At 46.6% G+C, this 71,832-nt stretch overlaps 2 protein-coding genes and 2 pseudogenes across 5 annotated transcripts in view; 2 read left to right on the forward strand and 2 right to left on the reverse strand.

Annotated features, from left to right (window-relative positions):
* The window catches only part of LOC308521868 (sphingolipid delta(4)-desaturase/C4-monooxygenase DES2-like), a 962-nt pseudogene extending 374 nt beyond the window's left edge, over positions 1 to 588 (forward strand). The window contains exon 1 of the transcript in view: positions 1 to 588. This exon is cut by the window's left edge and continues 374 nt beyond it. The product of the transcript in view is annotated as a sphingolipid delta(4)-desaturase/C4-monooxygenase DES2-like (transcript).
* LOC308521870 (SLA class II histocompatibility antigen, DQ haplotype D alpha chain-like) overlaps positions 1 to 862 on the forward strand; it is a 14,327-nt gene extending 13,465 nt beyond the window's left edge. Inside the window, exon 5 of the mRNA XM_081095001.1 lies at positions 1 to 862. This exon is cut by the window's left edge and continues 468 nt beyond it. The gene's annotated coding sequence lies outside the window, so the exon portion shown is untranslated.
* A 12,637-nt stretch (positions 863 to 13,499) lies between these two features.
* Positions 13,500 to 14,683, reverse strand: LOC308521527 (annotated as a pseudogene). The gene has a single exon. The product of its transcript is annotated as an uncharacterized misc_RNA (transcript).
* A 23,007-nt stretch (positions 14,684 to 37,690) lies between these two features.
* On the reverse strand, positions 37,691 to 52,732 carry LOC308521867 (HLA class II histocompatibility antigen, DQ beta 1 chain). Of its 2 annotated transcripts, none has more exons than XM_081094996.1 (5): positions 52,542 to 52,732; positions 51,014 to 51,283; positions 40,611 to 40,892; positions 40,070 to 40,180; positions 37,691 to 39,010 (listed from the first exon to the last, which is right to left on the reverse strand). In XM_081094996.1, exons 1-5 carry the CDS (start codon positions 52,648 to 52,650, stop codon positions 38,997 to 38,999), a joined length of 786 nt encoding a protein of 261 aa, XP_080951122.1. In that variant the 5' UTR covers positions 52,651 to 52,732; the 3' UTR covers positions 37,691 to 38,996. The 2 variants fall into 2 exon arrangements, with proteins under 2 accessions (XP_080951122.1, XP_080951121.1); XM_081094995.1 differs by having other exon boundaries at positions 37,697 to 39,010; positions 40,070 to 40,172.
* Positions 52,733 to 71,832: the final 19,100 nt, after the last annotated feature.

Below are 71,832 nucleotides of genomic sequence, written 5' to 3' on the forward strand. Positions count from 1 at the left end.
CGTGGACCACCACCGCTACCTGGGCTGCGACGGGCTGGACGTGGACGTGCCCACTTGCCTGGAGGGCTGGCTCTTCTGCACGCCGGCCCGGAAGCTGCTCTGGCTGGTGCTGCAGCCCCTGTTCTACTCCCTGCGGCCGCTCTGCGTGAACCCCAAGGCCCTGACGCGCATGGAGGTGTTCAACGCCCTGGTCCAGCTTGCCACCGACAAAACCATCTTCGCCCTCTGGGGGCTCAAGCCCGTGGTCTACCTGCTTGCCAGCACCCTGCTGGGCCTGGGCCTGCACCCCATCTCTGGCCACTTCGTGGCTGAGCACTACATGTTCGTCAAGGACCATGAGATCTACTCCTACTATGGGCCCCTCAACGGGATCCCCTTCAACGTGGGCAACCACATGGAGCACCACGACTTTCCCAGTATCCCTGGCTGCAACCTGCCCTGGTGCGGAAGATCGCGCCCGAGTACTACGACCACCTGCCACAGCACCACTCGCGGGTGAAGGTGCTCTGGGACTTTGTGTTCAAGGACTCCCTGGGGCCCTACGCCCAGGTAAAGCGGGTGTGCAAGCTGCCAGGGGACGGCCTGTGAGCTGCGGAGGTGGTGGTCACGGCCCTCAGCCTGGTGCTCAGAACTCCGTGGCTGCCTTTGGTCCTGGACCCCTGGGCTGCTGCTTGTCCCCAGGTTCCGGTACCGCGCTGGGACAGCGGACACAGGCTCTGCACGTGGATTCGCTGCTGCCTCAGGCCAGGCCGCCCCTTCTGGGCCTCCCGGGGCGCCCTGACCCCGCTCTCTGTGCACAGCCTCCATGGGGCTGATTTGTCTGGTGTGCCCCTGCCCTCAATTAAATATCAGCATTTCTTTCAAAAAAAAAGAATGTGTATGCTACAAGGAATAATAGCAAAGAAAATCAAAGTCACATTCTCTTTATTATTGGCTGGACTCAGCCCAAAACTGTGTCAATACATTCACTAATTCAATCACTAATGCAAAAATGGTCATTGAATACCAGTGTGGCGATACATACCATACTATATGTTCTGAGTGTATTTACATAATGTGAAAACAAATACATTCATTGTCTTCACAAAACTTACACTTTCAGGGGGAAATATACATGTGTATGCCACATGTATAAAATAATTTGACAAACATAAAATTATAAATTCTGAAGAGTTTATAAAGGAAAAGAACAAGGTAATGTGAGAGAGCACTGCACAAGAACCAAATACAGTATAGTAAAGTTTAGAGAATGCTTGAATAAATTTTCATCTGTTGGGATGAAATAAGATGGTGTATAGTATCTGTCTGACAAACTTGTTCTTCACAAATGAAGGAGAGTTAGACTTTTCCAGATTTACAAAAAAAAAAGCACTGATAGGGTTCATTACCACTAGACTTGCTTTACAACAATGCTGAAAAGAGGTCTTCAGGCTGAAATAAAATGGCACTATTTAATAACATGGAAATATACAATGTAGTGGTAAAGAATAAGCATGCAGTTAAATTCAGAATACTGTAATATGGTGGTGCATCTAGTAAGGGTAGAGGTTTGGTACATGATTAAAGTTAAGTTGTTATCAGTGTAAAAGAGACCTGTATATCCATAAGATGTTTTATGTACACCTCATGGTAACCACAAAGCAAAAATTTACAACAAATACACAAAAGATAAAGAGAAGAGAATCCAAGCATAAGACTATAGAAAAGGAAGGCAGAAAGTAAAGAAGAAAGGAAAAAGAAAACTAAAAAACAGCCAGAAAACAATTAATAAGATGGCATTAATAAGTCCTTACCAATAAATACCCTAGACATAAATGGATTAAATTCTTTAAACAAAAGACATAGAGACCTCTCTGGTGTGGCTCAGTTGATTGGAGGTTGGAGCATCATCCCATAGACTGAAAGGTCATGGATTCAATTTCCAGTCAGGGCATGTACCTAGGCTATGGGTTAAAGACAGAGATTGGCTAGTTCATTGATTTTTGACTGGTGTGCCACAGCAGGAACACTAGGATGCCACAAGAATTTTTAAAACATGCAATACCTAACTATTTAGTCAGGTACACTGACGTTTTTTCCCCATAGATTGTCAAATAAAAACATAACAGCCTGGCTGATGTGGCTCAGTGGTTGAGCATTGACCCAGGAACCAAGAGGTCACTGGTTTAATTCCCAGTCAGGACACATGCCCAGGTTGTGTGCACAATCCCCAGTAAGGGGCGTACAGGAGGCAGCCAATTGATAATGTTTCTATCCCTCTATCCCGTCCCCTTCCTCTCTCTATAAAACATCAATATAAAGATTTTATTTAAAAAATGACAACAACACATGACAATAGCCAACACATCAATAGCCATCCAGTGTGAATGAATCAAAAGTATACCTATTTTTGTCAGATCAGCAAAAAATATAACATATTTTTCAGTGTGCCACAGAATCTTAGTAATCAGTTTGTGTGCCATTAGATGAAAACAATTGAAAATCACTTGGCTGGATAGATTAAAAAAAAAAAAAAAGGCCCAACTATATGATACTTACAAGTGACTTCAACTTACACTTTAAGGACACACTTAGGCTCAAAGTGAAGAGATGAAGATATTCCATGACCATGGAAACCAAAAGAGAGCAAGAGCAGCTGCAGTTATAATAAACAAAATAAATGTTAAGCCAAAGACTATCAAAGAGACAAGGTTATCTAATCTAATAAAAGAGAAACGTGCAAATTGACTGTATCTGCACTATGCCCAAGCGATGCCCACCAGCTAATCAGAGTGACTATATGCAAATTAACCCAACCCAAATGGTGGCTGGCAGCCACCAACCTGGAGCAAGCAGGAGGCTTGGTTGCCCCAGCGATAGAGGAAGCCAAGCTTCCCACCTGCCCTGGCCGGCTGTGGCCTCTGCTCAAGACAACAAAGTTTCAATTACAGAAGATAAATAAATCCCAGATACCTGCTTCCAGCCAGCCTCCACTGGGAGCTTGGGTGGCTGGGGGCTGTGGCCAGCCTGCAAATAGTCATCAGCCTCTCACCCAGGATGGCCACACCCTCATGCGGTGAGGGTCCCTGCTGGGGGCTTGCCCAGCCTGCAAACAGCCATCAGCTCCTCACCCAGACTGGCCAGGCAGCCCAGTAGGGACCCCCACCCTGAAGGGGCTGTGGACAGCCTGAAAACAGCCATCAGCTCCTCACCCAGGCTGGCCACACCCTCATGGGGTCAAGGTCCCCAATGGGGGACTCGGCTAGCCTGAAAACACCCATCAGCCCCTTCCCTCAGACTGGCCAGGCACCCCAGTGGGGACCCACCCTGATCTGGGACACCCTTCAGGGCAAACCAGCTGGGCCCCACCCATGCACCAGGCCTCTAGCCTATATAATAAAAGGGTAATATGCAAACTGACCCTAACAGCAGAAAGACTGGGAATGACTGGTCACTATGACACACACTGACCACCAGAGGGCAGATGCTCAATGCAGGAGCTGCCCCCTGGTGGTCGGTGCATTCCCACAGGGGGAGCTCTGCTCAGCCACAAGCCAGGCTGATGGCTGCCAGTACAGCGGTGGTGGTGGGAGCCTCTCCCGCTTCCTCAGCAGCACTAAGGATGTCTGAATGCAGCTTAGGCCTGGTCCCTGCTGGCAAGTGGACATCCCCCGAAGGCTCCCAGGCTTCCAGAGGGATGTCTAACTGCCAGCTTAGGCCCGATCTCCCGGGGAGTGGGCCTAAGCCAGCAGGTTGTCATCCCCCGAGGGGTCCCAGACTACAAGAGGGCACAGGCAGGGCTGGGGGACCCCTCCGAGTGCGCAAATGTTTGTGCACCAGGCCTCTATTTATATAATGATAAAGGAATCAATTTTTCAAGGGATATATAATTAAGAATAAACTAGAGGCCTGGTACACAAAATTGATGCATGGGTAGGGTCCCTTGGCCTGGCCAGTCCTCAGGGCTGACCAGGTTGCCTGCCTCCCCGCCTCCCACCTCATCCTTCCCTCGTTCCCTCAGTTCCCCGCCATCGCCACTGGTTGCCTGCCATGTTCTGCGCTGCCCCCTGGTTGTCAGCACATGTCATAGCGAGCGATCGAACTCCCAGTCTCCTGGTCGAACTTCCAAGGGGACATTTTGCACATTAGCCTTTTACATAGAGAGATATGCATCCAACGCTGGAGCACCTAAATATATTAAGCAAACACTAATAGATCCTGATAGTGATGGCAAACCTATGACACGCCTGTCAGAGGTGACACACGAACTCATTTTTTTGTTTGATTTTTCTTTGTTAAATGGCATTTAAATATATAAAATAAATATCAAAAATATAAATCTTTGTTTTACTATGGTTGCAAATATAAAAAAATTTCTATATGTGACACGGCACCAGAGTTAAGTTAGGGTTTTTCAAAATGCTGACACGCCGAGCTCAAAAGGTTCACCATCACTGTGATAGGATATATAGACAAGAGTATAATAATATTACTTTGAACAATGGGTATATCATAAAGATTAAATTCAGTAAGAAAATAATTTACCTGAACTATTCTTTAGTATCTATGGATCTAACATAGACATACAGAAATTTCATTCAAAAGAAATCCCATACAGTAGAATGCTCATTCTTTTCAAGTGCAAACATAACATTCTCCAAGATAGAGAAAATGTTATAATGGTAACAAAACAAGTCTTAAAAAAAATAAGAGGATTGAAATCATATCTTTTCTAACTACAGTGGTATAAAACTAGAATTAAAATACAGAAGGAATGTTGGAAAATTCACAAATATGTGGAAATTAAACAACACACTCCTGAACAACCAATTGGTCAAAGAAGAAATCAAAAGGGAAGTCATAAAATGTCTTGAGACAAATGAAAATGGAAATACAACACGTTAACTTATGGGATGAAGCAAAAACAGTTCTAAGACGAAGTTTATAGTGATAAATACCTACATTAAGAAAAACAGAAAGTGCCCTAACCGGTTTTGCTCAGTGGATAGAGCATCAGCCTGCGGACTGAAAGGTCCCAGGTTCGATTCCGGTCAAGGGCATGTACCTTGGTTGTGGGCACATACCCAGTAGGAGGTGTGCAGGAGGCAGCTAATCGATGTGTCGCTCTCATTGATGTTTCTAACTCTCTATCCCTCTCCCTTCCTCTCTGTAAAAAATCAATTATATTTTTAAAAAGTTATCAAAAAAGAAAAACAGAAAGATCTGAAAAAACACACACACAAAAACTAAGTATACACCAAGGAACTAGAAAAAGAAGAACAAACTAAGTCTAAAGTTAGTACAAAAGAGAAAATAACAAAAGCCAGAGTGGAACCAAATAAAATAGAGGTTTTTAAGACAATAGAAAAGATCGACAAAACTAAGGTTAAGAGAAGACAAACAAAATTAACAAATCTTTAATAACATTAAGAAAAAAAGAGAGATGACTCATTAGTAAAATTATAAACAAAAGAGGAAACATTATAACTAATACCACAGAAATTCAAAATATCCTAAGAGACTACTATTAATAATTATATACCAACAAATTTATTAACCTAGAAGAATTATAAAAATTGCTGAAAACATACAACTACCAATACTGAATCTTGAAGAGATAGAAACTCTGAATAGAGCAATAAGTAAAGAAATTGAATCAGTAATCAAAACCTCCTAGTAGCCCTAACTGGTTTGGCTCAGTGGATAGAGCATCTGCCTGCAGACTAAAGGGTCCCAGATTCAATTCCAGTCAGGGCACATGCCTGGGTTGTGGGCTTGATCCCCAGTAGGATGTGTGCAGGAGGCAGCCGATCAATAATTCTCTCTCATCATTAATGTTTCTATTTCTCTCTCCCTTTCCTTTCCTTTCTGAAATCAATAAAAATATTTTTAAAAATCCTCCTAACAAAGAAAAGCCCAGATGATATAACTAGTGAATTCTGCTAAACCTTTAAAAAATAATTCATGACAATCCTTCTCAAATAAAGGGTACAAACTTCCACTTGTGCAATGAATATGTTCTTGGGAATCTAAGCATAGTATAGTTAACAATATTTTTATATACTACTAGTAGTCTGGTGCACAAAATTTGTGCACTGGGGTAGGGGGGTGAAGGGTCCCCTCGGTCTGGCCTTCACCCTCTCCAATCTGAGACCCCTCAGGGAATGTCCAACTACCTGTTTGTGCCCACACTTTCAACAGATAACTGCTCCATTGTTGTTTCTTTCTTATGCTTAAAACCATTGGAATTAGTAGGTATTCAAAGTGTGTATACATTTTGGGGGGACACTCTGTATATCTCTAGTCAGCGGTGCAAGAAACCAACAGCAGATTTGGAACCCCCAGACAGGGAACCTCGCTCACTCCCCACATGTCTCCCTACTTCACTTTCCACCTTCATGGGCAGCAGGAGAATCAACGTTTTCTCTAATTAATTTGGAAAAGCACATCCTGTCACCCGCTGCCCGGCAGGAGTGCGCTAGGCCCCAAGCAAGCAAGGCTCAGTCAGGGCAGCCTTTGCTCATGGGTGCTGGCACCCCAAGTGCATATTCCTCCTCTACAGTCGCCCCGACTATCCCACTGTTTCACTGAGAGGACGGAATTCCTCTCTGCCTCTGGGTTCTTGATCTTGAACGCTGACAGAAGGCACCTCAGCAAGGGCTGCCCATGCCCACCAGGTGTGCCTATCTGCATCTGCTCCTGCCTCAGCACCTGCATTAACCCCCAAGAGGTGATCTCGTAGCTGCATTGGCCTCCGTGGGAACAGGGCATCACCACTCCGCCCTCTCACTGTCATCTCATAAGCGTCCACCCTCAGCACCCAGAACACCCAGACACTCTCCAAAGGACGTGAGCGCATCAGAGGGGATGTGTGCACATCCTGTGGGGGTGTTAGGCATGCCGGGTTGATGGAAGTGCAGTGGAGAGGCGGGGGGAACTTGTGCACGCCTTGGTTTGCAACTGTTGCAGGCACAGGAGGGTGACAGTGTGCTGGGAGATGTTCGCATGCCAGGGGGGATGTGCACACTGGAGGCCTCTGGCTATGCAGATCAGCAAACCTCCGTGGTGCAGCCAGGAGGACGTCAGTCTGGCCCGCCATGGTGGCTGTCCCTGCGATCCTGCACCTTCTGGGCCAGAAGGCGGATCTTGCGCAGCCACTCCTGGGCGCTGATGGCCTGCAGGCTCCGCTTGGCGCACTCACAGCTGTCACCACTGCCATGTGGGGAGTACAGGCCACCCTCCGCCGGCCTGCTTCCCCTGTAGAGAGGCTCTCTGTGCTGCTCACCTGCCCAGAGTGACTAGGGCTGGGCAGAAGCCAGGCGTCCTGCCCTGCCCAACCCCGGCCGATCCGCCCCTGTGTGACCTGCCGCCCCGCTGGGAAGGGTCACGGATCCAGGTCCCAGGACTGCAGACAGCCTCAAGTGCTGCCCCCCGCCTGGCAGGGTCACAGATCCATGTCTTGGTCCCGTGGACAGCCTCAGCACTGCCCCCCGCCTGGCAGGTCACAGATCCGGGTCCCGGGACCTCAGACAGCCTCAAGCACTGCCCCCCGCCTGGCAGGGTCACAGATCTGGGTCCCAGACCGCGGACAGCCTCAAGCGCAACCCCCGCCCGCCAGGTCATGGATCTGGATCCCAGACCGCGGACAGCCTCAAGCACTGCCACTTACCTGGCAGGGTCACAGATCTGGGCCCAAGGACTGCGGACAGCCTCCTGCGGTGCCCCCCACATGCCAGGTCACGGATCCGGGTTCCGGGACCACGGACAGCCTCCCGTGCTGCCCCTTGCCCGGCAGGGTCACAGATCCGGTTCCCGGGACCAGGGACATCCTTTCCCTCTGCCACTTGCCTTCAGTATGCAAATTAGCTGCCATCTTGTTGCTTCAGGGTGGGGGTCCCCACTGGGGTGCCTGGCCAGTCTGTGTGAAGGGATGATGGCTGTTTGCAGCTGGTCACACCCCCTTCAGGGTGGGGGTCCCCACTGGCGTGCCTGACCAGTCTGGGTGAGGGGCTGAGGGCCTTTTTCTAGGCTGGCGGGCAACTGAAGCTCCCAACCTCTCCTTTTTTTCTTTTTTCTTTTATTCTGGGATTTATTTACGCTCTATGGCTGTCACTGGAGCTGAGAGCCGGCTTTAGCTCTGAGGCTCAGCTCCAGCTCTGAGACCTTGGCTGCAGCTCTGAGACCTTGGCTGCTGAAAGCAGGTACTGGGTTTGTTTGGGTTCTATAATGGAAACACTGTTGCAGTCCTGCTGGCTGAAGGCCTGCTGGCTGAAAGCAGGTTTCTGGAGTTTTTTTAGCTTCTATACTTGCAACATTGTTTCTTAGAGTGCAAGCTCAGAGGCCGGCAGCGGCAGGCAGGGAACCTTGGCTTCCTCCATCACTGGAGCAAGCAAGCCTCCAGTTCACTTCAGTGACTGGCTGCTGGCAGCCATCTTGGTTGGCAGTTAATTTGCATAAGGATATGCTGATTAGCCAGTGGGAAGGGTGTCGGACTTATGGTCAATTTGCATGTTTCTCTTTTATTAGATAGGACTAGAGGCCCGGTGCACTAAAATTTGTGCACTCGGGGCTGAGGGGGGTCTCTCAGCCCGGCCTGTGCCCTCTCGCAGTCTGGGACCCCTCAGGAGATAACGACCTGCTGGCTTAGGCCTGCTCCCGGGTGGCAGAGGGCAGGCCTAATCCCTAAGTGCAGCCCCTGGTTGGGCTCAGAGCAGGGCCGATTGGGGAGTTGAGGCGCCAACCCCTGTCATGCACAGAGCAGGGCGGATTGGGAGGTTGTAATGCCACCCTCAGTCACGCTCAGGGTAGGGCCGATTGGGGGGTTGGGGCACTGCCCCCTGTCACACTCAAGGCAGGGTCGATTGGGAGGTTGCGGCGCCAACCCATGTCACTCACAGAGCAGGGTCGATCAGAGGGTTGGGGAGCTCCCCCGTGTCACTCACACAGAGTAAGGCCAATAGGGGAGTTGGGGCACTGCCCCCTGTCACACACAGAGCAGGGTGGATCAAAGAGTTGGGGTGCTGCACCCTGTCACACTCAGGGCAGGGAAGATGGGGAGGTTATGGCTCTACCCTGTCACACACAGAGCAGGGCCTGTGGGGGGCGGTTAGGGCACCGCCCTCTATCACCCACAGAGCAGGGCCAATCAGAGGGTTGGGGCGCCACCACTGTCACACTCAGGGCAGGGCCGATGGGGAGGTTATGGCTCTACCCCATCACACACAGAGCAGGGCCCTTGGGGGGGGGGGGTACCGCACCCTGTCACACTCAGGGCAGGGCCGATCAGGGGGTTGGGGCATTACACCCTGTCACACACAGAGCCGCAGGGCAATCTGGGGGTTGGGGAGCTCCCCCCTATCAGGCACAGAGCAGGGCTGATCAGGGGGATGGGCACATTCTCCTGTTATGAACAGAACAGGGCGGATAGAAAGGTTGTGGCCCTGCCCCCTGTCACACACAGAGCTTCGGGGCGATCAGGGGGTTTGGGCGCTGCCCCCTGTCACGTTGATCCCGGTGTCGGGAGGCCTCGTGGCTCTGCTGATCCCGGTGCTGGGAGGCATATTACCCTCTTACTATATAGGATAGAGGCCTGGTGCATGGGTGGGGGCCAGCTGGTTTGCCCTGAAGGGTGTTCTGGATCAGGGTGGGGGTCCTGCTTGGGTGCCTGGCCAGTCTGGGTGAGGGGCTGAGGGCTGTTTTCAGGCTGGCGGGTAACAGAAGCTCCCATCCGCTCTTTTTTTTCTTTTTTTTTTTTTTATTCTGGGCCAGCTTTAGCTCTGAGGCTTGACTCCAGCTCTTAGGCCTCCACTGCTAAAAGCAGGTATCTGGTTTGTTTGGGTTCTATAATCGAAACACTGTTTCAACTCCAGCTCTGAGATCCCGGCTCGCTGAAAGCAGGTTTCTGGGGTTTTGTTTAGCTTCTATATTTGTAACAATGATTAAACTGCAAGCTCAGAGGCCGGCAGCGGCAGGCGGGGAACATTGGAGTCCTCCGTCACTGAAGCAAGCAAGCCTCATGTTCTCTTCAAGCTGCCTGGCTGTCGGCCGCTATCTTGGCTGGCAGTTAATTTGCATATCTCCCTGATTAGCCAATGGGAAGGGTAGCGGAGGTATGGCTAATTACCATGTTTCTCTTTTATTAGATAGGATAAGTTGCAAAAAGAGTAGATATTAAATGATCTCATCACACCTAAAAACCTGTTTATCATATGAAATAATAGAGATGTTAACCAATGCTTTGTGATAATTACTTCACAATATGTAGTGTATTAAATTATCATGTAGTACTTCTTAAACTTACACAATGTTATATGACAGTTACATTGAAATAAAGCTGAAAAAAATACCTACAAACAAACAAAAAGGATTTTTCTTATACAGTAGTTCCCCCTTATCCATGGGAAATATGTTCCATGACCCCCCAGTGAATTCCTGAAACCAAACCCTATATATATTATGTTTTTTTCTATACATACCTTGATAAAGTTTAATTTATAAATTAGGCACAGAGATTAATAATAATAAATAATAAAATAGAGCAATTATAAAACATACTGTAATAGGAACTATGTGAATGTGGTCTCTCACACTTTTCTCTCTCTCTCAAAATATCCTTTGAATTGCTTATTTCTGAAATTTTCAATTTAATATTTTCAGACCATAGTTGTCTGAAGGTAATTGAAACTGCAGAAAGTGAAACCATGGATAAGAGAGGCCATTTTACCTACTATATCATACTACTTCTCTTATTAACTAATCCTATATATGAAAACCCAGGGTCCCTAACGACCAACTGAAGGCTTGACTAAACACCGTAAGTCAGTCCTGCAGTCAGAGCCTGTGGATCAGGCCCGGAGAGAGGCCCTGAGTGAGAGGCAAGGTCTGATCCGCAGCCTCCGTGCCAGCTGTTGGTCAGCACTTGCCTCTCTCTTTCTCTCTGGGCCTTGGCAGCAGCCCTGCCTCTCTTTCCTCTGGGCCTCCATGGGGGCTGCTGATCAGCCCCACCTCTCTGATAAGGCCCGAAGATAGGCCCAGACACTGACTGCCATAGAAACCAACCAGTCAGAACCTAATCTGGGTGAACTGCGAAGGCAGAACATAAGGTGGAGGCTGAGAAGGGATTTTAAGGGCACGGCTGTTTGGTGTAAGGTGCAAGAAAGCAGTTCAATTTTTTAATGACCAGTTTGACAGTATAGTGCATATGGCTGGCTATCAGTCCAGATATAGGGATTATGTATTTTTGTCTGCCAAGAATATCTCCTCCTGCTGAAAAAGGCTTCCTCACCCCCATTTAAGCAATTCTATCCTATATAATCTATTTATACTAATAAAAGGGAATATTTATCTATGCTAAATAGACCGGGTTGACCCAAAATCTTCCGGACATCCAACTTCCTTCTGGACAAAGCCATGGTGATGGGGGCCGAGGCAGAGGCAGTTAGGGGCAATCAGGCTGGTAGGGGAGTGCCAGAAGCTGGTCCATCCTTGCTGCTTGACACAGTCACTACAGGGAAGAAACATCTGCACAGCATATGTTTCAAGGGACATGGCATATATGGCATACTGTTCTTAATATGTCTGCTCCCCTTCTTAGCACTATGTGTTTTAACCAAGGTCACCTCTCCAAGAATGATTGTTTCCCCAGGTGGGGACTTTTCCCTGGAGTTAGGGATTAACAGGACTAAGGAAGGGAATAAAACCCCTTAACTAAGTTCCGGGAGGGTAATTAATCACTTAAACTATGAACAATCACTTAGGATAATCTCCTTCAGTTACTTCCTTGTAGCTTAACAGAACAATACAGTAGTGGCTTTGGAATGGAGATAACAGATGCCCTAACCTTTGGAATAGAATGGATAGGATTAAAATAAACTGGTATAAATGCAGATGTAACAGGACAATAAAAACCAAACCTGGCTGGAGAACCTGACTAGAAAACCTGGTAGGTTGCTGATCAACTGAACTCTGTCTCTGTGTCATTTCTTCTTCGCTGACTCTGTCCACACCTTTGGGAACTCCTGGACCTGCTGGGGTTGGACCCCAACAATTGGCGCCCTAACAGGAACCCCTAGGTAAGCCCCCCACACACACACTCAGGATGGATAGTACTGCACCGTAGGGTGCTGCAGAACCCTCTATAGAGGATAAGTAGGGTAAGAGGGTGGATAGTACAGAACTTAGATTGAGAAGATGGGTCACACTGAGTCCAAAGAAAAAGACTCTGTATTGGTCTTTTAACACATATGCTTGCCAGCAGAGGAGTTAAGGTTACTCCCAGACAGAACGTTTTATACAAGAAGTATGTCCATGGCTTCCTGAGGAAACTTGGACTAAAGTAGGAGAGCAGTTAAAGAATTATTACAGCTACCATGAAATTTGGACTAAAGTAGGAGAGCAATTAAAGAATTATTACAGCTACCATGGATCTGAGAAGGTCCCGGCTGATACCCTTTCCCTCTGGAATTTAATTCGTGACACCTTGGCAACAGAGGCAGAAACGGTTGAACTTTCTCTAATTTTAAATAGTCCCTCGGTACAATATCCGCAAATCAATAAACGTGATACATCACATAAACAAATTGAGAGATAAAAACCATATAGTCATATCAATTGATGCAGAAAAAGCATTTGACAAAATCCAACACCTTTTCTTGATGAAAACTCTCAGCAAGGCGGGAATAGAAGGATCATACCTCAACATAATAAAAGCCATATATGACAAACCCACAGCCAACATCATAATCAATGGGCAAAAACTAAAACCATTCCCCCTAAAAACAGGAAAAAGACAGGGATGCCCCCTCTCACCTCTCCTGTTCAACATAGTACTGGAAGTACTAGCCTTTGCTATCAGACAAGAAGAAGAAATAAAAGGCATCCAAATTGGAAAAGAAGAAGTAAAACTGTCCTTATTTGCAGAAGACATGATACTGTACATAGAGAACCCTAAAGACTCCATCAAAAAAATTATTAGTCTTAATAAATGAATTTGGCAATGTAGCAGGATACAAAATTAGTGCCAAGAAATCCATGGCATTTCTTTTTTTTTTTTTTTTTCTTGGTAGCAAACTTTTATTGAAATCTTACATAACTCAGGCTTTATAAAAAGCCAACATAATTGAAAAATGGGTTCTCCCTCTAAAGCCTTAAGTATCCAAAGCTTGAAACTGTTTAAATGTAAAAGTCTGCAAACAAAACAACAAAACCCCTGCAGCAGATCCTGCTGAAATACTTAAAAAAAAAATCTAAATGAGCTTAACCTTTACAAAAGTTATTTTAGCTCAAAAGCTATAAAATCAAAGTTATCTTAATTCTACAAAGAAGGGAGGAGGTCTTCATGCCACCATTTCTTTAGAACCCTATCTTTTTCATCAAATTTGGCCACAAATCAAATTTCTGTGTGCCCTTGTTTTCAGGAGATTCCTCTTACAAAAGAGGCCAAGTACAAATATGGAAGAGTAACTGCCTAAGCAAGTAGGAAAGTGTTCCATAATAGTGTGCAAAGAACATAGAGTTCTGGGTTAATCTCTGGAACTTAATCTGTACCGTGACCTTGACTTTGAGTGAGATCGAGAACGAGATCTTGAAGCTCTTTTTGGTGGAGGGGACACAGAATGAGCCTTTGAGGGAGGAGCAGGTAGGGGAGATTTGGAACGAGACGGGCTCCTCGATCTAGACTTTGACTTTATATCACCTTTTCCATTTTCTTTGGGGGAACGAGATCGAGATGGAGACCTGCTTCGAGATTTCTCATACTCATCCTTAGAGCTGCTTCAAGAGCGTGAACTGGAGCCTCGATCAGACTTGGGCTTTGATTTGCTCTTTGATCTAGATTTCCTGCCTTTGGACCGAGAACGTGATCGACCTTTGCTCCGAGACCTGGATTGGGAGCGGCTTTTTGAGACACTTCGAGATCTACTGTGGCTGCTCCTGCAACTCCTACTTCGTGACCTCCTTCTAGACCGTGACCTTGATCTGCTTCCAGAGTAAGACCGCCTATGGCTCGTTCGTGCTTTATCTTCAATGAGCCTAATATTTCTGCCATTTATTTCTGTACCATCTGGTTTATCCAGCGCACGTTTCTTGTCAGAGTAGGAGCGAAACTCAATAACTCCTTCATTTGTGCGTTCTTTGTGAGCATCCGCATAGGTTACTTCACCTGCTTGTCTCATTAAATCTTTTAAATCTTGCCAACTGCAGCGACAAGAAAGATTTTCTACAATAAGTCTGAATTTTGTAGGAACAGGTGGTCCATATTTGTCTCTGCCAGAAGTTCTCCAACTGCTGTATCCACCTCCACCACTGCGGCTTCCTTAGCTGTAGCCGCCGTGATCCCGGCTCGGGCCCGGGCGTGCTACAGGATCACACGCACGCCGCAGAGGTCCTTGCCGTTCAGCTAATAAATGGCGTTGTCGGAGTCTCGGGAGTCCTCGAACTCCATGAAGCCATACCCATTTTTGAGGTCTATTGCAAGGAGGCAGCCATAGCCACTGAAAAAGCGCTGAATGTCCTTCTCCTGGACTTGGTAGCTAAGGCGCCCTATGTAGACGCTCGCGGCATGTCCATGGTGGGCGAGGGCCCCGAGGGCTGACTGTCGGAAGGCAAAGGCAAGGCAGAAGCCATGCAGGGGTGCGGGGATGGCAAAACCCCAGACACAAGCCTTCCACGGCAGCGGTGGCCAAATCCAGCCACACCTCCATGGCATTTCTTTACACCAATAGTGAACTTACAGAAAGTGAGACTAAAAAAGCAATCCCATTGACCATCGCACAAAAAAATTAAGATACCTAGGAATAAACTTAACTAAGGAGATAAAAGACTGATACGCGAAAAACTACAGGACACTGAAAAAAGAGATAGAGGAAGACATAAACAGATGGAAGAACATACTGTGTTCATGGATTGGTAGAATCAACACCATCAAAATGTCCATACTACCCAAAGCAATCTATAGATTCAATGCAATCCCCATTAAATTACCAACGGCATATTTCACAAATCTAGAACGAACGTTCCAAAAATTCATCTGGAATAAAAAAAGACCTCGAATAGTTGCAGCGATCCCGAGAAAGAAGAACAAAGTTGGTGGGATCTCAATACCAGATATCAAGCTGTATTACAAAGCCACTGTTCTTAAAACAGCTTGGTACTTGCACAAGAACAGACAGATAGATCAATGGAATAGAATAGAGAACCCAGAAATCTACCCAAATTACCCTAATTAATATTCGACAAAGGAGGCAAGAGCATACAATGGAGTCAAGACAGTCTCTTCAATAAATGGTGTTGGGAAAATTGGACAGATACATGCAAAAAAAAATGAAAAGAGAAGCGGTTCCTATAACAGAAATAGTGAAGGACCCCAGGCCAGAAGTACCAAAACGAGGGTAGATGCGGCTCAGTGGAGCCATGAGGGGCACCTCAAGCTTGTAGCACTTAAGAACTGACACCTACCTGCCAGGGGCCCCATCACCAGCCGCCTGGGCACCACGCCTGAGGAAGGATCAGAAAATAAAAAGAGGGACGGAAGATGGCAGCGATATAGGCAGACGAGTCCCAGGTCATGTCCCGGAGCAAATGGAGTGAGCAGCTGAAACGAATAACACCCACCCCGAATTGGCGAAATTACTCAGCTGGTGAGATGGTTTGCAGCTGGGAAGGGCAGAACTCCCCTGGAAAGGTAAAAAAAAAAAAAACCAGGGATTTGGGCAGGAAAGTTTGCCAGACCTCTGAGCCCAGAGGGTCAGAGGGAGACCACATGGCAGACAGCCGCGTCCCTTGGGACAGGCACAGCCCCTGACTGGGGAAAGGAGATCTGCGGGATTCCTGGCGCCGCCAGGGGATTTGAGATCTGGGTTCTGTGATCACGGAGGACTGAGCCTAAACGGGGCAGCCTGAAGAGCTGACCAGACCATGCAGTGCCAGTAAGAGAAGAGCTTACAGAAACTCAGCCTTCCCCATTTCTGCGGCCAGCGTTTGTTTGTTTGTTTTCACTGGATCCTGTTCATAAGACATTTCGGATACAGACACTCACCTGTGCTGAAGAGAGGGAGAAGGTGCAGATGAGTGGAATCTGGGGAGAGACTGAGGAGAGAGGGGGGGCCGGGAGAGGAGGCAGCGAATTGAGTGCTGAGACACCCCTGGGCCCAGGATCCGAGCAGCCATTCTCTCCGGAGGGTTGGACTCCTCCACCTAGCCCCCAGGCAAGGAGCACAGCCACACCCAGATTCCACCCTGAAAGAGATCAAGGATTGAAATAATCTGATCAATCCCTGGGAGTTAACAGGGTCTGGCCTATAGAGGGATTTTCAATCCCAGCAACAACACAGAGCGGGTAACTATTAAGGAACCAGCTCTGGGCAGTTGACTTCCCCACACCAGTTTTAAGTGCAATAGAGATGATAAACCCAAGCTACTGTACAGAGAGGCCCTATAGCCTCAGAGGCTAACCCAAAAACACTGCCACCCAGAGGCTGAGCCACAAACTGATTCTTAGCTAAATACAAATTAAGGCAGTCTGGGAAACAAATACGGCCTGCTTTAAAATCAGGACTGTGGTTTACAACACGGAGGAACAGTGTATCACAGGGAAATTCAACACTCTCCTGAATAACTGGCAGGACTAAGGCGAGCCAGACTGATGAGTAGAAGAACCGAAGGACCTTCACTACTGCAAATGTTTTTTTCTTTTTTTTTTTTTCACCTTTTAACTAAGTAACCAATTATTTTTGCTTCTTTTTCCATAACCTGATTTTACCCTTTTAATTACTACATTTTTATTTTTAACCAGTATTGTTACTGCTACCATTTTACCATTTTTTAAAGTGCCATTTTATTTTCTCTTTGTTTTATTTTGGGATTAGTGTTCTCCATTCTATCTTCATTGTTCCTTTAGCATCAATTTTCCCTACATCAATTTTCCCTCTATGCTAAAACCCTCTCCCTCACTTTTCCCCTTTTGTTGTCTTGTTTCTCTTACCCTATTCCTGCTTTAGATTTTCCCTATTCCTTCTGTTTACCTCCTGTCAAAATTTCACCCTACTTATATATCCTATTTCCAATCCACTGCTCTAAATCCTTATACACATATCCCTTATCTTTCTTCACTATCCAAATTTTTTTTTCTTCTTTTATCTTTCTATTGTTTTGTTGCTGTTTGCTTGATTGTTGAGTATATTGTTTTTTGTTGTTGTTGTTGTTGTTTGTTTTTTTGTGTCTGTGTGTGTGTGAGTTTTTTAGGACTGGCTGTGAGGCTGTTTTTCTTTTTCTTTTTCTTTTTTTCTGCTGGTTTTTCCCCTCCCACCACCCCACCACTCCCTCCCCTGCCCCCGGTTATTTTTGTGCTTCTGTTTTCCCTTGCCTCTCTTGATATTATTGGTTGTTTCTAGTTTGCATTCATCTCCAGGGAGCTGTTGCTGGAATTTGTTGGGATTAGTGGCGGTTCCATAGGTTTTCTCCTCATATACATAGTCTATTCCCCTCTTCTACTTCATTCTCTCTTTTTGCTCTTTTTGTCTCTCTTTTCTTTTTTTTTCTCTTTTCTTCCCCCCTCCGTTTTCCCAATTTCATTTTTGCACTTCTTTTTTTTCTTCCCTACTTTTCTTTTCTTTTCTTTTCTTTTTTCTCTGTTATCTTTTTCTCTTCATTCTTCCTTATCCCCTAATTCTCTTAATTCGGGTGGTCACCTTTATTTGGGGTTATTAATATCGTGAATATATTTGTGTTTAGTGCCTGGTACGTGGTTCTTTGCTGTGTTGTATTTTGTGCCTTTAAATCAACACAGCAGATCCAAGCAACAGCAGCCTCCTGAGCACCACGCCCTCTGTCTGAGGAACAGCAGCTGTAAGTGAAGCCTCCCCGCACCAGCCAGAAGAGCCACCACAGCTATGAACCGCACCCAACAGAGGAGCTGCTGCCAACTGAGGAGCAGCTGCTACCGCAACTGGCCGAGGAGCAACCACAGCCCAAGGAGCCACTGCCACCCAGGGAGCAGCCTCTGAATGACTCAACGTCTAGATATGTCAGTGAGATCAAACATGGGTAGACAAAGAAACCCCCATAGGAAAGAGAAGGAGGACTCACCAGAAAAGCAGCTAAGTGATACAGATGCATGCAACATGACAGAAAAAGAATTCAGAATAAGGGCCATAGAGTGCATAAACAGGATGGAGGAAAAAATCAACAACTTCTGCAAGAAGCTAGAAGAAACACATGAAAAAGTCAACTACCTATGCAAGAAGCAAGAAGAAAGAGATGAAAAAATCAATAACATATGGAAGAAGGTAGAAGAAACAGATGAAAAAAATCAACAACCTAAGTAAGACCCAAGAAGAAATGAAGAGTGATATAGCTGCAACAAAAAACACCATTGAAAGTATCAACAGTAGACTAGGAAAAGCGGAGGAACGAATTAGTGAATTAAAAGACAAGGAAGCAAAACACACCCAAACTGTACTGCAATTGGAGAAAAAAATTAAAAGACAGGAGGAGAGCCTAAGGGAGCTTTGGGACAACATGAAACAAAACAACATACGGAGGAAACCAAGATGGCGGCATAGGTTAACGCCGGAGATTGCTGCCTCGAACAACCACTCCAAAAAACAACTAAAAGACGGAACGGACATCATCCAGAACCACAGGAAGGCTGGCTGAGTGGAAATTCTACAACTAGGAGGAAAGAGAATATCATACCCAGACTCAGAGGAGGCGCACTGCTGAAGTGAAATACTAAGGTGGGGAGTGCACGCGGAGCAGGCTGGAGGCGGAGGGCGCGGTTGTTGTTTTCAATCGGGAGGGAGTTTCAGACTATGAGCTCCTCATCCGGGCGAGTCTCTAGGGACCCAGACTGAACCAGGAGAAGCGGGACTGTCTGGCTTCAGTCAGAACTCGAAGGCAGCATTCTCTCCAAGGTTTGCAGTGGTTGCTGGGACTCTGTGAGGCAGAGCCCCTAGGAACGGAACTGAGAGCAGCCATAACTGCTCATTCCGGCCCTGCGCAGAGCCATTTGCTGGATAGCCTCAGGCAAACGTTAGATTAGCACCGCCCTAGAGATCCAGCACAGAATCTCTCCTACTGCAGACACAGCGGACTCTCATAGCCAGTTAGCCTGGAGGTCAAATCATCCCCACTATTGCCGACAACAATCAAGGCTTAACTACAACAAGACTGCGCACAAAGACCACTAGGGGAGGGCACCAAGAAAGCATAAAAAATGCGGAGACAAAGAAACAGGACAAAACTGTCAATGGAGGATATTGAGTTCAGAACCAGACTTTTAAGGTCCCTTAAGAACTGCTAGAAGCCACCGATAAATGTAGTGAGATCCTCAAGAAATCTAATGAGACCCTCGATGTTATGATAAAGAACCAACTAGAAATTAAGCATACATGGACTAAAATAACGAATACTATACAGACTCCCAACAGCAGACCAGAGAAGTGCAAGAATCAAGGCAAAGATTTGAAATGCGAAGAAGCAAAAAACACCCAACTGGAAAAACAAAATGAAAAAAGAATCCGAAAATACGAAGATAGTGTAAGGAGCCTCTGGGACAGCTTCAAGCATACCAACATCAGAATTATAGGGGTGCCAAAAAATGAGAGAGAGCAAGATATTGAAAACCTATTTGAAGAAATAATGACAGAAAACTTCCCCCACCTGTGAAAGAAATAGACTTACAGGTCCAGGAAGCGCAGAGAACCCCAAACAAAAGGAATCCAAAGAGGACCACACCAAGACACATCATAATTAAAATGCCAAGAGCAAAAGACAAAGAGAGAATCTTAAGAGCAGCAAGAGAAAGAAACTCAGCTACCTACAAGGGAATACCCATATGACTGTCAGCTGATTTTTCAACAGAAACTTTGCAGGCCAGAAGGGAGTGGCAAGAAATATTCAAAGTGATGAATGCCAAGAACCTACAACCGAGATTACTTTATCCAGCAAAGCTATCATTCAGAACTGAAGGTCAGATAAAGAGCTTCACAGATAAGGAAAAGCTAAAGGAGTTCATCACCACCAAACCAGGATTATATGAAATGCTGAAAGGTATCCTTTAAGAAGAGGAAGAAGAAGAAAAAGGTAAAGATACAAATTATGAACAACAAACATGCATCTATCAACAAGTGAATCTAAGAATCAAGTGAATATATAATCTGGTGATCATAATAGAATCAGGGACATAGAAAGGGAATGGACTGACTATTCTTGGGGGGGAAAGGGGTGCGGGAGATGCAGGAAGAGACTGGACAAAAATCATGCACCTATGGATGAGGACAGTGGGTGGGGAGTGAGGGCGGAGGGTGGGGTGGGAACTGGGAGGAGGGGAGTTATGGGGGGGGGGGAAAAAGAGGAACAGATGTAATAATCTGAACACTAAAGATTTAATTAAGACAACAAAACAAAACAAAACCAAAAAACAAAAAAAACAAAAAACATACAAATAATAGGGGAGCCAGGACAACAGAAAGATGAACACGGATTAGAAAACCTACTCGAAGAAATAATATCAGAAAACATCCCTGAAGTGGGGAAGAAAAAAGTCACACAAGCCCAGAGAGTCCAAAACAAGGTGAACCCGAAAAGACCCACACCAAGAGACATCATAATTACCATGGCAAATGTTCAGGACAAAGAGAGAATCTTACAAGCTGCAAGAGAGAGACGGAAAGTTACATACAAGGAATCTGCCATTAGATTATCAAATGATTTCTCAACAGAAACACATCAGGCCAGAAAAGAATGGACGGAAATTTACAAAGTGATGCAAAGCAAAGAACTGAATTCAAGAATGCTCTATCCAGCAAGGCTATCATTCAAAACTGAAGGGGAAATAAGAAGCTACACAGACAAAAAAAGGCTAAGGGAGTTTATCACCACCAAGCCAGCAATGCAAGAAATGCTAAAGGGACTGGTCTAAGAAAGAAGAAATAAAAAGCTCAGAAAGAAAACAGCCAAACAAAAAAAGAAATGGCTACAAACAAGTACCTTTCAATAATAACTTTAAATGTAAACAGACTAAATGCTCCAACCAAAAGACATCGAGTGGCTGAATGGATAAAAAAACATGACCCATACATCTGGTGTCTACAAGAGACCCACCTCAATAGAAGGGACCCACACAGATTGAAAGTGAAAGGATGGAAAAATATCTTTCAGGCAAATGGAAAGGAAAAGAAAGCTGGGGTAGCAATACTTATATCGGACAAAATAGACCTCAAAGTGAAGGCCATAACGAGAGATAAGGAAGGCCACTGCATAATACTAAAGGGATCAATACAACAAGAAGATATAACCCTGGTAAACATATATGCACCCAATGCAGGAGCACCCAAATTCATGAAAAAACTCCTGGAAGATATCAAAGGAGAGATCGACAACAATACAATCATAGTAGGGGACTTTAATACACCTCTGACAGCACTGGATAAATCCTCTAGACAAACAATCAGCAAAGAAACAGCAATCCTAAATGACTCACTAGATCAGATAGACTTAATAGACATCTTCAGAACACTTCATCCCAAAGCGACGGAATATACATTCTACTCCAGTGCTCATAAGACATATTCAAAAATAGACCATATATTGGGTCACAAGAAAAGTATCCCCAAATTCAAGAAGATTGAAATCATAAAAAGCGTCTTCTCAGACCACGATAGCATAATATTAGAAATAAACTACAATAAAAACAACCCAAAATACTCAAACACCTGGAAGCTGAATCGCATGTTATTAAATATTGATTGGGTTTCCAATGAGATCAAAGAAGAAATTAAAAACATCCTGAAAACTAATGACAATGAAAATACAACAATCCAAAACCTTTGGGACACAATGAAAGCAGTCCTGAGAGGGAAGTTTATAGCTCTACAGGCCTATCTCAAAAAACAAGAAAACATGGTAGTAAATCATCTAACTCTACAACTCAAAGAATTAGAAAGAGAGCAACAAGAAAACCCCAGAGTGAGCAGAAGGAAGGAGATAATAAAGATTAGAGCAGAAATAAATGACATAGAGACCAAAAAAACAATACAGAAAATCAATGAAACCAAGAGCTGGTTCTTTGAAAGGATAAACAAGACTGACAAACCTCTAGCCAGACTCACCAAGAAGCAAAGAGAGAGGACCCAAATAAACAAAATCAGAAACGATAGAGGCGAAATAACAACAGACCCCACAGAAATACAAATGATTGTTAAAAAATACTATGGACAGCTCTACTCCAACAAACTATACAACCTGGAGGAAATGGACAATTTCTAGAAAAATACAACATTCCAAAACTCAATCAGGAAGAATCTAAAAATCTCAACAGGGCAATAACTATGGAAGAAATTGAAGCAGTCATCAAAAAGCTCCCATCAAACAAAAGCCCAGGACCAGACGGCTTCACAGGGGAGTTTTACCAAACATTCAAGGAAGAACTAAAACCTATCCTCCTCAGACTACTACAAAAAATCCAAGAGGAAGGAACACTTCCCAGCTCATTCTATGAAGCCAGCATCACCCTAATACCAAAACCAGGTCAAGACAACACAATGAAAGAGAATTACAGGCCAATATCGCTCATGAACATAGATGCCAAAATCCTCAACAAAATCTTAGCAAATTGGATCCAGCAGTACATCAGAAAGATCATACACAATGACCAAGTAGGATTTATCCCAGGGATGCAAGGATGGTACAATATCCGCAAATCAACAAACGTGATACATCACATAAACAAATTGAAAGAAAAAAACCACATGGTCATATCAATTGATGCAGAAAAAGCATTTGACAAAATTCAACACCCATTTTTGATGAAAACTCTCAGTAAGGCAGGAGTAGAAGGATCATACCTCAACATAATAAAAGCCATATATGACAGGCCCACAGCCAACATCATACTCAATGGACAAAAACTAACACCATTTCCCCTAAGAACAGGAACAAGACAGGGATGCCCCCTCTCACCACTCCTGTTCAACATAGTCCTGGAAGTATTAGCCATTGCAATTAGACAAGGAGAAGAAATAAAAGGCATCCAAACTGGAAAAGAGGAAGTAAAACTGTCCTTATTTGCAGACGACATGATATTATACATACAAAACCCTAGAGGCTCCATCAAAAAGCTACTAGACTTAATACATGAATTTGACAATGTAGCAAGATACAAAATTAGACCCAAGAAATCTGAGGCATTTCTATACACCAATAGTGAACTTTCAGAAAGAGAGATTATAAAATCAATCCCATTTACCATCGCACCAAAAAAAATTAAGCTACCTAGGAATAAACTTAACTAAAGAGGTAAAAGACCTCTACTCAGAAAACTACAGGACGTTGAAAAAAGATATAGAGGAAGACATAAACAGATGGAAGAACATACCGTGTTCATGGATTGGTAGAATCAACACATTAAAATGTCCATACTACCCAAAGCAATCTATAAATTCAATGCACTTCCCATTAAAATACCAACGGCATATTTCACAGATCTAGAACAAACTCTCCAAAAATTGATCTGGAATAAAAAAAAGACCCCGAATAGCTGCAGCAATCCTGAAAAAGAACAAAGTAGGTGGGATCTCAATACCAGATATCAAGATGTATTACAAAGCCACTGTTCTCAAAACTGCCTGGTACTGGCACAAGAACAGGCATATAGATCAATGGACTAGAATAGAGCGCCCAGAAATCGGCCCGAAACAATATGCTCAATTGATATTTGACAAAGGATGCAAGAACATACAATGGAGCCAAGATAGCCTCTTCAATAAATGGTGTTGGGAAAATTGGACAGATATATGCAAGAAAATGAAACTAGACCACCAACTTACACCATACACAAAAATAAACTCAAAAAGGATAAAGGACTTAAATGTATGACAGGAAACCATAAAAATTCTAGAAGAATCCAAAGGCAACAAAATCTCAGACATATGCCAAAGCAATTTCTTCACTGATACAGCTCCTAGGGCACTTGAAACTAAAGAGAAAATGGACAAATGGGACTACATCAAAATAAAAAGCTTCTGCACAGCAAAAGAAACCATCAACAAAACAATGAGAAAACCCACTGTGTGGGAAAACATATTTGCCAATGTCATATCTGATAACGGCTTAATCTCCAAAATTTATAGGGAACTTATACACCTTAACAAAAGGAAGATAAACAATCCAATCAAAAAATGGGCAATGGACCTAAATAGACACCTTTCAAAGAGGACATTCAGAAAGCCAAGAGACATATGAAAACATGCTCAAAGTCACTAATCATCAGAGAGATGCAAATCAAAACAACAATGAGGTACCATCTCACACCTGTAAGACTGGCTATCATCAACAAATCAACAAACGACAAGTGCTGGTGAGGATGTGGAGAAAAAGGAACACTTGTGCACTGCTGGTGGGAATGCAGACTGGTGCAGCCACTGTGGAGAACAGTATGGAGTTTCCTCAAAAAATTGAAAATGGAACTCCCATTTGACCCAGTGATCCCACTTCTAGGAATATATCCCAAGAAACCAGAAACACCAATCAGAAAGGATATATGCACCCCTATGTTCATAGCAGCACAATTCACCATAGCTAAGATCTGGAAACAGCCTAAGTGCCCATCAGTAGATGAATGGATTAGAAAACTGTAGTACATCTACAGGATGGAATACTCTGCTGCTGTAAAAAGGAAGGAACTCTTACCTTTTGCAATGGCATGGATGGAACTGGAGAGCATTATGCTAAGTGAAATAAGCCAGTCAATGAAGGAAAAATACCACATGATCTCACTCATTCATGGATAATAGAGACCATTATAAACTTTTGAACAATAATAGATACAGAGCCAGAACTGCCTCAAACAGATTATCATACTGCAGTGGGAAGGCCGGGGAGGGTTGGGTGGCAGGAGGGAAGGGGGTAAGAGATCAACCAAAGGACTTGTATGCATGCATATAAGCATAACCAATGGACATAAGACACTGGGGGTTAGGGGAGGCTAGGGGACTGTCAAGGGCGGGGGGGAAAAAAGGACACATATGTAATACCCTTTGTAATACTTTAAGCAATAAAAAAAAAAAGGAAAGAAAGAGAGCCCAATCACCAGTCCAAGCGGACTCCCAGCTGGGTGCTCTTAGGGGGCGTTTATCTCCTACAATCCAAAAATAAAATAAAATAAACTAGAAAACCAACTCACACCATACACTAAAATAAAATCAAAATGGATAAAAGACTTAAACATAAGATGGGAAACCATAAAAATACTAGAGGAATCCACAGGCAGCAAAATCGCAAACATATGCCGAAGGAATTTCTTCTCTGATAATGCTCCTAGGGCAATGGAAACTAAAGAGAAAATAAACAAATGGGACTACATCAAAATAAAAAGCTTCTGCATAGCAAAGGAAACCATCAACAAAACAACAAGAAGACCCACTACATGGGAGACCATATTTGCCAATGATATCACTGATAAGGGTTTAATCTCCAACATTTACAGGGAACTCATGAAACTTAACAATAGAAAGATAAACAATCCAATAAAAAAATGGGCAAGGGAGCTAGAGAGACAGTTTTTGAAAGAGGACACACAGAAGGCCAAAAGACATATGAAAACATGCTCAAAGCCACTAATTATATGAGAGATGCAAATTGAAACGACAATGCGGTACCATCTCACACCGGTCAGAATGGCTATCATCAACAAATCAACAAACAACAAGTGCTGGAGAGGATGTGGAGAAAAAGGAACCCTTGTGCACTGCTGGTGGGAATGCAGACTGGTGCAGCCACTGTGGAGAACAGTATGGAGTTTCCTCAAAAACTAAAAATGGCACTCCCATTTGACCCAGTGATCCCACTTCTAGGAATATATCCCAAGAAACCAGAAACACCAATCAGAAAGGATATATGCACCCCTATGTTCATAGCAGCACAATTCACCATAGCTAAGATTTGGAAACATCCTAAGTGCCCATCAGCAGATGAGTGGATTAGAAAACTATGGTACATCTACACAATGGAATACTATGCTGCCGTAAAAAAGAAGGAACTCTTGCCTTTTGCAACAGCATGGATGGAACTGGAGAGCATTATGCTAAGTGAAATAAGCCAGTCAGAGAAAGATAAATACTACATGATCTCACTCATTTGTGGATTATAGAGAACAACATAGACTGATAAACAAGGACAGATCCAAAGACAGAGAAACAGCAAGCAGACTGTCACTCCCTAGAGGGAAAGTAGGGGAGGGAGGGGATAAGGGGAAGGGATCAACCAAAGGACTTGTATGCATGCATATAAGCCAAACCAATGGACATGGACAACAGGGGGATGAGAACATGAATGTGTGTGGGGGGGGGGGGGGGGTAGTGGGGGAGGATAAGGACACATTTGTAATACCTTAACTAATAAAGAATTAAGAAATAAATAAATAGTCCCTTGGCTCCACCTAGAGAGTACACATCATTATTGTCTCCAGCTCAATCTAAGAGCAATTTAGCTATGCCTACTGATTGGAAGGAGAATAAATATCATAAACATGACCCTAGATCCTTTCCAGTCAGTAGAGAGGAGAGAGGCGCTCCCATTCAAAACAGGCTCCCTAAATTAGAAAGGAAGCCTAAACCAGGTCCTCCGGCTCCTATGTGCTCCATGTCTAAATTTCAAAGGGCCATAAGAGAAGCTGATGCTAATGGAGATCTTGAATTCTCACTCTGCTTCCCAGTCGTGTATGAGAGTGAGGGGGATGAAAACCCCACCTGGGAGCCTATACCTTACAAAGTACTTAAAGAATTAAAATTGGCCTGCTCTGATTATGGACCTCTAGCTCCTTACACACAAACCTTGGTAGAAACCCTAGCCAGTAAATGGATGACTCCTTATGATTGGTCACAGGTTTGTAAAGCCTGTCTCTCAGGAGGCGATTACTTATTATGGGAAACTGAATAGGATGATCTTGCTAAGAGAGCTGTAGCCACTAGCAAAAATTCCAGAGGAGGAATAACCCTAGACATGATATTAGGAGAAGGTGATTTTAACACGGCTCAGGAGCAAATGTATATGCCCAAAGAGGCACTTTTTAAAGTAACCAGTTGTGCAGTAAATGCCTGGAAATCCCTACCTTATACAGCAGGAAAAACAACCACCCTTACAGAGGTTAAACAGAAGGTCGAGGAACCGTATCAGGATTTCCTTTCTCGCCTCATACAGGCAGTCAAGAGAGTAATCACTAATGAAGAGGCAGCCGATATCCTAATAAAACAGCTGGCTTTTGAAAATGCTAATAATACCTGTCAGGCTTTATTAAGGCCAATTCACAGAACGGAAACTATAAATGATTTTATAAAACAGTGTGCTGATGTAAGTCCAGCATTTATACAGGGTGTAGCTATAGCTGCAGCCCTCAAGGGGGAGACATATCCTCAATATGTACAGGGCATAGGACAAGCCAGCAATAATACAGGTAATAAAAGAAATATGAACTGCTACTCTTGTGGCCAATCTGGGCACTTTAGCAGAGAATGCCCAAATAAAAATAATAATACTCAGGCCAGATGGCAAGCTCCTCAACAGCCTGGAAATACATCAGGGAATAATATTAATCCTCCAAAACTGTTTGTCCCCGATGTCAGAAAGGATTCTATTGAGCAAAGGAATGTAGATCAAAATACCATAAAAATGGTTGGCCTTTAAATTCTACAAACCTCTCCCAAGGAGGTTCTATCCCATCACCTCAATTGGGAAACTTGAGAAGGGGCCAGCCCCAGGCCCCTGCAATAATAGGGGCATCGACCCTCAACTCCTCTGCAAACTTCAATCAGTCACTGACCTCTTCAGGGCAACCCCAGGCAGTGCAGGATTGGACCTCCACTCCAACCACCCATGCAATACTAACCCCAGACTCGCCAGTAGCAGCCATTCCTACAGGAGTGTCTGGGCCGCTGCCTGAGGGAACTGTAGGTTTAATATTAGGACGGAGCTCCACCTAGTTACAGGGGATCTTAGTCATCCCAGGAGTTGTTGATGCAGACTACACAGGAGAAATACAGATTTTACTTTCTCCACCCAACACAACTATACAGATTTAGCCCAACCAGAGAATTGCCCCATTACTCCTGTTACCAATACATAAAATAGGGACAGCTGTTACCCAGGAAGCCAGAAGGGCCGGAGGCTTTGGATCTAGTGATGCGGCATTTTGGATACAAGAAATCCATGCTGCTAGACCTACAAAAATTTTACAAATTCAGGGAAAACCAATTGAAGGTCTATTGGATACAGGAGCAGATGTTTCCTGCATAGCAGAGAAGGATTGGCCCTCTTCATGGCCCATGCACACCATCTCCACTTCCCTAGTAGGACTAGGCAAGGCATCTAATGTAAAAAAAGAGTTCTCAGATTTTAACTTGGGCTGATGAAGATCAACATTCAGGAACATTCTGTCCCTATATAATTACAACTATCCCTTTTACATTATGGAGAAGAGATATCTTGCCTCAAATGGGAGTTCTATTATATAGCCCCAGTGATAAACATCAAAGGTGCTAAACATGGGATTTAATCCAGAAAAGGGATTAGGAAAAGAAAGTAATACCTCACACTCTTCAACAGGATTTATAATTGGGGCCATTGCCCTTAGGACTGCTGATCCCATAGTCTGGAAATCATCACAACCAGTATGGGTTGAGCAATGGCCCTTAGCATCTGAGAAATATCAGCAGCCCAACAATTTCTTGATCAGCAATTAGCATAAGGACATATAGAGCCATCAAATAGTCCCTGGAACACACCCATATTTGTAATAAAGAAATCAGGCAAGTGGAGACTTTTGCAAGATCTTAGAGCCACAAATGCCACCATGGAAGATATGGGCTCCTTAAAACCTGGATTGCCCTCCCCTGTGGCAATTCCACAGGAGTATTGTGTTGTTGTTGTTGACTTACAGGATTGTTTTTTCACTATACCTCTTCACCTGGCTGATTGTCAAAGATTTGCATTCAGCATACCATCAGAAAACTTTAAACAGCCTTATCAGAGATATCAATGGAAGGTTCTCCCACAAGGGATGAAAATAGTCCTACATTATGTCAAAAGTTTGTAGATCAGGCATTGCAAGTTATTAGAAAGAAATTTTCAGGTCTATATCTTATTCATTATATGGATGATATTTTACTAGCTCATAAAGATCGGGTTACTTTACAGGAAATTCTTACACAGACCATCCTTGCTTTAGAAGAACATGGTCTAAAAATAGCCCCAGAAAAGATTCAGACTGAACCTTCTTTTTCCTACTTAGGCAGAATATTACATACCTCTAATATCACCCATCAGCCTTTACAATTAAGAAAAGATCATTTAAACACATTAAATGATTATCAGAAACTATTAGGTGATATCAACTGGGTCAGGTCATATCTAAAAATAACCACTCTTGACTTAAAAACTCCCCTATTTGACATTTTAAAGGGAGATTCTAACCTTAAGTCTCCCCGACAATTAACTGTAGAAGGAGAAAAGGCTATAGCAAAAATAGAACAGGCCATCAATAAACAGCAACTACAGTATCTAGATTATTCCAAATCTTGGACCTTAATTATTCTAGCCACTAAATATACTCCTACAGGATGCTTATGGCAGGAAGGACCATTAGAATGGATACATTTACCTGTCACTCCTAGGAAGATTGTAACATCCTATCCCTCCCTAGTGGCCACTCTCATTATCAAAGGTAGATGACGCAGTAGCGAACTCTTTGGAAGAGAAGTTACTGAGATAATAATACCTTATAAAAGAGAACAATTAGACACACTATTACAATTTGAAGAAGAGTGGCAAATAGCTATAGGTAACTTCCCAGGACAAATTTTACATCATTTGCCAAGATCACCTATATTGCAATTTCTCTCCCTACATCCGTTTATATTTCCTATTAAATGTTCAAAAGAACCATTATCACCTCCTGCCTCCTTAGTATTCACAGATGGCTCCTCTAATGGTAGGGCAGTAACAATCATTGACTCAATAACCCATGCTCAACAAACCCTAGAGACGTCAGCCCAGAGAACAGAGCTTTTGGCAGTCATTTATGCTTTTGAACAATTGCAACAGGTTCCCTTTAACTTGTACACTGACTCTCAATATATAGTTAAATTATTTCCTCATATTGAGACCGCCTCTCTCCCACAAGGAAGAACAGCCATTTTCTCTTTGTTAACTCAGCTACAAACTTACATTCATAAATGAGAAAAGGCTTTCTATATTGGACATATTAGAGTTCATTCCTGCCTACCAGGACCCTTAAGCGAAGGAAATTATCAGGCGGATTTACTAACTCGCCCAGTAGTTTGTACAGCTCTAGAAGAAGCCCGGCGGTCTCATGCCATTCACCATCAAAATGCTTCTGCTCTCCATCTATATTATCGCATATCTAGAGAAGCTGCTCGAAGTATTGTGCGTGATTGCGGCCATTGTCCTACTCATTTTCCTAGCCCTGCTACTGGAGTTAATCCAAGAGGACTCAGACCCTGTGACTTATGGCAGATGGACATTACTCATGTCCCATCTTTAGGGCAAACTTTGCTATGTGCATGTTTGTGTTGATACCTTTTCTCATGTTATCCTTGCTTCTGCACGTACAGGAGAAGCATTTAGAGATGTAAGTCAACATTTATTCCAATGTTTTTCCTACCTAGGAATACCAAGGGCACTTAAAGCAGACAATGGGCCTGCCTATACCTCTAGAGCTTTTAAAAACTTATGCTCTACATTCGGCATCACACATACTACAGGAATACCCTACTATCCTCAAGGCCAAGCAATAGTAGAAAGGGCTCACCAAACTTTAAAAACACAAATTAAAAAATTACAAGAAAATGAGTTTAAATATTCCTCTCCTCATCATGTTCTACAACATACTCTATTTGTATAATATACTAAATGTAGATTCTGAGGGAAATTCTCCAATGTATAGACATTGGAACCCTGATCTAACTAAACCTAAAGCCCTCGTCAAATGGAGAGAGGCTTAACCTGGGGGAGAGGATATGCTTGTATATTTCCACAGGATGCAGACTCACCTGTGTGGATTCCAGACCGTCGTCTGACCTTATGTCACACCACCCTCCATCTCCGCCTCATCCTTCTCCTCCCCGGTATCATCCATATCAGCCGACCCAGAGGGCACAGCTGACTCCTCCCTGGACACTAAAACCACCATCAAGCACGGCCCTGATGGACCCACGATCCAACCCTTCAACGTGCTGACGCTTCGGGAAGCCCATCACCAATGACGCTGCCCGTAGCCAGATCAACAAGGACAACCAAACCAACGACTTGAGGACAGCTGAATTCCCTTGACTGAAGAGGCCAGCAACCTTCTACAGGAACAAGGCTCTGTGTGCACTCCATCCACTATGTTTATAGTTATGCTCGCTATCATTGTTTGTCAATCTTCTTCTGAGTCTTAACCCAATCCAAGAGTTGGCCACTGATTTACACACGCTATCATTTAAAAAATATAAAAGGGGGAATTTGCTGGAAGCCAGTCCATCCTTGCTGCTTGACACAGTTGCTACAGGGAAGAAACATCTGCACAGCATATGTTTCAAGGGACATGGCGTATATGGCATACTGTTCTTAATATGTCTGCTCCCCTTCTTAGCACTATGTGTTTTAACCAAGGTCACCTCTCCAAGAATGGTTGTTTCCCCAGGTGGGGATTTTTCCCTGGAGTTAGGGATTAACAGGACTAAGGAAGGGAATAAAACCCCTTAACTAAGTACCAGGAGGGTAATTAATCACTTAAATTATGAACAATCATTTAGGATAATCTCCTTCAGTTACTTCCTTATAGCTTAACAGAACAATAGAGTAGTGACTTTGAAATGGAGATAACAAACGCCCTAACCTTTGGAATAGAATGGATAGGATTAAAATCAACTGGTATAAATGCAGATGTAACAGGATGATAAAGACTGAACCTGGCTGGAGAACCTGACTAGGGAACCTGGCTAGGCTGCTGATCCACTGAACTCTGTCTCTGTGTCATTTCTTCTTTGCTGATTCTGTCCACACCTTTGGGAACTCCTGGACCTGCTGGGGTTGGACCCCAACAGGGAAGGGCATTTGGGGGTGAAATCAGGCCGGCAGGGGAGGGCAGTTAGAGGCGAGATCAGGCAGGCAGGGGAGAGCAGTTGGGGACGAGATCAGGCCGGTAGGGGAGGGCAGTTAGGGGTGATCAGGCAGGCAGGCAGAGGCAGTTAAGGGTGATCAGGCAGGCAGGCAGGTGAGTGGTTAGGAACCAGCGGTCCCAGATTGTGAGAGGGATGTCCGAATGCTGGTTTAGGCCCGATCCCAGGGATTCGGACATCCCCCAAGGGGTCTCCGATTGAACAGGGTGCATGCTGGGCTGAGGGACCCCCCCACCCCCAATGCATGAATTTCATGCACCAGTCCACTAGTGAGTTAAATATAACCTTTGACTTTTTATTTTTTTAAATATATCTTTATTGATTTCAGAGAGGAAAGAAGAGGGAGAGAGAGAGAGAGAGAGAGAGAGAGAGAGAGAGAGATCAATGATTAGAGAGATTCATTGATCAGCTGCTTCCTGCATGCCCCCCACTGGGGATCAAGCCCACAACCCAGGTATGTGCCCTGACCAGGAATTGAAATGTGACCTCCTGGTTCATAGGTTGATGCTTAACCACTGAGCCATGCTGGCCTGGCCCTTTGACCTTTTTTTTAAAGGTAATTGGAAGACAAGGAATATAAGAAACAGCATATTCAACTCAGGACATCACTGAAAAGAGATTCAACATAAGTGATATTTATAGTATTAACTTTTCTTCAACTTTTTTAATAAGCTATGAACAAACCCCAAGGCAATCATTGTTACAGAAGAATGTTAATATTTTCAATTTTGACAATATTTTTTAAAAGTGCAGGTACCTCATTTTGGCAAGTGGAAGCATATAGGAGTGGAGGAAGGAAGAGAAGTGATGTTGTCAATACCTTCATGTTCCAACAAGGCCATACTTAAGTGATGAAGATACAAAAATAAGTACATGTAAATTAAAATAGTAACTGAAAGAAGGATGATGTAAGCTGAGTCATGATTTGAAGCAGATTTTTAGAAGTTGGATTATTATTCATTCCAAAAAAGTCCTCATCTAAATCTTGAGGGAGTTCTGAAACTTCAAGAGCCCTTCAGAGTTGACCCAAATTAGGGTGAGGCTCAGGACCTCGATAGCCCCACATTGATCAGTCACTGGAGAGTTCCCCTGGGAAGGGGCCCGAAGTTGGGTGAGGCAGCCTTCCTCACCTAAGGCAACTCTGGAGGAGGGCTGAAAGCTGAGGACTGTCAGCCAGTAACTGAGGGAACAGATCCTCCAGCACTGAAGGGAGGAGACTAGCTGGATCAGGACAACATCTCTACGGAAGCACTTGTTCTAGTCGCTGGGAATACATAATTTTGGGGGTGGAAGAAAACCAAGTAGTAAATGTTTTTTAAAAATGTATCATCTCTTAAATTCCATTAACTCAACTGACTCACCCTATCAACTTATGAACTCTGTTCCTTAAGTTAAACATTCTCAAGTAGTCAGAGAAAAGATTATGTTGCAGTAAAATATTAACCTGCAGTAAAAATTTAATCTCAGTGCCTTAACTCAATAAAGAGGACTCAATTCTACAGCCATTCAAGGGACTCAGCTTATGGAGTTGCCAACATATTACACACCATCACCTCAACAATGGATTTCAGAAAAAGACAAAGCTTGCACCCACTTTCAAGTTCTATTGGCTGGTACTGGTCACATGATTGCACACAAACCACAGAGGAATCTGGGAAATGTGCATAAGCTTATGGAATGTTGATGACTGTCACTCTCCCTGAAAGACATACTGACTGATGCGATGGAGGGTAAAGCCACAGGGTATATACCAGCAGGTTTTTCTCTAGCACACCCATACATTTCTCCAAGATCTATGCCTACTAAGACTGAGCTCTTTTTTTGTAGCAACTTGTTTATAAAAGATGTACTGTTATTTTGATTACATTATTAATTAAAGATTATATTACCCAATGAAATCTGGTGCAAATAAAAATACTTGTTGCTATGAAGCTGTCACTGGAAGGGAAGAAGACTCTGATCCAGTCATTAATAAGAATCTCCCAGCATGGGGCCAGTGTGACAGTGTGGAACCATAAGAATGCCCTAGAACAGCCGTGGGCAAACTACGGCCCGCGGGCCGGATCCGGCCCATTTGAAATGAATAAAACTAAAAATAAAAAAGACCGTACCCTTTTATGTAATGATGTTTACTTTGAATTTATATTAGTTCACACTAACACTCCATCCATGCTTTTGTTCCGGCCCTCCGGTCCAGTTTAAGAACCCATTGTGGCCCTCTAGTCAAAAAGTTTGCCCACCCCTGCCCTAGAATATACTCTACCACTTACACTTATAAGAGGGCTTATGTTTCAAGTAAAAAAGTCAGATCTCAATGTCTGACTAAACTCTGGGTCAGGTTTAGTGTCCAGCCCTGCCTCTTGCCTTTGCAGCATCAAAAGCAAAGTGCTACATATAGAGAATAAGGGCTCCCTAGACACCCACACAAGTGCTCCCCAATTCCCTAAGTGTCACCCCCTCTTGACTCCTTCGGTAAATGTCAGTGTTCACCCTGAGGAAGATGACAAAACCAGAACAAAACCTCTGACCACTCAGCATCTTGTTCTTGGCAGATTCAGACTATGACCTTGGGGAGCAGAGTCCTCCTGAGTGTACCTGCCCACACATTCACAGTGCCCATGTCTGGTGACCCTGCATTTCAGCCTGGGGTACAGAAGACAATGGCCCAATGAGTGGGTGAGGGATCAGGGAGGAGAAGAGGCCTTCCATTACCTCAAAGACAAGCTCTCAGCCACCTGGCCATATAACAAACCCAGAGCCTGAGATGGAGACCAGCTTTCTGTGCTGGCCCATGTCAAGGGAGCCTCAGTGTGTAGGGACCTCTTTAACACCTGGGAAGAGAATATCAACAGGAATCAACAGGTCACTATATCCATGGACAAGGAAAGCTCTATCCTTAGAGAATTCTAGCTCAGCAGTGCCATTAGGTGACTAGGCAGGAGATAAGAGGTGAAGTGAGTGTGAGTTAGCACTGCCAGCAATGCACCTGAGAAGCAGAAGAAACTGCCATTCATCTTGTGGGGTCAACAGAAACAAACTGTCTCGTATGCCACTCCACGGTGATGGGGTTGGAGGCTGGAGTGCTGCACATGGTGGGTGTAGGCACCTTTACACTGGGCAGTCATTACAGCATCACCAAAGATCTGGAAGGTCCAGTCCATGTTCTTACTAAAGGGGGTGAATGTAAGGCATTCTGTATCCATGTACATGATGATGTTTTTGAGAGGTGTGCATGTTACTAAGGCGCAGTCAACCAGAATCTTTCCTAAAATTGTGGGCACAGAAACAAAGATAAGTTGTGTGGTGATACGAGAGATGCAAACATTAGAGCTGCAAAAAGGGACACAGAGAGATCAAGAGATGCAGGTAAATGGCGGCAGAGGTGTAGCTAGAAATAGAGACAGAGATGCAATGAAAGAGCGAGAGACACAGGGATGTGGAGACAGACCAAAAAGATGCAGAGAAACACACTGGAAAAATATACAGGAACAAAGAGATACAGGAAAAGAGAGAAAGGTGCCCAGACAGAGTTATAACAGAAAGAGGAGAGACAAAGACCTCATTGAATACCTGGATCCAGTCTCTTCTGAAATCAGCTTAACCCCAGGCTTCCTTGTAACATGAACAAACTAAACTTCAGTTGGATTTCCATCATTTGGAATATTACTTTTATTGCTGGTTATAATTTTCCCAAAATAAAAATGTACAAAGTGGTTCCAGTGATATTTCAAGTACCCACTTGGCACTGTACATAGTTAATACAATAATATTGACTATGCTATACTTTACAACCCTGTGACTATTTTGTGACTATCAGTCTGTATTTCATTTTTATTATTATTAAATATATATTTTTGTTGATTTCAGAGAGGAAGGGAGAGGGAGAGAGAGAAACATCAATGATGACAGAGAATCATTGATCGGCTGCCTTCTGCTCACCCGCTACTGGGGATCGAGCCCACAACCCGGGCATGTGCCCTTGACCGGAATCAAACCCTGGGTTTTTCAGTCCACAGGCCGATGCTCTATCAACTGAGCCAAACCAGCCAGGGCCCAATCTGTACTACTAATCCCTTCACCTTTTTCACCCAGTCCCTCAACCCCAACTATTTGGCAATCACCAGCTGGGTCTCTGTATCTATGAGTCTATTTCTATTTTATTTATCCATTTACTTTGTTCTTCAGATCCCACATATAAGTGAAATGATATAGTATTTGTCTTTGACTTATTTGACTTAGCACAATACCCTCTAGGTCCATCCATGCTGTCACAGATGGTAACATTTCTTTATTTTTTTATGGCCAAGTAATAATCCATTGTTTATATGTACCACAACTTTACTATCCATTTGTTTGTTGATGGACACTTGGGTGGCTTCCATACCTTGGCTATTGTAAATAACGCTGCAATGAACATAGGAGTGCATATATTCTTTATAATTAGTGCTTTGGATAAGAAAGTGCTATTTTAAATGATGCTTTAAACTACCACTGCAGATAACTACAAGAAATGCTCAGGCCGGAAAACATGTTCATTCATTCATCACCAATTTCTAACTGGTTGACTCTGTTTATATATATACTAGAGGCCCGGTGCACAAAAATTTGTGCACTCGGGGGGGGGGGGGGAGGGGGAGTCCCTCAGCCCGGCCTGTGCCCTCTCGCAGTCTGGGACCCCTCGGGAGATAACGACCTGCTGGCTTAGGCCTGCTCCCGGGTGGCAGAGGGCAGGCCCAATCCCTAGGTGCAGCCCCTGGTCGGGCTCAGAGCAGGGCGGATTGGGAGGTTGCGATGCCACCCTCAGTCACGCTCAGGGTAGGGCCAATTGGGGGGTTGGGGCACCGTCCCCTGTCACACTCAAGGCAGGGTCGATGGGGAGGTTGCGGTGCCACCCTCGTCACGCACAGAGCAGGGCCAATCAGGGGGTTGGGGCGCTGCCCCCTGTCACTCACAGAGCAGGACCCATCAGGGGGGTTGGGGCTCTGTACCCTGTCACGCACAGAGCAGGGCCAATCAGGGGGTTGGGGCGCTGCCCCCGTCACACACAGAGCAGGGCCCATCAGGGGGTTGGGGTGCCGCCACTCTCACACTCAGGCCAGGGCCGATGGGGAGGTTATGGCTCTACCCCATCACACACAGAGCAGGGCCCTTGGGAGGGGGGGGTTGGGGAGCTCCCCCCATCAGGCACAGAGCAGGGCTGATCAGGGGGTTGGGGCACCTTCCCCTGTCACACACAGAGCCACAGGGCGATCAGGGGGTTTGGGCGCTGCCCCCTGTCACACTGATCCCAGTGCCGGGAGGCCTCATGGCTCCGCTGATCCCCGTGTTGGGAGGCATATTACCCTTTTACTATATAGGGTAGAGGCCTGGTGCACGGGTGGGGCCGGCTGGTTTGCCCTGAAGGGTGTCCTGGATCAGGGTGGGGGTCCCCACTGGGGTGCCTGGCCAGTCTGGGTGAGGGGCTGAGGGCTGTTTTCAGGCTGGGGGTGACTGAAGCTCCCAACCGCTCCTTTTTTTCTTTTTTTTTCTTTTTTTTAATTCTGGGCCAGCTTTAGCTTTGAGGCTTGGTTCCAGCTCTTAGGCCTACATGGCTGAAAGTAGGTTTCTGGCCTTTGCTTACAATGTTGCGAATCTGCTGGCTGAAGTCCGGTGGTATCTGTTACTATGTTTCTTAAACTGCAGGCTCAGAGGCCTGCAGCTCAGGCAGGGAATGTTGGTTTCCTCCGTCACTGAAGCAAGCAAGCCTCATGTTAGTTTCAAGCTGCCTGGCTGCCGGCCGCCATCTTGGCTGACAGTTAATTTGCATATCTCGCTGATTAGCCAATGAAAAGGGTAGCGGTCGTACGCCAATTACCATGTTTCTCTTTTATTAGTGTAGAAAAGCATAAGCAACTGAACGACTGCTCGCTATGACACACACTGACCACTCAATGCAGGAGCTGCCCCCTGGTGGTCAGTGAGCTACCACAGCCAGCCAATCTCCCACTGTCCCTCCCCTTGCCAGCCTGCCCTGATCACCCCGATCAGGACGGGGGGAGATGGCCCCAATCGGCCCTGATGCTGGCCAGACCAAGGAACCCCACCCATTCACGAATTCATTCACTGGGTGTCTAGTCTGCTAATAAAAGAATTTTGTCATCATCATCAAAAAAAAAAAAATTGACGTTGATCAATGTGACTTGCCAAGACATCTGAGACATCAGTCTGGTTCTTTGAGACCCCAGGGGCCACTATACCTGGGCCCAGGTAATTCCACCATGCTGACGTACACTCTACCCACCAGGCTGGAAGAGAGGCCGGCACATCCTAAGAACACTGCACTGAACATCAATACCAAAGAGCCAGGAAGAGGGATGATTGAATTGTTCCCTCTGCCCACGTTTATCACAGCACCCCAAGATGCTCTAGTCTCCCTCAAGGAGCAAAATATGTTCCTTTCATTCTTCAGTGGCTTCCTGCCTCCACCCAGTTAAGAAGGCTCAGATACAGGTAACATGTTTAATTATGATAAAAGCTCTGGAGTCAGGTAAAGGCTTCAATCTGCTTCTCTTGGACAGTGAGGAGGGGTGGGCGGGGGCAGGGGGGTGGTGCGTGGAACAAAAGAAAAATGCCTTGGGGGCCTTGAGTTGACTCAGCTGGAGCCCATAGGACAGACTCCAGGGGCACAGCCATAGCCTGAGGCGGGGAGGAGGGGTCGCAGGAGATGCCTGCTTGACTGCATCAGAGTAACTAGGACTCTGATCTCAGAGGGAACAGGCTCACAGGCAGCTGGGAATTCTGGGCGAGGACAACAAGCAGGCATTTCAGAAGAAACACAGCGGATCCCAGTCAAAGCACCCTCAGGAGTCAGCGCAGGAGCCCTGTAGAAGAGAGAGTGATCAGCACCCAGCACCTGGGACATACCCTGTCCCCACCTCTCTGGCCCCTGCAGCATCAGGTAAAGCTGAGGTCTCCACATATGGTCATTACCTCCCCCAGTATCAGTGTTGGGGTGAAATAAGCTGAAGAGGACACGCACTTCAGCCTCACACAGACATGCGGGGGTTGTGGGGGAGGACAGCTGACAGCTGTTATCCTTGGGGGATATGAGCATTTCAACCTTTTTAACAAATTTAATTAAACCAACCCTCTGTCCATCACTAGGAATCACTTATAAATACCCACAGGCAGGAGCCACCAGCATGTGGCACAAAATGAGCATCACCCCTGTGCCTACCACCCAAGACGTGGCTCTGGCTCCACGTTTCACAGAAAGATTCACCAAAGTTAAATGCTGGTTTTGTATAACAAGCCCAGAGCTTCCTCCCTGAATTCTTGATCCCCTGGTAGGGAATAGGCCATGAACCATGACCTTTGTGACCAGGAACACTCATCTTGCCCCCTCCCTCTTTTTCCTGTCCTAGTACCACCCTCCATCCTCCCCTCCCCATTAAATCAGAGCAGAAACAGTACCTGGGGGATGCCCATGAGATCCTTACACCGAGAAAGATCTCATCACGCAAACAGCTAGTCCCTCTCCCACCCACAGGAAATGAGATAAGCAACTTAGTTGGAAATCTAGTTTCTCCCTACCCATCAGCCACAAGGCCTTACCCCTAAGCTACAATCTCCCAAATGAGTGGACCTGTCACTAGAAGGAAGGGAAGCCAATGCCCTGACCTTCTTAAAGAAGCAGCTTTTGGAAAGGGGCCAGCGATGAGCTCTCAGCCCCAGGACACTAGCCACAGTCATACCTGTGGCAGGGCTGCCTTTCAACCAGTAAAATCCAGTCCAAAGCCTGGCCTAGCTGTCTGTCTCCTCCCACCACCAGCCTGGCTGCCTGCCTACCAGGTCAGGAGGAGAGTTACACCTACAAGCAGAAGCCCCCTCAACAGAGGGTCCCGAGCACTGCCCATCTTCCCGTTTCCCCAGTTGCTTACCCTTCTGTTTCCTGTGACGGATGACAAGGCCCAGGCCCAGGAAGATCAGTCCCAGCACGAAGCCCCCAACGCCGCTCAGCATCTTGCTCTGGGTGGATCCAGACTGCGCCCCTGGGGAGCAGAGCCTGGGTGTCAGCTTCTGTCCCCAAACCCACAGGGGCCCTTTGGAAGCCTCCACCCCTGGGGCGGGACCAGACAGTAAACCCTTGGACACCGTGGGTGGGTGACAGGGGAGTGGGTCCTGCTCCTTCACACGAGTCCTTAAACTTGGACCCCAAGTCCCGTCACCAGCTGCCACAGTCAGCCCTCCAGAGCTCCCAGGCTGGGTTCTGGCTGTGGTGTAGAGTGACCTCCCTAATGTCTGGAAACACAATGAGATTAGGAATCTTCTGATGCTCCTGCCATGGAATGAGGTGGCCTAGCGTCCTGTGATGTCCACTCAGCAGTGACATCAGGGGTAGGGATGCGATGGAACAGACAGGGGACGCTGTTTGCCCTCTGTCTGTGGGGCCCAGGGTGCAGGAAAGAAACTGCCCCTTACGCCACTCCACTGTGATGGGGCTCTGGAGGCTGGGGTGCTCCACTCGGCAGGTGTAGACGTCTCCTCGCTGGGGGGTCATTTCCAGCATCACGAGGATCTGGTAGGTCCAGTCCCCGTTCCTAATCCGGGGGGTGGACACGACGCCGTCTGTCTCCTCCTGGTCGTTCCGGAACCAGCGGACTTTGATGTGGGCCGGATAGAAATCCGTCACCGAGCAGACCAGCATGTTGTGGTGGTTCAGGGCCTCTGTCTTGGCCGGGGAGATGGTCACTGTGGGCTCCACTGGGAGGGGAGGGGTGACAGAGAGGAAAATAGAGAGTGAGATGTGGGGGCACAAGCAAGTCTCCCCACAGGGAGGGTCCTCCCTGAACCAGTGGGAAAGAACCCTGGATTCTGAGTCTGGGATGAGGACCCAAGCTGGGCCACTTGATTAGCTCAAGTAAACACATGAGTCAGTTAACTTTTCAGAGTCAAGACCTAACACAATCATTTAATAGGAGTTATTCTATTGATACCAATTTATAAAAATGAAGCCTTTAAATGTTTAAATTGCTGTGTTATACCGGCCACTATTCACAATGTTTTTAAATAAAGATGATAAACACGGACTTCTTTTCCCTCCACCTGTTGATGGTGACCGTGGGGATCAGCTCTAGGGACTCACACCAGGACAGTGACCATTTCCTGTTGGTCCCGCTGCTCCTCACAGTGGAGAAAATACCTCAGTTTGAATCTCCGGGGGGCCCATCAGCACTGGTCACGGCTTCATGAACAATAATATGGACTGATAATTAGGAACATCACAGACAGTTCTATGTCCAACAGAGCAGGACAGCAGTGACCAGCACATCCCTCCTCCGAAGCAATGCTCTCAAACAGGCTCTTCCCTACCATTCTCAGCGGGAAACACAGACAGGATTTAAGGGCAGGAGCACTTCTCACACGTCATCCATCAACAAACCCCTCTCAGCTGTTAGCCTAACCCAGCTCAGATGCCATTCAGTGGCAAACTCCCATTAAATTGTATACTATTCAATAATAAACCTCATGTCCACATCATCTATGCCACCTATGTTTTATCCATTTACTGATTCATTTATTCATTCATTCAACAAATATAAATTGCACAAGCACTAGGAATAGAAAGATAGCAGACTATAGTCCCTCCTCTTATAGAAATTGCAATTTAGTAAAATAAATGTTATTTTGAAAGTTTATAAAATTTTTGCAGGAAAATAGAACCTTGAAAACAAGTAACACTGATAAATATCATTCTTGCCCATGTCTCAATTCCTTTATCTTCTCAGAGAGCCATCTGTGCTCAAATACTACAGACTCTCCCTCACTATTTATGCATCTCATCCTTTATCTCTCCAGCCATTTTACTGCATTTCCCTTATAGTGTCAAACTATATACTACATAGTTCATGTGTGCATTTTAAATATGTTTTCATTGATTTGTTTTAAAGAGAGAGAGAAAGGAATGGAAAAAGAGAGAGAAAGAGAGAAACATTTTTCATTGCCTCCTGCATGCACCTTGATCAGGGATCAAACCCACAACCTGAGCCTGTGCCCTGACCAGGAATCAAACCCAAGACCTTCCAGTGCATGGAAAAACACTCAATCACTGAGCAACACCAGCCAGACTCACTTAGACTCTTGTCAGGTTCTCCTTCCTGGGACTGACTAAAAGCATGGATTCATGCTTTTCATAAAAATCCGGCGCAATAGAGCTGAAGTTTTGAAGTAAATAAAGTGATGCTATTAAATGATTGAATAAAAATTTTTTCAGGTTCTTTTTTAAAAATATATTTTATTGATCTTTTACAGAGAGGAAGGGAGAGAGATAGTTAGAAACATCGATGAGAGAGAAACATCGATCAGCCACCTCCTGCACACTTCCCACTGGGGATGTGCTCGCAACCAAGGTACATGCCCTTGACCGGAGTCGAACCTGGGACCTTTCAGTCCACAGGCCAATGCTCTATCCACTGAGCCAAACCAGCCACGGCTCAGGATTCATAAAATCTGTCAGTTTGACAAACTGAGAGTCAAAAAACAGGGCATGAGTTCAAAAGAAAAATTTTAGAATAATTTTTATTAAAATAGACCTGAGATAGCAAAAATATAAGCACTTGGTGGCATTAGGATGTGGGTCAGAAGGCGAGAGAGTGTAAAGTCAGCAAAAGTTATGTGAATGTGAACATGTTCAGATAACACTGGGGCCAGACTAGGGATTCACTAGTGAACTTTCCATCCCCACCAACATTGAAAATAGGCAAGAACAGACTCATTTTGCTGCTTCTGGTTATAACTGCTTTCATGAGGCTGTGCTCCCATGATATACATGTAGTACACACATGCAATACAGAACACAGTGACTGCTGTGTAGTGAGCAACTGGGCTAATTAATTCAAGTGTTTATTATGTACCAATATTACCATATTAAAGTGTCATGTTAACTCCCAGCACACAAGTAGTTGCAAAATTAAATAGCATTAAACAGAGGGTGTTTGGTAAGGTGATTGTCAAGAAATAGATGCTCATTAAATGGCTATAATTAACATTCACAATATCTATTCCTGAATGGACGGTGATTCTTGGGGGAGGGAGGCAGGGTCTAAGTCAAAAGAAAAACCTGAGCCGTGGCTGGTTTGGCTCAGTGGATAGAGCATTGGCCTGTGGACTGAAAGGTCCCAGGTTCGACTCCGGTCAAGGGCATGTACCTTGGTTGCGAGCACATCCCCAGTGGGAAGTGTGCAGGAGGTGGCTGATCGATGTTTCTCTCTCATCGATGTTTCTAACTATCTCTCTCCCTTCCTCTCTGTAAAAGATCAATAAAATATATTTTTAAAAAAGAACCTGAAAAAATTTTTATTCAATCATTTAATAGCATCACTTTATTTACTTCAAAACTTCAGCTCTATTGCGCCATTTGCCGAGCTTCTTAAGAGATTAAATTCTGCCTTACTGCCCTAGCTGGTTTGGCTCAGTGGATAGAGCGTCGGCCTGCAGACTCAAGGGTCCCCGGTTCGATTCCAGTCAAGGGCATGTACCTTGGTTGCAAGCACATACCCAGTAGGGGCCGTGCAGGAGGCAGTTGATCAATGTTTCTGTCTCATCGATGTTTCTAACTCTCTATCCCTCTCCCTTCCTCTCTGTGAAAAATCAATAAAATATATATTAAAAATATAAAAAAAATAAATTCTGCCTTACGAACCACTGAAGTGTTGTTTTTGCTTTTAGCAAACACTTTTTCCCTCAGACTTTGCATGCACAAATTCTTAATTAAGATCCAAGTCAAGAAGAGTTTACTGCATTAAGCAAAATAGCACAAAATAATTAATAAAGTCAGTTTTAAGGCTCTACTTGCCCTTCTGTTTTTTATTGCGCCTCAGTGGGTGGCAGCTGAGAATTTACTCATTAATCTCAGATGGGCTGAGTGAGCTCACTGCGCCAGGGAATGTGTAGGCAGAGGCCCAGAAACATAACTGACAGTCGCTGCTGAAAGAGGTGCAGGACTAGTGACAGACATTTAGAGAACAGAATTGAAATGAATAAAAATTTGACACCAAAGAGGCAAAACAATAAAAAACTTCTGCACAGCAAAAGAAACCATCAACAAAACAACAAGAAAGCCCATTGCATAGGAGAACATATTTGCCGATGTTATCACCAATAAGGGTTTAATCACGAAAATTTATAGGGACCTCAAACAACTTAACAAAAGGAAGATAAACAAGCCAACCAAAAAATGGGCAAAGGACCTAAATAGACACTTTTTGAAAGAGGACATTCAGAAAGCCAAGAGACATATGAAAACATGCTCAAAGTCACTAATCATCTGAGAGATGCAAATCAAAACAACAATGAGGTTCCATCTCACACCTGTCAGAATGGCTATCATCAACAAATCAACAAACGACAAATGCTGGAGAGGATGTGGAGAAAAAGGAACCCTTGTGCACTGCTGGTGGGAATGCAGACTGGTGCAGCCACTGTGGAGAACAGTATGGAGTTTCCTCAAAAAACTAAAAATGAAACTCCCATTTGACCCAGTGATCCCACTTCTAGGAATATATCCCAAGAAGCCAGAAACACCAATCAGAGAGGATATATGCACCCCTATGTTCATAGCAGCACAATTCACCATAGCTAAGATCTGGAAACAGCCTAAGTGCTCATCAGCAGATGAATGGATTAGAAAACTGTGGTACATCTACATGATGGAATACAATAGCATGGATGGAACTGGAGATCATTATGCTGAGTGAAATAAGCCAGTCAAAGATAAATACCACATGATCTCACTCATTTGTGAAATATAATGAACAACATAAACTGATGAACAAAAATAGCACCAGAGTCATAGAAGCATCGAACAGACTGTCCAACCTATGAGGGAAGGTGGGGGGTGAGGGGGTAAGAGATCAACCAAAGTACTTGTATGCATGCACATGAGCATAACCCATGGACATGTTGGGAGGGGAGTGTGGGGGGAGGGCATGTGCTGGGGGTGGGGGCAGCCGAGGAGACATAAATGGGGGGAAAAGGAGACTTACATAATATTTTAAGCAATAAAGAATTTTAAAAAAAGAGTCAAAAAACTCCTTCACGGCTGTGATATACTGCACGTGTGGACAGGGCCTTGGAGCAGTGTGGAGCTCCAAATCCCACAGGTTAAGCTGGAAGTGGTCCAGCTACAAACTCACAACAGCGTGGAGACAGGAGATGAGGGGCACAGAGACACCGAGCACAGGGACACGAGGACATGGGGCACAGAGACCGGGAAATTGGGACTCAGGGATGTGAGGCACAGAGACATGGGGACGGGGGGCACAGAGACACAGGGACATGGAACACAGAGACAGGGAAACGGGGACACAGACACAAGGGGACATGGGGCACAGGGTCACAGGGCACAGGGACAGGGAGCATAGGGACACGGGGACATGAGGCACAGGGACATGGGGGTAGTTTCTGCAAAGTGAGGGACAGGGAGGCAAGCACACCTGAGTGTGAGGCAGGAGGTGCGAATGGGTGGAAGGAGGAGCAGATGCCTGAACCCACTCCACATCCCTAGAGGGTTCCTGATGACCTGGAGGGACTGAGGAATCTGTGCTGGTGCCTTTTCCAATCTGGCCAAGTCCTCCCCGATCCCCCGCCCATACTCCTCTGTTCCCCCATCATTCCCAAGCTGGGTCCCCTCATTCAGTCCCTCTCTTTCACCTCTCCCCCCAACCTCATTCCTGACCTCGGTCCAACTCTCCCCCCCTCATTCCCGCCCTTTCTCCCCCTCTCCCCTCTCATTCCCGCCCTTTCTCACCTCTCCCCACATTTCCGCCCTTTCTCCCCCCCATTCCCGCCCTTTCTCTCCCCCATTCCCACCCTTTCTCCCCCTCTCCCCCCTAATTCCCCCCTTTCACCCCCCATTCCCACCCTTTGTCCCCCTCTCCCCCATTACCGCCCTTTCTCCCCCCCCATTCCCGCCCTTTCTCCCCCTCTCTCGCCCATTCCCGCCCTTTCTCCCCCTCTCCCCTCATTCCCGCCCTTTCTCCCCCCATTCCCACCCTTTCTCCCCCTCTCTCCCCCACTACCACCCTTTCTCCACCTCTCTCCCCCACTACCGCCCTTTCTCCCCCTCTTTCCCCACTGCCGCCCTTTCTCCCCATCTCTCCCCCACTACAGCCCTTTCTCCCCCTCTCTCCCCCACTACCACCCTTTCTCCCCCTCTCCCCTCATTCCCGCCCTTTCTCCCCCCCATTCCCACCCTTTCTCCCCCTCTCTCCCCTACTACCGCCCTTTCTCCCCCTCTCTCCCCCACAACCGCCCTTTCTCGCCCTCTTTCCCCCATTCCCGCCCTTTCTCCCCCCCATTCCCGCCCTTTCTCCCCCCATTCCCACCCTTTCTCCCCCTCTCTCCCCTACTACCGCCCTTTCTCCCCCTCTCTCCCCCACTACCGCCCTTTCTCCCCCTCTCTCCCCCACTACCGCCCTTTCTCGCCCTCTCTCCCCCATTCCCGCCCTTTCTCCCCCCCATTCCCGCCTTTCTCCCTCCCATTCCCACCCTTTCTCCACCTCTCTCCCCCACTACCGCCCTTTCTCCCCCTCTCTCCCCCACTACCGCCCTTTCTCCCCCTCTCTCCCCCACTACCGCCCTTTCTCCCCCTCTCCCCTCATTCCAGCCCTTTCTCCTTCCCATTCCCACCCTTTCTCCCCCTCTCTCCCCCACTACCGCCCTTTCTCCCCTCTCTCCCCCACTACCGCCCTTTCTCCCCCTCTCCCCTCATTCCCGCCCTTTCTCGCTCCCATTCCCACCCTTTCTCCCCCTCTCTCCCCCACTACCGCCCTTTCTCGCCCTCTCTCCCCCACTACCGCCCTTTCTCGCCCTCTCTCCCCCATTCTCGCCCTCTCTCCCCCATTCCCGCCCTTTCTCCCCCCCATTCCCGCCCTTTCTCCCCCCGATTCCCGCCCTTTCTCCCTCCCATTCCCACCCTTTCTCCCCCTCTCTCCCCCACTACCGCCCTTTCTCCCCCTCTCTCCCCCACTACCACCCTTTCTCCCCCTCTCTCCCCCACTACCGCCCTTTCTCCCCCTCTCTCCCCCACTACCGCCCTTTCTCCCCTCTCTCCCCCACTACCGCCCTTTCTCCCCCTCTCTCCCCCACTACCGCCCTTTCTCCCCCTCTCCCCCCCATTCCCACCCTTTCTCCCCCTCTCTCCCCTACTACCGCCCTTTCTCCCCCTCTCTCCCCACTACCACCCTTTCTCCCCCTCTCCCCTCATTCCCGCCCTTTCTCCCCCCATTCCCACCCTTTCTCCCCCTCTCTCCCCCACTACCGCCCTTTCTCCCCCTCTCTCCCCCACTACCGCCCTTTCTCGCCCTCTCTCCCCATTCCCGCCCTTTCTCCCCCCCATTCCCGCCTTTCTCCCTCCCATTCCCACCCTTTCTCCCCCTCTCTCCCCCACTACCGCCCTTTCTCCCCTCTCCCCTCATTCCAGCCCTTTCTCCTTCCCATTCCCACCCTTTCTCCCCCTCTCTCCCCCACTACCGCCCTTTCTCCCCTCTCTCCCCCACTACCGCCCTTTCTCCCCCTCTCCCCTCATTCCCGCCCTTTCTCGCTCCCATTCCCACCCTTTCTCCCCCTCTCTCCCCCACTACCGCCCTTTCTCGCCCTCTCTCCCCCACTACCGCCCTTTCTCGCCCTCTCTCCCCCACTACCGCCCTTTCTCCCCCTCTCTCCCCCACTACCGCCCTTTCTCCCCCTCTCTCCCCCACTACCGCCCTTTCTCCCCCTCTCCCTTCATTCCAGCCCTTTCTCTCCCCCATTCCCACCCTTTCTCCCCCTCTCTCCCCCACTACCACCCTTTCTCCCCTCTCTCCCCCACTACCGCCCTTTCTCCCCCTCTCCCCTCATTCCCGCCCTTTCTCCCCCCCCATTCCCACCCTTTCTCCCCTCTCTCCCCCACTACCGCCCTTTCTCCCCCTCTCCCCCCATTCCCGCCCTTTCTCCCTCCCATTCCCACCCTTTCTCCCCCTCTCTCCCCCACTACCGCCCTTTCTCCCCCTCTCCCCCCATTCCCGCCCTTTCTCCCTCCCATTCCCACCCTTTCTCCCCCTCTCTCCCCCACTACCGCCCTTTCTCCCCCTCTCTCCCCCACTACCACCCTTTCTCCCCCTCTCCCCTCATTCCCGCCCTTTCTCTCCCCCATTCCCACCCTTTCTCCCCTCTCTCCCCCACTACCGCCCTTTCTCCCCCTCTCTCCCCCACTACCGCCCTTTCTCCCCCTCTCCCCCCCATTCCCGCCCTTTCTCCCTCCCATTCCCACCCTTTCTCCCCCTCTCTCCCCCACTACCGCCCTTTCTCGCCCTCTCCCCTCATTCCCGCCCTTTCTCCCCCCATTCCCACCCTTTCTCCCCCTCTCTCCCCCACTACGCCCTTTCTCCCCCTCTCCCCCCCATTCCCGCCCTTTCTCCCCCCCATTCCCACCCTTTCTCCCCCTCTCTCCCCCACTACCACCCTTTCTCCCCCTCTCCCCTCATTCCCGCCCTTTCTCTCCCCATTCCCACCCTTTCTCCCCCTCTCTCCCCCACTACCGCCCTTTCTCCCCCTCTCTCCCCCACTACCGCCCTTTCTCCCCCTCTCTCCCCACTACCGCCCTTTTCACCCTCTCCCCTCATTCCCGCCCTTTCTCTCCCCCATTCCCACCCTTTATCCCCCTCTCTCCCCCACTACCGCCCTTTCTCCCCCTCTCTCCCCCACTACCACCCTTTCTCCCCCTCTCCCCTCATTCCCGCCCTTTCTCTCCCCCATTCCCACCCTTTATCCCCCTCTCTCCCCCACTACCGCCCTTTCTCCCCCTCTCTCCCCCACTACCGCCCTTTCTCCCCCTCTCCCCTCATTCCCGCCCTTTCTCTCCCCCATTCCCACCCTTTCTCCCCCTCTCTCCCCCACTACCGCCCTTTCTCCCCCTCTCTCCCCCACTACCACCCTTTCTCCCCCTCTCCCCTCATTCCCGCCCTTTCTCTCCCCCATTCCCACTCTTTATCCCCCTCTCTCCCCCACTACCGCCCTTTCTCCCCCTCTCTCCCCCACTACCGCCCTTTCTCCCCCTCTCCCCTCATTCCCGCCCTTTCTCTCCCCCATTCCCACTCTTTATCCCCCTCTCTCCCCCACTACCGCCCTTTCTCCCCCTCTCTCCCCCACTACCACCCTTTCTCCCCCTCTCCCCTCATTCCCGCCCTTTCTCTCCCCCATTCCCACTCTTTATCCCCCTCTCTCCCCCACTACCGCCCTTTCTCCCCCTCTCTCCCCCACTACCACCCTTTCTCCCCCTCTCCCCTCATTCCCGCCCTTTCTCTCCCCCATTCCCACTCTTTATCCCCCTCTCTCCCCCACTACCGCCCTTTCTCCCCCTCTCTCCCCCACTACCGCCCTTTCTCCCCCTCTCTCCCCCACTACCGCCCTTTCTCCCCCTCTCTCCCCCACTACCGCCCTTTCTCCCCCTCTCCCCTCATTCCCGCCCTTTCTCTCCCCCATTCCCACTCTTTATCCCCCTCTCTCCCCCACTACCGCCCTTTCTCCCCCTCTCTCCCCCACTACCGCCCTTTCTCCCCCTCTCTCCCCCACTACCGCCCTTTCTCCCCCTCTCTCCCCCACTACCGCCCTTTCTCCCCCTCTCCCCTCATTCCCGCCCTTTCTCTCCCCCATTCCCACTCTTTATCCCCCTCTCTCCCCCACTACCGCCCTTTCTCCCCCTCTCTCCCCCACTACCGCCCTTTCTCCCCCTCTCCCCTCATTCCCGCCCTTTCTCTCCCCCATTCCCACTCTTTATCCCCCTCTCTCCCCCACTACCGCCCTTTCTCCCCCTCTCTCCCCCACTACCACCCTTTCTCCCCCTCTCCCCACATTCCCGCCCTTTCTCTCCCCCATTCCCACTCTTTATCCCCCTCTCTCCCCCACTACCGCCCTTTCTCCCCCTCTCTCCCCCACTACCACCCTTTCTCCCCCTCTCCCCTCATTCCCGCCCTTTCTCTCCCCCATTCCCACTCTTTATCCCCCTCTCTCCCCCACTACCGCCCTTTCTCCCCCTCTCTCCCCCACTACCGCCCTTTCTCCCCCTCTCTCCCCCACTACCGCCCTTTCTCCCCCTCTCTCCCCCACTACCGCCCTTTCTCCCCCTCTCTCCCCCACTACCGCCCTTTCTCCCCCTCTCTCCCCCACTACCGCCCTTTCTCCCCCTCTCCCCTCATTCCCGCCCTTTCTCCCCCCCATTCCCACCCTTTCTCCCCCTCTCTCCCCCACTACCGCCCTTTCTCCCCCTCTCTCCTCATTCCCGCCCTTTCTCCCCCCCATTCCCACCCTTTCTCCCCCTCTCTCCCCCACTACCGCCCTTTCTCGCCCTCTCTCCCCCACTACCGCCCTTTCTCGCCCTCTCTCCCCCACTACCGCCCTTTCTCCCCCTCTCTCCTCATTCCCGCCCTTTCTCCCCCCCATTCCCACCCTTTCTCCCCCTCTCTCCCCCACTACCGCCCTTTCTCCCCCTCTCTCCTCCACTACCGCCCTTTCTCCCCCTCTCTCCCCTCATTCCCGCCCTTTCTCCCTCCCATTCCCACCCTTTCTCCCCCTCTCTCCCCCACTACCGCCCTTTCTCGCCCTCTCCCCTCATTCCCGCCCTTTCTCCCTCCCATTCCCACCCTTTCTCCCCCTCTCTCCCCCACTACCGCCCTTTCTTCCCCTCTCCCCTCATTCCCGCCCTCAGTCCCGCCCAGTCACGACCCCAATCCGCCCTCCGCTGGACTCCCTGTCCCTTCAGTGGCTGGAGCTCGGGTCCCAGAAGCCGCCATTCCCAGGGCAGGGTGACTGGTCCCAGCGCAGGGGGCCGGGGCCGGAGGGGCGCTCACCTCGCAGGTTCAAGGTCATGGCCTCATCCATGGGGTAGTTGTGTCTGCACACCGTGTCCAGCTCGGCCCGCGTCTGCTCCAGGATGTCCTTCTGGCTGTTCCAGTACTCGGCGTCCGGCCGCCCCTGCGGGGTCAGCGCGCGGTACTCCCCCACGTCGCTGTCGAAGCGCGCATACTCCTCCCGGTTGTAGATGTAGCTGGTCACCAGCCGCACGCGCTGCGTCCCGTTGGTGAAGTAGCAGAGGCCCTTAAACTGGAACAGGAAGTCCCCTGCGGGAGCCGCCTGTCAGGCCTCAGCCCCGGGCCAGTGCCTGGGACCTTCCCCTGGAGACAGACCTGCAGCCCCGCTGGGCCTCGCTTCCTGCCTCCCCCTCCCAGCCCCGCCCGGGCATGGCCACCGGGAACTGCCCGCGTGTAGGGAGGGGACAGAGGAGAGAGAGTCTCCCGGATGCCCAGGAGCCTGGATCAGGCCTGAGCCTGACACCCGCTGGGAGGGCGGTCCCCAATCTCACATCCAGGCCCTGCCTCAGAGCTGTCAGGACGCCCTCCCCTGAGGTCCCATTTCCCAGGGAATCCAGAACCTCAGAGACCAGGGTCCCCACAGGCCAGAGAGTCCAGGGAGCAATGACGGAAAACCTAGAACCCAGCGTCCTCCTCCCACAGGCTCGCTCTTGCCCCTCCTCCTGGCACAGACCTTCCCCCCAACAGTGCTGCCCCAGGGACCCACCCCCGACCCCAGAAACGGAGGCTCCTCATGGAAAGGGCACAGGCTCCCAAGTTAGATCAGCTCGATCCCAGGTGGACTGTGCCAACGGCCAGCTCGGGCGGTTGCCCAGAGCACCCAGAGCATAAAGGCAATTGTGTAGAAAGACCAGGACACCTACGCTAGGGGTGGCAGGAAGCCTGACAGAGTTACGGGAAGACAGAATCCTGTCTGAAATAAACGGCTTCTCAGCATGTCATCCCCTCTTCACTTCCCCTTTCTCCTCAGTTCCCTCCCCCATCAACTGACCAATCCCACCCCCTCACTGTGTGACCCTAAGTCCCTGGGAGGAAGCTGAGCCCCTGCCTGTGGCACCAGGTCAGCTGCCCAGAGGCCAGGGTTTGCTGCCAGCCCTCTGCTCAGACTCAGGGATGGGGAGCCCTTTCCCCCAAATCTGACACCACAGACCTGCCCCACACAGTTCCCCAACCAGAGCCCCTTAGTCTTTAATCCAGAGAAGGTCTTGGGGACAAGGTCCTGCTTTCTTCTCTTTGGAAACATTCTATCTTCAAAAATAACCATTTCCTGTCACTGGCAGTGGCCAGTCTCCTCCCTCCCATTGGGACAGCCCCAGGCTGGAGCCCCTGAGATGGCCATGTCCCCACCTTGTCACCAGAAGGTGGACATGAGAACATAGCAGCTGCCTTTCCCAAAGAGGAAATGCTGATCACAGACTGTTCTCAGGTCATAGCCCCCCCACGCCCCAGCCAAGGGTCCCTCAGAGCCCATCCCAGGCTGGCGGTGGGGCAGCTGCCCTGCACTCACGTGGAGAGTCTCCGCCCTCAGCCACTGGGGCACTCAGCACCACCAGCCACACCATCACAGCTGCTGTCCAGGGGCCTCCGGGGACCCACAGAGCCGGCTTTCCAGACATAATGGAGAACAAAGGAAGAAGCAAGGGAGTGAGCCCGCTCCACCTGATGGCTGATGCAGCCCCTTCAGAGAATAGAACCTGTGAGAGCGGCCACACAGGGTCGGACTGGAGAGTCCCCAGGAAAGCAGCCAATCAGCACTGGCGCTGACCCACCTCATCTGTCTCCGGGCAGATGCTCTCTATGGAGGTTCCTTAGCCAGTGCCTGGAACCCAGCCTTCATCGAATTGCGTTGGATGAACATTTGAAGACTTTCTCTCAGTTTTAGAAGGTGAATACCTTAGAAGTTTAAAGAACCAAGAGAGAAAGGTGATTCAAGAGTGGACATCTTTGTGATATTCAGTTAAAACCTTTGTGATACTCTTACACTTGAGATTTTTAGGAGGTGAAATAAGTGGGGATCATGCATCAGGGAGAGAAAATCATTGTCAGGAGATGCTCCCTCCTATTATCTTAAACACTCCAGGAGCCTGAAGTCTTGGTGCATTATGAGCTGCAGCTCTACCTTGAATGTGCTTTATGAAACTACAAATTACTCAATCTCTTTTAGCCTCGGGTTTCTCTTTGGAAAATGTGGATCATGTTTCATGCATTTTACATCTACACCTTCTTACACACATACTCACAGCAATATGATTGCTCTGATACTGCAAAGTGTTCCGCTCTGCTGCATGTGTAGCTGTTGGGAATATTTCACACAAAATACACGCACCCCTGCAGGCCAGTGAGTCTTATGCGAGAATCTACTGCATTTGTGCTCTTTGAGTGCAAGGTCTTTGAAAGTTAAGATGACTTTTCTTTTAATTTTTTGCTTGTTTGTTTGGTGCAGCCTATTGCAAGCTCTTAAAACTCTCCATGTGAGGATTTTCTAAGGCTGCCATTGGGGCCGGCCACAAGTGCTGGGGTTTAATGGCCGTGCGAGTATCTGAAGGCTAAGAAAAGATGAGAATAAATACCCCTGATCCCTCACTTCTCCAGGAATATTCTGAGAGGAATTCTACATTGAGGTTGATTTTTCTCTTCTAAACTCTTTGGCTGCTTCAGTCCTCCCTGGTCCATCTGATGTCACAAAGGCACAATCATAGACATTCACATCAACAGGACACAGGCACCTGTAGCTTCAGGTCAGAGAGCAAAGACGTGGAGAAGCACCCTGGGGCCTGCACCATGTGACTGAAGGAGCAGGTGTTCACACTCACAGCTCGTACGGTGCGGCCCCTGAGCATCAAACCCCACAGGCAGAACTATTGATGGGGTTTTTAATAAATGTATTATTTCTCAGGCTCCTCCCGCCCAGGGCGAGGGCTAGTACTGAATGGTTATAGAGCAATTAAGATAATGATAACATTAATAAACAAGACAATAAGAATCTCTCTCTCTCTCTCTCTCTCTCTCTCTCTCTCTCTCTCTCCCTCCCCCCTACATTTTAGGTTCTCCTTTTAAATTTAAAGACAGGATTTGAAAGCAGAATATTAGAAGTTCATCAGGTAAAAGAAGAAGGTAGGAGGCAGTGACAAGAGGGCACATTAGTGGCATGTGGAGGCCTTGAGCTGGTTCCGTTTTTTCTGTTGGGTGCATCGCTCCGGAGCCCCGGAGCCAGGGGATCGGCCCTGGGCTCCAACCAGCAGTGGTGGGTCAGTGTCAGGGTCACTCCAGAGTCAGGGTGGAAGCATAAGGGAGGAACATCCAACTCAGACCTGGAATGGGGCTGGGGGACAAGGAAGAATAGTCAGAGAGGGAACTTGAAGGTGCCTCAGTGCCCTAAGCCCCCACCTCAGGGTCCCTCAGAATCAGCAGAGGCCTCTGGCCCATCACCTCCCTCCTGTCATGGGGGGAAATTCCATCAGTTCTGTTCTGGGCCATACACTCGGTTCTGCTCTGCTCTGGGCTGTGCAGAGGAGGCTGCATCAGACCTGGGGATTCCCGGGTCTCACAGGCCTCTTCACACAGACTCTCTACTAGCAACAGGGTTGTCAGCTTAGACTCCTTTTTCTGATTGGCTAAAATCTCATCTGAAAGGTCTGGTTTGGGCTTCTGCCAGCTGCTTCCCCTCGCCCAGTCAGCATTCTCTATGTTTTCTAGAATTTTCTGCACTGTCCCTGTCCTGCTACAGTACTCAGGGCAGCTGCTGCTGGCCTGGCCTGGCCTGAGAGGAAGGCAGCATCCCCATTCCAGCACCTCACCTGAACCACCTGGCTGGGCCCCTGTGGAGTCAGGGCCCTTAGAGTGAGGGAGTGTGGGCCACGTGGGTAGATGTTGCAATGAAGGAGCAGCCATTATTATGAGTCCAGGTTATGGGGGGGAGACTCCCCAAGGACGTCCTCTGTTCCCTCTGGTGGAAGCTTAAGCTTGGGGACTCCCTCCTGGTGGGAATTCAGGGAGAACCCGCCTTCCCTGGAATCCTTAGAATCTGCGCTCGTCAGTGGGGTTCACCGCAAACATAGTAACCATCTGTCACCAGAATCTCCATCCAGGACCCGTTCTGCATTCACTGTAGGAACCAGAAACATTGTTGGTTTTAAAGGGTCTGTGGCCTCCTTAATGCAGCAGTCACATGGAAATCCTGTCCCCAGAGAATTATTTCCCTTTAATAACAATTCACCAAGCATTTATCCCTAAATTTTTCTAAAATTTTCCTGAGCTATTCACATATGTCCCCATATGAACTCTTAGGTAACCAGTTATATGCATTTCCCACGACACATACAAAGTAGGTCAGGGTCAGGGTCACACAACCTATCTCTTTAAAATCACATTTTAGAGAATCTGAAGAGTCAAATTGATAGCAGAGTGACCACGGATAAACATTTCACCACGAAAGACTCAAGTTTCCCTCATCTGTAGGTGGAACATACACCTCACAGGACAGTCATGAACACAGACATACCTGTAACAGTCCCCATGATCTGTGCTGAGCCACATGCACGTGAATTAGGACGTAATGTATGAGTACATCTTTGTTGACATCACTCACCAAGGCAGCAAAATCTTCTTGTTATTTCTCATCTCTGTTCACATGTTGGAATTTCTATGATTTTTAATCTCTATCTCTTACCCCATCATTACAGAGAGAAAAGGGGAGCAGGTAAAGCACATTAGTTGCATTTGACCATGAACCCCCTGCCTTTCCCTCTGAAGTGCCAGCACAGAAATGCCATTTAATTACAACTTCGGTTCTCAGAACCTGGTCACTCGTAGTGGGCTCACAAATGTGGAAACCTGAGTGCAAAACACAGGATCACACAGAAATCGATGAGAGAAGAACAAAATGAGTGCAGCTTTGTGAGCTACATGGCCTAGGATAGTGATGGCAAACCTTGTGAGCTCGGCGTGTCAGCATTTTTGAAAAACCCTAACTTAACTCTGGTGCTGTGTCACATATAGAAATTTTTTTATATTTGCAACCATACTAAAACAAAGACATATTTTTGATATTTATTTTATATATTTAAATGCCATTTAACAAAGAAAAATCAACCAAAAAAATGAGTTTGCGTGTCACCTCTGACACGCGTGTCATAGGTTCACCATCACTGGTCTAGGAGGACAGACTTCACCCATCTTCACTGGATTTAGAGGAAGAGGGACTGGCTGCTCCTCACTGTCGCTGCTGCCACATGTCTAAGAGCCCTGTCCCGGCCGCAGGCTGAGTGCCCTGCACTCCCCACACATGATCAGGGTCCCAGGTGACTCAGCTCCGACACTTCTATGCAGTCTTGTTTCCTGTAGTTCTGTCCCCCTCCCCGAACCCAGCAGATCCCAGACGGTGGGTACTGTACAATATTTTTATACCCTAGAGAGTTAAGGTCCTGGGTTTCAAGGATGAAAATACAAGGATCCTACCTTCTAGTAGTTCACACGTGGGAAGGGAGACACACAGGGGAAAAATGAAAAGACAAAAGTTTGCAGCAGCCACTAAGGCAGTGATGGCGAACCTATGACACACGTGTCAGAGGTGACACGCGAACTCATTTTTTTGGTTGATTTTTCTTTGTTAAATGGCATTTAAATATATAATATAAATATCAAAAATATAAGTCTTTGTTTTAGTATGGTTGCAAATATAAAAAATTTCTATATGTGACACGGCACCAGAGTTAAGTTAGGGTTTTTCAAAATGCTGACACGCCGACCTCAAAAGGTTCACCATCACTGCACTAAGGGGAATGGCATACACACTGACTATAGACAGTGTTGAAGGTTCAGGACACAAAACTATAAACTGGTAATGGTGGCTGTTGGTTCAGCTACTTTCTGTTCTCTTAGAATGGACTGGCAACATAGGGCCAGAGGATGGTGATTATTTGTGGATTAATTCATAAGTAATACTTTTTCAAGATGAGGACAGGGAGTGGACGGTGTAGAGGTCATGGTGGGACTGAGACAGACTTCCAGGTGCGCTTCTCAGAGGAGGTGATGACTCAGCGATAAAGGGCCTTTCCAGGCAAGAACACTTACTGGGGTTCAGACGGGGAAGTTCGGCAAGGCTTGGGGCAGGGCACTCACATCATGTGGTTTGGTATGATTAGAGGGTGGGACTCAGGTGTACTGGTCTTTGCACCATTGAAAGTCACCTGACTTTTCTTCACAGTATGACAAAACAGGGGATTTAAGCAGAGGAGTGCCATGACAAGCTTTTCTGTTCAAAGAGCCACCATGAAAGCTGATTCTTTATGTGATGTAAAAGAATCCAGATGCAGCCCTAACCGGTTTGGCTCAGTGGATAGAGCGTCAGCCTGTGGGCTGAAGGGTCCCAAGTTTGATTCTGGTCAAGGGCATGGACCTTGGTTGTGGGCACATTCCCGGTAGGGGATGCGCAGGAGGCAGCTGATCGATGTTTCTCTCTCATGGATGTTTCTAACTCTCTATCTCTCTCCCTTCCTCTCTGCAAAAAATCAATAAAATATATTTAAAAAAGAGAATTCAGGTGCACTGGAGGACCCAAATCCACCAAAAACCGGTGTACCAAGGAACCAATTTGCCAATGGCCAGTTTGCTACGTTTACTAAAATTATTAATGTACTCAAAACTCATTTCTTTTTTATATTTCTAAAGTTTGTTTAAAATATGTTAAGCCATAGTTGATGGTTGATGAGTGAATGGGAGGTCTGTGAGCCCTCCTGCTTCCCCCCCACACCCTATTCTCTCGCTCTCGAGGACTCTGCTCCATCTTCTGCCAACAAGCAGCGCAGGTTCCACGAAGTTTTACAGTAAATGCATTCATAAACATGGAATGAAAACTGGACAACTACAATCACTGATAATTTCAGAAGTTGTTTAAAATGCTTCGAAAGTAAACTGGAGTAAATATTTTAAATGGTTAAAATAGGTTTTGGTCGAATTTGGTATATTTAATAAATTTATTCTGTAGAAAATTAGCATTTTCAGAGAAGGGAGAGACACCAGTCTGCAGAGGCTGACGTGGCATTGTGGAGAGCTCCTCCTTATCATCCACGGGCAGGAGAGGAGAACCCAGGCTGCCTGCTAAGGACTTGCTGCCGACTGAGCCTTCTCTCCTGATCCATTTCTTTAGGCTCTTCCTTCCTGTCACTCTCCTCATCCACTCCCACCTCGGTGGGGTCACTCAGCACTCATCTACACATGCCATTCTTTCCTGTTCACCTCTCGCTTTTATTTCTCATCTCTGTTTCTGTTTTCTTCTTGATTCCTGGGATATTTCCAGAGGCCATTCTTCCCCCTGCTTCTCCCTGAAGTCACCATGTTTCTTTTTTTTTCTTTTTTTTATGTATTTTTGATATTTGTTTTATATATTTAAATGCCATTTAACAAAGACAAATCAACCAAAAAAATGAGTTTGCGTGTCACCTCTGACACGCGTGTCACTGTCTAATTTCTCCCATATCAGACACACCAACAAATCCTTTCCTCCACCCCCCTTCCCTCCCCCTGCCAGGATGCCATGTAAGGTCTCTCCTTCCCTTTATAGGGAAATTCCCCGAGTTGCCTTTATTCATGGGTCTTCAATTTCTCTCCTCTCCTAAGTTTTTTTTTTTAATTAATCTTTATTGTTCAGATTATTACATTTGTTCCTCTTTTCCCCCCCCCCCATAACTCCCCTCCTCCCAGTTCCCACTCCACCCTCCACTGTCCTCATCCATAGGTGCACGATTTTTGTCCAGTCTCTTCCCGCATCTCCCACAGCCCTTTCCCCCGCAAGAATAGTCAGTCCATTCCCTTTCTATGTCTCTGATTCTATTATAATCAACAGTTCATTCTGTTCATCAGATTATTTATTCACTTGATTCTTGGATTCACTTGTTGATAGATGCATATTTGTTGTTCCTAATTTGTATCTTTACCTTTTTCTTCTTCTTCCTCTTCTTAAAGGATACCTTTCAGCATTTCATATAATACTGGTTTGGTGGTGATGAACTCCTTTAGCTTTTCCTTATCTGTGAAGCTCTTTATCTGACCTTCCGTTCTGAATGATAGCTTTGCTGGATAAAGTAATCTTGGTTGTAGGTTCTTGGTATTCATCACTTTGAATATTTCTTGCCACTTCCTTCTGGCCTGCAAAATTTCTGTTGAGAAATCAGCTGACAGTAGTATGGGTATTCCCTTGTAGGTAACTGAGTTTCTTTCTGTTGCTGCTTTTAAGATTCTCTCTTTGTCTTTTGCTCTTGGCATTTTAATTATGGTGTGTCTTGGTGTGGCCCTCTTTGGATTATTTTTGTTTGGGATTCTCTGCACTTCCTGGACTTGTAAGTCTATTTCGTTCACCAGGTAGGGGAAGTTTTCTGTCATTATTACTTCAAATAGGTTTTCAATATCTTGCTCTCTCTCTTCTTCTGGCACCCCTATAATTCGGATGTTGGTACATTTGAAGCTGTCCCAGAGGCTCCTTACACTATCTTCGTATTTTTGGATTCTTTTTTCATTTTGCTTTTCCAGTTGGGTGTTTTTTGCTTCTTCGCATTTCAAATCTTTGACTTGATTCTTGCGCTCCTCTGGTCTGCTGTTGGGAGTCTGTATAATATTCTTTATTTCAGTCAGTGTATGCTTAATTTCTAGTTGGTTCTTTATCACAACATCAAGGGTCTCATTAGATTTCTTGAGGATCTCACTATACTTATCGGCGGTCTCACCAATCTTTTCGAGGGCCTTACTAAGTTTATCGGCCGCTTCTAGACAGTTCTTGAGAGACCTTAAAAGTGTGGTTTTGAACTTTATATCCTCCATTTCTGTCATTTGTGTCCTGTTTCTTTGTCTCCACATTTTTTATGCTTTCTTGGTGCACCCCCTTGTGGTCTTTGTGTGCAGTCTTGTTGTAGTTAAGCCTTGATTGTTTGTAGGTAATAGTGGGGGGGATTTGACCTCCAGGCCAACTGGCTATGAGAATCAGCTGTGTCTGCAGTGGGAAAACTTCTGTCCTCTAGGGAGGTGCTAATCTAGCCTTTGCCTGAGGCTATCCAGCAAATGCCTCTGTGCAAGGCTTGGGCGGTGCGGGTTCCAGGGGATCAACAGGGTGGGCAGAGTGAGCAGTTATGGCTGCTCTCAGTCCCATCCCCAGAGGCTCTGCCTCTCAGAGTCCCAGAAACCACTGCAAACCTCGGAGAGAAAGCTGCCCTTGAGTTCCAACCGATGCCAGACAGTCCCGCTTCTCCCGTTTGAGTCTGGGTCCTCAGAGACTCACCTGGAACTGGAGCTCAGAGCCTGAGTGTTCCTCCGGATTGAAACAAACAACCACGCCCTCAGCCACCAGCCCGCTCCGCACGCACCTCCGCACCTTTGTATTTTCCGCACTGCGCCTCCTCTGAGTCTCGGGGTGCTTTTCTCTTTCCTTCTAGTTGTAGAATTTCCCCTCAGCCAGCCTTCCTGTGGTTCTGGGTGATGTCTGTTCCGTTTTTTAGTTGTTTTTATAAAGTGGTTGTGCAAGGCACTAATCTCCGGTGTTTACCTATGCCGCCATCTTGGTTTTCAACCACCATGTTTCTTTATCTTTAAAAAAACTGTAAATATCTCTCCATGGGATCTTCTTCTATATGTACTTAACAGTAAAGAGAAGCTGTAATACTCAACTGTATAACAGGTATCATAGCCCCACTTAAACTCACACCCAAAGTCATGGTTTATGCACAACAGTGTCATCAGCAATAATATTTGGATGAGAATGATTGTATATCCTCATATATGATAACTTATGCTATTCTGAGTGGCCAGGGACTGAGGTGGGTGTTGTACTACATCCACCATTACTCTCAGCCCCTCTGATAGTCTGACTTGGAGAGATAATGAAGCCAGAATGAGGTTACAGTTCTGGATATGTGACCAGGTCAGCTGAAGTCTCTGGCTTCTCTCAGAAACTCTCCTCTCCAACATTCAGCATCCACACTGGACCTGAAATGGTGCTCTGAACCACTGAACACTGGAAAAAGTCACACAATCCATGGTCACTGCATATTCTTTCAGTGAATCAGGCTCTGCTCAGAGAAAACAAGCAAAGAAAATATTGAATGAAAAAGATATACACAACAGAGTAAACCAAACATATGTGCATTGTTGACACATTATGGTTAAGTATAAACTTCATGAACTAGTATTTTAGGGCAAATAAACATCTCAAGACTCACTTTCCTCATTATAATGCAATAAAACAAAATCTTTATTACATAGTATTGTAAGAATTAGAAATAATTATCATTATGTAAGATTATATAGCATATGTGTTTGAGAGTAGTGAAGATATTAGTTATAATCACAATTCCCTTGCAATAAAAGTGAATGTCCTGGGGGTTTAGGGTGAGTAGGCATTGGGAGGGGAGGGGTAAGGTGGGAGGGAAAGAATGGGAGATATCTGTAATACTATCAACAACAAATAATTTTTAATTGAATGTTGCTCATAAATGTATAATATGAATTATCTGAAAAATAATGTAAGGCCTTATTATCACTCTAATTATGGAAGATGAAATGTAAGAGGCATAGATGGAAAAGGAGACAGAAGTGGGGAAGAGAGGGAAAGAAAGAAAGTAACAAATTGGAAAAAGGCAAGTCACTCTAAAGAGTGGAGTAGTCAGGAACCTAAAATGGTTTTGACAAAAATATATAATGTGAAATTTTTACTCTTATTTTTTGCATTTCATTGTGACATATGAAGCCTCCACATAAGCCTGAAAAAATGCTTTATGCAACAGACTTTTACTTGTGGTGAATCAGAGTGGAGGAGGGAGGAAATTTGAGAGAAAAGAAATGTGTTTCATAATCATGTACACAAGCAATTGGTAAATTAACCTAATATTAGATGGTATGCTTTTGCCTTCATGTAATAAACATACCCATTGAGACTAGCTCATAAATAAGAACATTTTTTATATTTTATAATAGAAATTCCAGAAATAGGACAGTCTATAGGATCAACTGATTTCGTCTTTATCCATGTCAACACGGATCCAGTTATTTCTATTTCCCTGCTCTCTGTCTCCAGCATTGGCTTCATCCTACAGATGGTTCCCCAAGTGGTTATAAGGAGTGCACTGGTTGTTTTTAGTTTGCTTAACCAGGTCTATTCTCTGTCCTTATTGGTCCTGCTCTGTGCCCTCTGAGCTAAGGATAGCATCACTTGGTTAGACTTTCCAGCTGGTATCTAGTTGGGTTCAACCAGTGGATGGTACCATCAGGAAATTGGAAGGTTGGAACAAGGCAAGGACATGGTGTTCCTCCTCTACCCCTTCCTGGTTGGCACACAATTGTTCTGGCAGAGGCTGGTCCTACCAAACTATAGCTCCTGCCAGCTCCCTCTCTCTCTTAAAGACTTCCCATGCTTTCTAGTCTCCAGGAACCTCAAAATCCCTTCACCTGCTCACACTATAACACAGTTACACTTCCATAAATGGTCCTGTAATTAAGAATCTTCATTTTAAGGTATCCAAATAGAGCCCTGCCCAGGGGTACAGGTGGTTGAAATGTCCCATACACCAAAAGGTTTCGGGTTTGATTCCTGGTCAGGGCACATACCTAGGTTGCGGCTTCCATCCCCAATAAGGATGCACACAGAAGGCAATGGAATGTTTCTCTCTCACATTGATGTTTCTCTCTATCTCTTTCTCTCTCTCTCTCTCTCTCTCTCTCTCTCTCTCTCTCTCTCTTCCTCTGAAATCAATAAAAACATATCCTTGGGTGATGATTTAAAGAAAAAAATATCCAAGTGGAACTCTCTTTTGTACTGTGATCCTGATTGGTACAAGCAAGCTGTCACTAGCATCTGTGGCAACATATTCACTTTTTCATATAACTGTGTAGAAGACTGGTTTCACTTACTGAGAAGTCAACATACATCATTGGCCACAATCATTTAAAGCTTTTCCAACCCAAAAGGAGTCCATGACACAGGCAATGTGATTACCATGATTAACTTAACTAACGATATGACAAGGAGAGGATATTGGAGATTTCATAGCAGTTCCCCTACAATTATTAGAACACAGATTACCTAGGGTCAGAAAAGGCTGAGTGGAAAGCCAGGTCTCTCATCTCTGTCACTGGTGATAAGATCCTCCCTGGAACCACAGTGTAAGTGGAGATCACATGGAGAGACCTGACTTCCACCTTCTTCTGGGGGTAACCAGGCACCCCTCCCCCGCTCCCTGTTGGGGTGGCAACAGTGGAGGCCTATTAGGGAAACTGAACCCCCATTCCCATCCAGCAGTGACAGAGGCCAAGTGGGAAACCTGGATACCCACCACCACCTGCCAGTAATGAGGAAATACAACTTCTGCCCCCACCGGAAAGGTGCTAGAGGAGGCCTATAGACAATATTTAAATGATATCTGGGGTCTTATAACATAATGGACAAATGCCAAGGTTTCCATTCAAAATAAGCTGTCATACCAAGAACCCAGGATATCTCTATTTAAATGCAAAAAGATAATGGAAAAATGCTACCTAAGCTGACACAGGTGGTGAAGTTTCTGAAAAAGACTTTAAATCAGCCATCAAAAATTGCTTCAACAAGCAATTCTGATCACCTTTGAAAGGAATGGAAACAACAGAAAACCTATAAAATTACAAAGAAGAACCAAAAGGAAATTTTATAACTCAAAAATAAGATAACCAAAAAAAGTTTTAAATGGAAAAACTCACCCACAGAATGAAGAGAACAATATAAAGAATCAACTAACAACTTCTTGGTTCCAGCCCAGCATGTGATAAGCTATAAATCTCCACTCCACCCAAAAAACATGTAAAAATTGTACAAACTGAAAAATCAACATACTTCTTAGATTCTTAAGAGAAGTGGGTCACAGGAAAGCCACTGCCCCCCAAATTCGAGAGCCCATCCAGCAAATACAGAGACTCCCAGCTATGGAGGCACTAAGCTCACAAGCATAGAGCACAGAGCTCCGGGGAACCTGCCCAGGGGGAAGCCTGGCCTCTAATTGGCAAGTGGCGGAGGCTCAGCATGGACCTTCTGAGAGTTAAACTCCAAGGGGAACCCAGTTGGGGCCCCCACACCTTTGTGAGCTTTATGTCCAGAAGCTCCACTGGTTCTCACAGTGATTGTTGGAGAAAAACCCTCTCCTGCTTCTGGGAGGGAAAGGCAAAGGGAATTATTTTGAAATACTCTAGATAGAACATTCTGTGTTTCTTAGCAAGGTCTGTTCTCTAAACAAATTATTGACCAGAGCCTTATCTTCTGAGGTTTTATCAGAGCCTAACTGACCAGGGGACAGGACATATTCAACTCCAGCCTCCTCCAGCCTCCGTGTGGGAGAAGGGCAGCATCCAACTCCCGCCACTCCGAGGGCGAGACTGAGAAGCACATGCAAAGTACACAGCGCAGGGCACAGGCCCACGAAAAGGCTGAGACCTACTCACAGGCTCACTGACCACTTACCACACCTCACACCACACGACCAAAGGCCTCTTTCCCACAGTTTCTCTTGCCCAGTGCATCCTGTCCAGCTGTTACACAATGTGCCCTAGAGTGCCTGGATACCAGAGAACCTCAGCGTGTTGCTTGCTGATTCCAAATAAATAACCTGGAGGACCAGCTGGGAAAGACATGGGTTTATTAGGACTTGCCTGCGCCCTGGTAGAGCTGGTGGTGAAGTTTCACCCACTGGGCTTTCCCAGCACAGGGTGGTATGAGCACAAAAACAAAGCAAAACGGGGTGGGGGTGGAATGTACTCGTCCATAAGTTGTGCCAGAGCAAAACGCTGGCTGTTTCTGTGCAGTTGTTTACAGTTGGGCTCACATCTAGAAGCAGGTTCTCCTTGGTTTTTCTTAGACCCAGGAGCTGGCCAGGCTCCCAAAGTCTCACAGTCTGTTTACCTTGGCCTTCATCCTATTCCACAGGGTGGAAGGGGAGTTGGAGCATGGGAGAGGCCCATGTTCTCACATACCACACACCAGCTATCAAGTAAAAATTACAAGATATACTAAAAGCCCTAGCCAATTTGGCTCAGTGGATACAGCATCAGCACTCAGACTGAAGGGACCCGGATTCAATTCCAGTCAAGGACACATACCTCGATTAATTCTGGCCCTGGTCACCATGTGTGCAGGAAGCAACCAATCGATGGGTCTTAGTACCACCTCAAATGGTGCTATATTTTTACTTCAACCATCAAACTCATGATGTTCTACTGTATTTACAACTATTTCTATTCATTCTGTTGTTCTCTCCTTTCTGAAATCCCAAACCTTCCTCTGTTATCATTGCTTTTCTGATTGGAGAACTTCCCTCAGCCATTCTTTAAGGTAAGATTTTCTTGGAACAACGTTTTCCTAGTTTTCCTTTGTCTAACATAAGAATGTCTTCATTTCCCTTCATTCCTGAAGAGCATTAGATACAGAATTCATGGTTAACAATTCTTTTAGCACTTAAAAGCATTGTGCCACTTCTGTCTGGTCTCTGTGGTTTCAGGTGAGAAATCCACAGTCACGTAACTTGATGTCTCCTGTAGGTGATGTATCACTTCTCTGGCTGCCTTCAAGTTGTTTGTTTGATTTTATCTTGGGTTTCATAAGTTTAATAATCCATGTGTCTTGGCATAGATTTTATTTGATTTTATCTGATTTGGCTCTTGTTCAGCTTCTTAAATCTGTAGGATTATATCTTTTTTTATTATTATGTCTTTATCCAAAGTGGGGAAAGTTTTAGCCATTATTGTTTTCATCCTTTTTTAGCCCCACACTCTTTTTCTTCTTCTGGGACTCCAATGATGAAGATGCTAGATCTTTTCCAGTCTATTTTCTCTCTGTTGTTCAAATTGAGTAGATTCTATTGGCCTGTCCTCAAGTTCACTGATTCTACCCTCTGTCAACTACACTCCACTATCAAGTCCACCTGGCAATTAGTTAACTTATTTTATTTTTCAGTTCTATAATTTCCATTTGATTCTTGTTTATAATTTTTTTTAATTTATATTTTTTATCTTAATTTCTTTTGAGGTAATTGATAGTTGCTTATCAAAGCATTTTGTGATGGCTGCATTAAATTTCTTGTCAGATATTTCCAACATCTAATTCATCTTGGTATCAACTGACTGTCTTTCCTCACTCAAGTTATTCTCATCTGATTCTTGGTAAGACAGGACAATAATTTATTGTTCTGGACATTTTGGCTATTGTGGTAGGAGACTCTGGATCCAATTCAAGTCTTTTCTTTTAGCAGGAAGTCACTCTTTGGGGGATTAGCACATGTGTCCTGGCCTACTTTTGGGAGCTGCAGTTCTAAAGACAGTTTTGTTTTCAGAGCCCTTATGGTGCTCTCCTGTATGTTTCTTTACGTTGTTACCAGTGGGCTCCCATTGAGTCTTAGCTGTGCCATCCCTGGAGGTGGACGGTGGGGAATGGGGTCAATCAGCTGGGGAAAAGGAAGGAATTTCCTTGATCTGGTCCCCAGGCTCCCTGCAATGAAAGGCTTCTTGCTTGTTCTTTGTGGTGCCACAGAATGGGAGAGATCTCCTCCCTGGGCTGCCTCCCGCTTCTCAGGGGGAAAGTCTAGACATGTTTAGCCCGGGTCACCCTCTTTCTCCAGGTGACCACGAGACACTGAGCCTGCTAGTGCAGCTGGGTGAGAGTGGGGAATGGGGTTCCACATGGAGACTTTGTTATTGCTAGCATATGCCCTCCTGCAGCCCCTGTTTTGTTTCTTCCTCCTTTTCCATTTCATCTATGAGAGTTGCATCTGTGAGCTGATGGATTTTTCAAATATTGAAGTCTCGGGACCACTCTGACCAGAGGCTCTTCACTTGTCTCCTTGTGGTTATTCTGTGTTTCATGTTTTGGGGTTTGTACTTATCATTGTCTTCTTATCTTTGTTGGGGCTTTTGTCTTTCTCTCGCCCTTTGTTATAAAAATATCTCCAGCCAATGGTTCTGTTTCTGCTATTACGGTCGAAGAAATTTCATGATCCTGGACCAGGTTAATTTCTTACTTTGATATTTTTGCAGAAGTAGAAAGTCAAGTCCTTATCATCTCATTTTTGCCAATGGGAGAAATAGTTTCACCTACACTGATAAGAAAAGTGAAGCCACAAAGAGATGTCAGAACTTTGCCCATTTGTCAATGACCTGAGCAACTACATTACCAAATCAGACAATAGTTTTCAAATATTGGAAGGATATTTTCTCCTGTTTTTCTGCTATCATGGCTAAAAACATGACATACTTTGTTTTTAACAAAACTGTATTTAAATTTATTTTTATTGATTTCAGAGAGGAAGGCAGAGGGAGAGAGAAAGATAGAAACATCAATGATGAGAGAGAGTCATTGATCGGCTGCCTCTTGCGCGCCCCACACTGGGGATTTAGCCTGCAACCTGAGTATGTGCCCTGACTGGGAAAGCGTGACCTCCTGGTTCATAGGTCAACGCTTAACCACTGAGCAACACTGGCCCGGCATGATACACTTTTAAGTTTTAGCTGCATCACTTTTTAATGTCTGAACCAGGGTCTGCAAACCACAGACAGTGGGCCTGCCACCTGTTTTGTGAGTGAGACGTTACTGGGACACATTGCTGGCTTCCTTATGTGTTGTCTGTGGCAGCTTTACCACCTCAACAGCAGAGCTGTGTAGCTGTGACAGAAAATATATGTCCTGCAAGCCATAAATATTTTCCATCTGTCCTTGAAAATAAAATTGCTTGCCTGGTAGGGAAAAAATGACAGGCTCAAATTGGTTAATTTGAGCAGATTTTAATAGAATATAAAATTTTTAATAAAAATTTAAAAAGCTCTCATCATCAAAGCATAGACAAAACATAGGGACAGAGGAATATCCTGAGCTAGGGAGAACAGGGGCACTGGTACATCCCTCAAGCTTGAAGGGATGAGGGGAGAGGGTGATGAAAGGGCCCTAGAGACAGAGAGTACTGTGCAGAGAGGACCAGCAGGTAACGCACCTGACCTTTTAGTGAGGAAAACTGCCAGGCTTCCATGACCTGCCCAGAGTGTGGTGGAAAAGGCCAGTCCACTTTCCTCCCATCCCCCAACCCCCTGATGACCTCTTCATTGTCAGAGCAAGCCAGGAGCCAGGAGGTAATTCCATATGGATCAGCTTCTGGGGGCACTGAGCAAGGCAGAGAAGGGTGGGGGGTCAAATGGAGGGGTAATAGAACAGCAGGGTGTGGGGACCATGGAAACTGGGAGAAAGAGGGTCACAGATTGGAGGGGGAGAAGGAGGTAAAGCAAATTCAAATCAGTCATTTGAGTGGTTTCTCCTATTTTTCAGAAACTCAGAAACAAGGGTGATTTGGAAAGAAGCTTGACAAGCACTGGCTGGATTTCAGGACTATTTCCAGTAAAACAGAAAGCCTGGCTGTTTGTACAGAGTCATATGTGTCCCAACCCCCTTTCCTCTCTCCTGCATACACACATGAAGTGCAAAGATTTTGAATGATTTACTACTTGGTTTGTTACTTACTCTCATCTTGAGTCCAAGCATATTTTTGTGTTTGTTTGTTTGTTTGTTTTCAATAATGTAATAAGTACTGGTGAATCCATCACCAGCACATGTATGAGAACCTTGACAGTAACTCACAACATATCTAAGTCCAGTAGGTCAAGCTCACTGACTATGTTGGTTAGTTTATATTTCTTCTTTTGCCTCATGACCTATGAAGAATTGAGAAGGATATAATAAAATATCTACTACAATGGCAGCTCTATTATTTTATACCTGCATATTGTGTTAATTATGGTTTATATCTTTTATTGCTGTTGTATTAGATACACATATATTTATACTATAGGCTTGGGCACAAGATTCATGCACTGAGGTGGGGGTTCCCTCAACCTGGGCTGTGCCCTCTCACAGTCTGAAACCCCTCAGCGGACATCCTTAGTGCTGCCGCAGAGGCGGGAGAGGCTCCTGCCACTGCTGCTGCGCTCGCCAGCATGAGCCTGGCTTCTGGCTGAGCGGTGCTCCCCTGGTGGGAGCGTACTGACCACCAGGGGGCAGCCCCTGCATTGAGAGTCTTCCCCCTGGTGGTCAGTGCATGTCATAGCAACCAGTCGTTCCTGTTTGGTCAATTTGCATATTATCCTTTTATTATATAGGACTAGTGGCCCAGTGCACAAAATTCGTGCACGGGGGTGTAGGGTGTCCCTCAGCCCGGCCTGTACCCTCTCCAATCTGGGACCCCTCGAAGGATGTCCTACTGCCAGTTTACAGGGATCAGACTTAAACTGGCAGTCGGACATCCCTCACACAATCCGGGACTGCTGGCTCCTAACCACTCACCTGCCTGCGTTCCTGATTGCCCCTAACCACTCTGCCTGCTGGCCTGCTTGCCCCCAACCTCCCCCCCGATGGCCTGCTCGCCCCCACCTTTCCTCCCTACTGGCCTGCTCGCTCCAAACTGCCCCCTCCCACAATCCTGATCACCCCCAACTGACCCCCACTGATGGCCTGCTCACCCCCAACTGGCCCCCCTACTGGTCTGCTCACCCCCAATTGCCCCTCCCACCAACCTTATTACCCCCAATGGCCCCTCCCACCAGCCTGATCACCCACAAATGCCCTCCCCTCTTGGCCTCTAACTGCCTCTACCTTGGCCCCCACCACCATGGCTTTATCCAGAAGAACATCTGGAAGGTCTCCCAATCTAATTAGCATATTACCCTTTTATTAGTATAGAGGCCTGGTGCATGGGTTGGGGCCGGCTGGTTTGTCCTGAAGGGTGTCCCAGATGAGGGTGGGGGTTCCCTTGGGGCATGGGGCAGACTGGGCGAGGGGCCTGTGGTGGTTTTCAGGCTTGCCACACTCCCATGGGGTTAGGGTCCCCGCTGGGGGGGGGCGTGGCCAGCCTGGGTGAGGGGCTGAGGACCATTTGCAGGCTGGCCACAGCCCCTTCAGGGTGGGGGGTCCCACTGGGGTGCCTGGCCAGCCCGGGTGAGGGGCTGAGGGCTGTTTGCAGGCTGGCCAGGCACCCCAGGGGGCACTATTACTCCATGGGGGTATGGCCACAAATGACTATTTTTTACCTTACTGTATCCATACCATTTTTTTTTAGTTAGAATTTACATGATATACCCAGTTCTAGCTTTTACATCTCTGAGAATGAGAATACAAACAAGTAGATTAGATAAAAGTAATAAATCTAATGATGTTGATAGCTATCCTGTGGTTGTGTAAAAGAATGTCCTTTTCTTAGTAAATACACACTGACTTATAAGACTATTATGTTACAATTTCAGAAACAAATACCCATGTATAATCAGTATAGACATCCTAATCTTATTCCTACAACTTTCTAATTTTTACATTTTTACAACTAAAACAGAAAAAAAAATCCATATGAGGCTATAAAAATATTACCTCCAAAAACTAAAAGCAAAATTCTATGAAGATTGACAATCAGAGGCCTAATGATTCTAAAAGTCATTAAAAATAATAATTGGGCAAACTAGCCAACTACGTGCATTTCCTCTTGTTATTTTTTAATTCTTTCTCTTTTTTCTATACTGTTGTATTTTTTAAGGAACTTTGGGTTGTTGTTGTTTGCATAGCATTTCAAATATCTCTGAGAATAACTATTATTTGTTTGTTTAAATTGTTTTGTTGCTCTCCTTACCTCTGAGGTCATATTATTTTCGTTTTAGTCTCTTTATCACATTGTTGTTTTCCAAAAAGTATCTATAGTTTGGTTTTTAGTTCATGTTTTAAAATGAAGCACTTAAGAGCAGTTTGGCATACTGTAGCAGTATGTTTGGCTAACTTACTGGAAATGTTATAATGTGAAGTCTCTTTCTTTAGGTGGCTCATATATTGAAAATGGAAGCTTTCAGTCTTTAACTTGGTTGCAGAGCAAGGCTATGGTAAATAAATGGTGGCCCATGTCCTATAATAGGGGCTGGCGGGGAGTTGAGGACCAACCATTCAATAAAGATGATTTCTATTAGCTCCTATAAGTACTCAACACTTTCAAGGACTAAGTGAATTATGGCAAAATTATATATAGTCCTCAAAACAATGTTTTAGAAGGACCTTCAATGACAAAATAAAATTGTTTATCATATGTTAAATTAAAAAGTAGTTGAGAAACTAAGATGGCGGCATAGATAAACACCGGGAAATAGTCGCCTCCCACAACAATTGAAAATTATCCCAAAGGACGGAGCAAACATCGTCCAGAACAACAGGAAGGCTGGCTGAGTGTAATTTCTACAACTAGAAGAAAAGAAAAGCACGCTGAGAGCCAGAGGAGCTGCGGAGGCTGAGTGCAGAGGTACGGCGGCTCACGCGCGCGCGGAAAGGGGGTGGCACCTGAGGACGCGGCTGTCTTTTTGAATCACAAGCTCCCGACTGCTCTGATCTCCGGTTCTGGGAAGTCTCTGGGGACCCAGGACTCATACGGGGAGAGGCTGCTCTGTCAGGCGGCAGCGGGCGAACTTGAGGGCAGCTTTCCCTCAGAGGCGCTTGCAGCCGTTACCGGGACACTGAGACGCGCGACTCCGGGCGCAGAGAATCAGCCATAGCTTCTTTCTCCGCCCTTTGACTCCCTGAGACCCCGCCCCACCCAGGCTGCAGCAGAGGCTTTTGCATGTGAATGTACCTAACTACAGCCCAGCCAAGCAGACCCGGAACTTCCAAGAGAAGGCCCAAGGCCCCGCAGCGGCTTGCATTGCTTCACAGCTGAGCCTCTTCGTGGCCCCGGCTGTGAGGCCTCAGGCAGGGGCTGAATTAGCACCTCCTTAGATCCAGGAGCCACTGTACC

This window comes from Myotis nattereri, assembly GCF_964212035.1.
Source record: "Myotis nattereri genome assembly, chromosome: 6".
NCBI lineage: Eukaryota > Metazoa > Chordata > Mammalia > Chiroptera > Vespertilionidae > Myotis > Myotis nattereri.

Coding starts and splice junctions, on each gene's coding strand:
- LOC308521867 (XM_081094995.1), bottom strand. CDS start 52,650: ATGTCTGGAAAGCCGGCTCTGTGGGTCCCCGGAGGCCCCTGGACAGCA. Junction 51,284..52,541: donor TGAGGGCGGAGACTCTCCAC/GTGAGTGCAGGG, acceptor CGGCTCCCGCAG/GGGACTTCCTGTTCCAGTTT. Junction 39,011..40,069: donor CCGTCACAGGAAACAGAAGG/GTAAGCAACTGG, acceptor TCTCTTCTACAG/GGCTCCTGCGCTGACTCCTG.